Source organism: Anomalospiza imberbis, chromosome 4 (assembly GCF_031753505.1).
Source record: "Anomalospiza imberbis isolate Cuckoo-Finch-1a 21T00152 chromosome 4, ASM3175350v1, whole genome shotgun sequence".
Taxonomy (NCBI): Eukaryota; Metazoa; Chordata; class Aves; order Passeriformes; family Viduidae; genus Anomalospiza; species Anomalospiza imberbis.
The window spans coordinates 5,177,371-5,242,664 of record NC_089684.1 but is presented as its reverse complement, the minus strand read 5'-3'; the positions used below and the strand labels follow the sequence as shown (position 1 = coordinate 5,242,664).

General features: G+C 38.7%; 2 protein-coding genes across 4 annotated transcripts; both read left to right on the top strand.

Annotated features, from left to right (window-relative positions):
* Window positions 1-7,971: 7,971 nt before the first annotated feature.
* CYP4V2 (cytochrome P450 family 4 subfamily V member 2) lies at window positions 7,972-21,609 on the top strand. Its single transcript, XM_068186933.1, has 11 exons — window positions 7,972-8,267; window positions 10,542-10,654; window positions 11,156-11,241; window positions 12,739-12,929; window positions 13,332-13,401; window positions 14,392-14,518; window positions 16,216-16,407; window positions 18,157-18,259; window positions 18,587-18,721; window positions 18,897-19,076; window positions 20,740-21,609. Exons 1-11 carry the CDS (start codon window positions 8,054-8,056, stop codon window positions 20,913-20,915), a joined length of 1,587 nt encoding a protein of 528 aa, XP_068043034.1. The 5' UTR covers window positions 7,972-8,053; the 3' UTR covers window positions 20,916-21,609.
* A 5,328-nt stretch (window positions 21,610-26,937) lies between these two features.
* Window positions 26,938-43,470, top strand: LOC137472130 (coagulation factor XI-like). Of its 3 annotated transcripts, XM_068186876.1 has the most exons (17): window positions 26,938-27,078; window positions 27,560-27,653; window positions 27,765-27,810; window positions 28,282-28,340; window positions 30,974-31,136; window positions 31,796-31,899; window positions 33,434-33,593; window positions 34,167-34,276; window positions 37,226-37,385; window positions 38,183-38,292; window positions 38,380-38,539; window positions 38,669-38,784; window positions 39,141-39,315; window positions 39,693-39,868; window positions 40,174-40,269; window positions 41,583-41,722; window positions 43,100-43,470. In XM_068186876.1, the coding sequence occupies exons 4-17, from the start codon at window positions 28,283-28,285 to the stop codon at window positions 43,253-43,255; spliced, it is 1,884 nt and encodes a 627-aa protein (XP_068042977.1). In that variant the 5' UTR covers window positions 26,938-27,078; window positions 27,560-27,653; window positions 27,765-27,810; window position 28,282; the 3' UTR covers window positions 43,256-43,470. The 3 variants fall into 3 exon arrangements, with proteins under 3 accessions (XP_068042977.1, XP_068042976.1, XP_068042978.1); XM_068186875.1 differs by lacking the exon at window positions 26,938-27,078 and having other exon boundaries at window positions 27,347-27,653; XM_068186877.1 differs by lacking the exons at window positions 26,938-27,078; window positions 27,560-27,653; window positions 27,765-27,810; window positions 28,282-28,340; window positions 31,796-31,899 and having other exon boundaries at window positions 31,005-31,136; window positions 43,100-43,469.
* Window positions 43,471-65,294: the final 21,824 nt, after the last annotated feature.

Genomic DNA, 65,294 nt, shown 5'->3' with positions numbered 1-65,294 from the left:
CCTTTAATTCTTTCAAAATCGCATTTATTGCTGTTCTAATCATCAGTAACTATGGGAGCTGCTGGGATAAACTGGTTTACAGCAAGTAATGTTTTCCCTGCCAAGCCAAATCTTTATAGATGCTGAGCAATTGAACCACATGCTGACAAATCTGTAAGACCATTCCCACTTTTTGAGATTTCTTGCACAAATGAAGAGAAGAGCAGAACAACAAGCTTCTGTGGCTTAAAAAGAAAGATTTGCTAATTACTAGAGCAGCAATGGATTGCACTCAGGTGGCAAGAGAGAGGAAGAGGGATGTTTGCTGTCTACCAGAAGTATTTTAACACTTCTCCCTTTTGGTCAGTTTTTGGGCACCTGAAAATTGCTGGTTATCCTGATAATCATTATAGACTCGTTCCAGGTTGGAAGGGAGCTCAAGGATCATCTGGTCCAATCTTTGCTGGCAAAAGCACAGTCTAGATGAGATGGCCCATCACTCTGTCCAGCTGAATCTTAAGTCTCCAGTGCTGGGTAATCCTCCACTTGCCACATAATGGATAGATTATTCCAATGGCTGATTATTCTTATTGTGAAAAGTTTTCCTCTTGTGTCCAGTTGGAATCTTCCCAGGTATAATTTGCATGTACCACTCCTCACTTTTCCATAAGACTTCTTATGAAAAGGGAATCGCCATCTTCTTAGTAGACACCCTTTAAGTACAGGAACATGTTGATAAGATGTGCCTAAGCTTATTTTCTCCAAGCTGGACAAACCCAGTTTTCTCAGCCTTTCCTCACTTGACAGGCTACCCAGTAATTTGGTCATCTTTGTTGTCCTTTAATGCACCTTCTCTACCCTGTCCACATCTTTCTTGCATAGCAGGGAAAAAACTGAACACAATATTCAGGTGTGGCCTGACCAGAACTGAGTAGAATGGCATAGTTACTTTATCTCTCCTGGCATTGATGCAGCCAAGTCTTGTATTGGCTTTCTTTGCTGCAGCAACAAACTGTTCACTCACACTGAGCTGCTTGCCCACCAGCACCCCCAGGTCCCTTTCCATAGAGCTGTTCTCTAGCCAGGTAGATCCCCAGCCTGTGCTGCTCTCCTGGTTTATGCTTTTCCATGTGCAGGACCTAAGGATATTTTTCCTTACTGAACTTCATAAGGTTCTTATTAGCCCAGTTTTTCAGCCTGTCCAGGTCTTCCTGCAGGGTAACTCTCCCTTCCAAAGTGTCCAGTGCCTCACTCAGTTTGGTATCACTGACAAACTTCATCTGGGTACACTTGATCCCATAATCCAAACCACCGATGAAGATACTAAGCACTGTTGGGCCCGGTATCATTCCCTGGGCGACTCCACTTGTGCCAGGGTGAGAAGGAGAAATTTCCCACCCCCCTCTAGGTGTGGCTGGGCAGCCAATTCCCCACCCACTGCATGGCTGATACATCCACACAATCACATACACATTTCTGTAGGACAAGGCCATGGGAAACCATATCAAAAGCCTTGGAGATATCCAGGTAGACAATGTTCAAGCAGGTTCATTTGTTGTAAGAGGCTATCAGGTTTGTCAAGCACAATTTGTCCTGGTCAATCTGTGCTGGCTTTTCCTAATCATGGGGTCCATTTGACTTGTAACAGCAGCTAGGAAAATTTGTTCTGTAGGTTTCCCAGCGACTGAAGTAAGATAGGTGGGCCTATAATTTTCTCAATCCTCTCTGAAATCCTTCTTGTAGACAGGAATGACATTAGCCTTAAGTCTTCTTGGATGTCCCCCACATTCCACAACTCAAAAATTATGGAGGGTGGCCTCACAGCTATATTGGCCAGCTTTCCTTGGTTGGATACTGTCAGATCACGTCAAAGCATAGAGGTCAAGCTCCTGTAATAGTTCACATACCAACCCTTCCTTCACAGATAGTGGGTCTGTGTTTGCATCAGCCAGGATTTTTTTTCCCAAGGCCTGGAGCTGATGAAAGGACAGGGGTGATTAAGTGTTGAGTACCTCTGCCTTTTCAGTCTTGTTGGTGACTAATTCATCTCTCCTATTAAACAGCAGGCAAATACTTTCCTTCTCTTTCTGCTTGTTTACATACCTGTCCTGGTTTCAGCTGGCATAGAATTTATTTTCATCCTAGTAGCTGGCACAGTGCTGTGTTTTTAATTGTTATGAGAATAATATTGATTACACTGTAATATTTTAGTTCTTGCTAAGTTGCGTTTGCCCAACATCAAAGACTTTTCAGTGCGCCATACTCTTCCAGTGGGAGGGTCACAAGAAGTGAGGGAGCATGGCCAGGACAGCTGACCCAACTGGTCATACCATGAAGTCCATACCACAGGAGGCCCTGCTCAGTACATGAACTGGGTGGTGGAGGGGAGGTGGGGGGTGGCTGGGAGGGACCTATTGCTGCTTGAGGGTGGACTGAAGTCAGTGGATGGTAAGCAATTATTTTATGTAATTGCTTGTGTTTCTTGGGTTTTGTTCTTCTCTCCTATTTTCCCATTTTCATTTTACTTTATTATATTTCAATCAGTAAACTTCTTATCTCAATCCATAGGTTTTATTTTTTTTTCTGATACTCTTCTCTGTTCCACTGGGGTGGGTGGTGGGTTGTATGCATGGTACTTCGTCATGGTCTAAGCCATGATAGTACTTGAAGAACTCTTTCTTGTAGTTTTTGACATCTCTGACAAATTTCCATTTGAACTGAGGTTTTGCTTTTCTAATTTCATCTCTGCACACCCTCACAATGGCCTTGTGCTTACTTGGATATTAACCTAAAGCCCAGAAGAAGATTCACAGAGAACTGGACAATGTGTTTGGTAAGTTTTCCATTACTCTTTTATCAAGATTGAAGAAATTGAGATAGGAATGCACCATGTGGCCATTCTAGGGTTTTAAGTAGCTAGAGGTGGCTGGGATGAGTGCTGGAATACCTGCAGCAGACCAGAGAGTACTGAGAAAGTTTTCCAGGTAAAGGGTAGGGTTTTTCTCTTTTTTATTTTATAAGCAGTTATAGACAGCCACCTATTTGCTGTTGTTTTGATCCTTCTTCCTTTCCCTTTTCTCCTAGGTGAAGGATATCAAGTATTGAATGGTACAAATACTCCTGTTATAATTTGTGCACTACCAAGATTTTCTCTGACCTGGAGGAATTTAGTCCTGAGCGATTCTTCCCTGAACATTATAAGGAAAAGTACCTGTATGGTTTCAAAATATTAAATATTGTTAAGAGTTTGCATGCATCCATCACTTTGTTATATAACAGGTATAATTCACGCCATTTTTTTTGCATTATATATATAATATTAAATAGCTGTTAGGATGTACCTTTTGGCATTAGAAGCCCCCCCTTCTCAGGCAAAACTAAGTGTGTGTTGAAACCTGATTTACAAGCAAGGGGATGTGGCTCGCCAGGAGATGGGCCTGACTTGAGGCGATATGGAGACACCCAGGCGCTGATCATCATCAGGAATATCCCCCCCCCGGGCCGATACATGTGAATACTCTGTTCCCGTAAATTTCATCAAGAGTTTCCACGACACCAGACTTTGAATTTCTCTGCCTTGTCGCTGAGAAGGAAATCTCATCAACTTATGGGACTTTGAATGAAACAAAGGACTGAATGCCGAAATCCTGGCTTCAGGCAAAATTTTCCCTATAAAAATCGCTTGTACCAGGATGGTGGTGTGGGGGCATAGAGTGAAACCTCTGCTGAGGCTGATCTCTGTGTCTTGCACCCAGCGCCGATCCCGGGCTTGGCACTGTCCTTTTCCTTGTGGCTGGCTAAGTTAGATCTCTATTGCTAAAATAAATTCTTTTTATTTTTTTAATTTGGCTGGATCATTTTTCATTTATAACAACTTTGTAACTGACATTTCTGGTCTCACTAGGGGGTGATGTGAAGGACATTTCACCCCTATTTTCCCTTTCAGTCTTGTGATTGCTTCATGGTAGACTTTTCAGCTGACTGTAGGTGTCATAGTGTCAGTATCAGGGCTGCTACTGGGGTGGCCTCTCTGAGAAAAGGCTGGAGAAGAGAAACAGTTCCTGCTGGCTACACTCTGGATCCATTGCAGGACATGGCTAAGCTCAGCAGCCAAGCTAGTGGCACCTCTGTGAAAAAGTATTTACAAGTGTACAAAGAAATCCTAAACAGACAGAGGAGTGCAGGGAGGGAAAAGAGAGAGAAACAGCAGTGCAAACACCAAGGTTGTTGAAGGAGGAGGAGGCAGTGCTCCAGGCTTCAGAGCAGAGATTCCTCAGCAGCATATGGAGAAACTATGCTGGAGCAGAAGAAAAGAAGCAACAGAGAAGAAGCAGCAGAGAAGAACTTTTGTCTTTGTTTCTATTTTCCTCATTTATCTGTTTTTAATTGTCTATAAATTAAATTGAATGTCCAAAGTTGGGTCTGTTTTGCCCATGATGGTAAACAATAAGCAATCTTCCAGTCTATTTTGGCCCATAAGATTTTGCATCCTGTTGAGGGATGGTAGTGAATGGAGGGTTTGTTAATTTGCTAAAAACGCTTTTGCAGTCAGTGCAGTCATTTTTGGTACAAACCTGACTGCTGGCCAAGGCTAACCCACCACAGCTTCTAAGAGGATGTACAGCTATGACTGTGTTATGTGCAGGCACATCAAATGTGGACAAAGAACTTCCTAGAGCAAATACTGATACCAAATCTTCCATGCTGCAAGAATGCAGGTAGCAGATCTGCAGTGCTGTGCTTCTGTGACCCACAAGTTTTTCCTGGTCTTAAACTGCCCTCTTTATTAATTCTTCATGACCTCAGGCTTTCTTCATGTCGTGTGTTGCATGCTGCTAAATGCTTTCTTTAAACTTGCTGGAGTTTAGCAAGGAGGAGGCAATCAAGCCTGTACAATCTAGCCAAATCACAGAGAAGTGGGCAGAATCTTCACTTGTGACCGTGGATGAGTTGTGATCATCCAGTTTGGGAGCGTGCACTTTCCTGGAAACACTGATGAATGAACACAGATGCGGTGCTTTGGTAGCTACATGGCGTTAATTGTCTATTAGTTATGCCAACATAACTGACACCTTATCAGATTTGCTTTGCAACAGTAATCTGTGTTCTGGGGCATGAGTGGTGGTCTCTGTTATTGTAAGTCATGTTGTTATCCTGGTAGGGAAGATTATGGTTTCTTAGGAGGCAGGCTTTTGTATTCTGTTGGGGATAATTTATTCATGCAAAATGTCTTGTAGTGAAGGAACAAAGCAGTTGCTGCTGTACAGTGAACACTAGGTTGCAGAAACAAAGCAAGGAGGTGGCATCAAACCAATAGGTGTCCCTGAAAAACAGCTGTGGTCTTTGCCTCACAAATGCTGTTTATGTCCTTTACCTGTGAGAAAGGGTCCACAGAAGGATTTGAAGCTGGAATCTTCCTCAGGATTTGTTCTTGGAAGTCTATATTTTAGATATGAAGCTTTAGTAGCCTTGTTTGCGCATGCAATTTAGTATCAGGCCCTAAAATTCCTCTCTGAGGACTGGGGAGATCTCTGAGCTCTCCAGCTGATGACATATTTTGAAATGGAGACATACTGTGTTATGTTTTTTTTTTTGTCTAGATGATGGCTATTGTGGACTACAAATAGCTTATTTATTTCAGAGTAGCTTTCTGCATAAGGGTTAATCATGTTGTGGTGATGTGTGTTTAGAAAGAGAGAAGGTCTTGCTAAGAAAGTCTTTCTCAAGAAAAAAAATTTTTTAGATAATTTTTTGAATCATAAAACATTCTTAGTTTTTCAGAATGAGTTGTGTACTTCTCTATTCAGCTTGGCTACTGAGCTCAGCTATGTTCTGCAGTGGATCCAGAATGGATCCAGCAGGAACCCCACTCTGTTGTATCAGATCTGCTTTAGACTTACTTTGCTTTGTTTTTGTTTTGTTTTGTCTTGGTTTGGTTTTTTTTTGTTTGTTGTTGTTGTTGTTGTTGTTGTTGTTGTTGTTTTCTTGTTGTTAATGATGATTTTATTAATTTTTCTTATTGTAGAGTCCAGGCTTCATTCTAGGGACCAGCAGAAGCCTGTGTTGTCATTGTGTTTCGTGGCTGACACAGCTGCCTAACAGGTTGCTTGTCTTCTGCCAGCACAGGTAGATAGATAAGCTTCCACTTAGGCAAGAGGCTGAAGAAGAGCAGGTTTGCACTGTTACAAGCATTTATAAAAGCAAAAATTCACTAAGCAGTGGAGTGCTCACAGAAATCCAACACTGAACAATAGCTCTCTGGGTAAAAAGGAAATGCTGATCACAATCTGGTAGAAAACTCATTTCCTACAGAACATCCTCCAAGTTTTGTTATGATTCCAAGTCTTGGTGACATAATTAGGCCTCAAAGATGCTAGATCTCTCATTTCTTGTTTCTTGGGTATATATCTTATATGTCTCATTCCAGTATTTCTGCTGCCTTTTATTAACATAATCACCATTGCCAGCTGCTGGCAGGATGCTGCAGTGTTTGCTTTGCAGTGTTCCCTACTGCTTTCCCAATGCCTTTCCACCTTCTTGCTCTTTCACAGGGTTTTTTGTGTTTGTTTTTTTTTTTTTCCCATAAAAGGAATAACCAGCAGTTAGAAGTACGGATTTTTGACTCAGAAGCACAAATAGTCACTTCATCTAATTATTGGTGCAATGAAGGCAACAAACTGCAAGACTTTTTGTAAATATGAGAGTATAATTATTCAGCTGATCTCCATGTTAAAAATACAAAAGGTGTGCTTGCATCCTGTGTGCTTGCTTCCTTCCTAGGATGTCATCTGAACAAAAGAGGGGACTGATGATTGTCTAACTTGCCTATGTGTTTGCAAGACTGGGCATATATCTGCTGCTTTCTGTCACAAACCATTGCAAACAACAGCAAGAGTAGCAAAGTTCATTTCCAGCTGTTTACTGTGCAGAAAGATATAACAGTCAGCATTTATGATAAAGTCTCTTCTGGGAGATTGCAAGAACAAAGTGCCGAAATTTACCCCCCCTCTGATGCCAAAGGTCACAGAAACTTAAATAACTTCTGATGTTCTGAGCTTTCTGTTTGTGTTTTTTCTCTTGTTTTGTTTGTGCTCTTTGTTGATTTGCTAAAAATGCTTTTGCAGTCAGTGCAGTCATTTTTGGTACAAAGCAAAGAGGATAAATATGACTTTGGCCGTAAGCACATACCATTTGTGCTTTATTTGACGGGTGAAGTTTTGTGAATTGGCTGTGAACCATACTGCCTCTAACAAAATTCTGTTTGACCAAAAGGTTTCCGAGCACCCACTTTGAGAAACAGATGCTGAGTAGTCCTGCAGCAGTGAGAAGAGACCCTGGATCCCCCTGAGGCAAGAGGGGTAGCAGTGTATATGGTGGGTTTGGTACTGTGAGTACCCAGGCACTTTGCAAGTTGGGGCACAGGTGCTGGTGCTGCCAGTTGTTTTACTGGCACCCTTTAGCCTGTGCCTGAGCATTCAACGAGATCAGTAAAGGCCATTTGAGCTGAGATGCATCAGTGTGCTTTGCAGTGCTGCTGTCGATCAGGGGTCTTTATGGGCTTTGGTTTTTGTAACTCGTTGAAGCCATCAAACCACTGGAAAAGGGTATTCTCTATCTGGCCCTTCAGTTATCGTGTTAGACAGCACTGGAGCAATTCAGTTCTCTATGGCAAAATGGTGTTGAGCACCTGAGAACAGATTGAGAAAGATGATACTGAGAAAACTCATCTATCCCAAATCAGCAAAAAGGTGTTTTTTCTCTTGATGGTGCTTTGTTTTTCCTTCTGAGATATTGCATGGGCCTGCAAAGAAGGTTCTTGCTCCTCACTTGGCTTGAGCCAAGTGAGGGCAGTGACTGTTCCCTCTGGCTTGCCTGCCACTAGGAAATCCTAGAATGCAGCCTCTCCGTAAGAGTGTTTTTCAACTCTGTTTAATTTCCTGGCAAGAAGCTACGCCAGTGGCCTGTGTAGTGGCTCCGCCTCCTGCTCTTCTGGCCAAATTTTCTGCAGTGCCAAGTAGAGGTAGCGCCAGTTTCGCAGCAGGGATCAAGGCTCGGAGCAGGAGGCTGAGAGGGGATGATGGAAGTTGTGGAAGGACTTTCAGGGAGACCCCAGCTGCTGCCATGGGGAGCTGGGATTATCGCTCTGCTTTTGACAATTGTGACTGTGTGCTGCCTGCCCTCCCTGATGGAATACTGGAGGCAATGGAAGATGATGAAGTCCATCCCAGGTGTCAGCCCCTGCTATCCTGTGGTGGGAAATGCCCTGCTCTTCAAGCGGAAAGGAGAAGGTAATGCCAGCTCACACTGCAGCCCAGCTGTGAGGTCCCTGCACTGCCTGGGGTTTGCTGGAGGAACCAGTGGGGGTGAGGTGCTTGTGTGGCTGAGCTGTGGAAGGGGAGTGGGGTATCAGAGGATGTGCTGTTGCCTTTAGGTCTCTTTGGGCAATCTGCAGAGGGGAACAGTGTGAGGAGTCGGCAGTGAAGAGGAAAGGAGAGGAACTGCATAAATGTGGCATTATTATTGGTCTCAAAGGCTAACTGGGGGTTAAATCTGACAGCAGCTGCTGCTGGGCTCAGACCATTAAGTTGTTGGTAGGGTGGAGCATGAATGCTGTGGAATGTGATTTAGTGAGAGGGAGGCATGCTGTGGGCTCTTGCACGAAGTGCTGCTTCACAAAGTTAAACATTATGTCCTCATGACTTTTTGCTGTGGTCCAAACAAAGGCTGAAACAATTATTCCCCCAAGCAAGCATGCGCAAGGGACTTTAGCATGCCAAGTTGTTTTTACCTAGGCTCACTTCCAGAATAATGTGACTTAGATTTATGTGTTGAGTGCAAAAGAACTTGCTGAGCATTTATAGTACATCACTCAAAAACAAATCTTTTTGTTCTTGAGCTGATTAATGGGACCTTCTTTTTGCCAGGTTCATGAGAGGGCACTAATGTGCTAGATGTTCCCTTTCCATTTGGTACTGATATTTTAACAGGAACATATTTCTTAACGAGTTTGTGGTATGAAAGTATTGCTGAGTCTGCTGCCAGTGGCCCACACGCCTCTGTGTGTGTTTGGGATGCCTGTGTACGCCAGTTCTGCTCTGTGCACATGTGTTGCTGGCTGTGCTGCTGTATATACTTCCAGAAGAGAGACTAATGGTTCAATGGGAGCATGGCAAAGTCAAGTGAGAGTACAGCATTGGAATGCAAATTGCCCAGTGCTGACCCATGCTGAGACACTGTGCCTCTGTTCACAACACTCATATCTTTCCTCTGGATCCAGTCCCATATCTAAGGACAAGTATGAGACATCTGTGGTGGATGTCAGGGCAGGCAGATTTCCACAAAGTTGTCCTTGGGGAAGCAGTAGGAGGATGATAGGATATGAGCTGGACTGAGAGATTTTTTTTTTCTTTCTTATCCTCTTTTTAAAAAATCTTCTTTAAAAACCCAAACAGAACTGGAACATTGCTTCTATCTCCAGAAAGCAATTTGATATGAACTCTGATGTTCTGTGTAGTCCCTAATCTCATTTGTTAGCAGGAATCACATAGCTCCCATGTTTTAGTTAAGGAATCACATGGCTTCTATGTCCAGCCTTCATTATTCTTGTTTATTTATGTAAAAATGGGTGAAGTTTGTGGTTTAAAATCTTTTTCATAAAAAATATAACAAAAAAACCCCAAAACTTTTCAAAAGAGTAGGGTTCTATAACAGGAAGGAAAATAACTTTCCATATAATGAGGAATTTTTATTGGTATTGCTAGACAGTTACTGGAAAATGTGCTATTTTAATCATGGCAAGGTTAGGAAAAATATTTTAAAAATAGCAAAATAATCTGACCCTCTGAATCGTGTTAGATGAGGTGTCATTAGAACTTTTTGTAAGACTAGGGAAAGCTGTATTTGGACATTGGACATCTATTAGGAAATTTTTTTTTTCTTTTTCTTTTTTTTTTTTTTTTTTTGATCTGGGGACCTTTGAATTTTCAACTCTGCAGAGGCTTGTAAAGGTGTCATTAGTTGTTTAAGCTTGCTTCTGAAAGGGCAAAGAAGTGTTTAATCCTCGAACGTTCTGAGAGTGGCCACCACCTCTGATATTGTGGCGTGAACCTGATTGTCCTCTGTGATGAGATCGTATCAAAGACCTTTATTCAAATCAAACACCATTTACTCTTCTTCCCCTGCCAGCAGATTTAGCTATCTCCCATGCTTTCTGTATAGCTGAATTGACAAGATACGGACTGGATAATTGCAGAATAATGTGGGAGGAGTATTTGCTGGGTTGCTGAGCTGACTGGTATGAAGTCCAGCTGGCAGCTGGACAGCAGTGGTATCCCTCAGGTTGATCTGTGGCACAAATGGTGCTGTGAGTCTGTGCCTGAAGCGATTAGGACATCTGAATTGCAAAATCCACAGGTGCAAAATATGCTGCTAGGTCACAGCAGAATGTTAAAACTAAAAGAAAATCAAAATTGCAGGGCACGTGGTGCAAGAGTTCATTACAGAAGCCTTGCTTGTTTTGTAAATCCCCCTTGTTGAAGATCTATTCTGATTTTCTATTCCAGATTTTTTTAAACAGATACAGTTTTATTCTGAAGAGTTCAGAAGTTGGCCATTGTTCAAACTTTGGATAGGACCAGTGCCTGTCATGTTTTTGTATCACCCTGACAGTGTGGAGGTGAGTGTGCTGGTCTCCTGTCTATTCTACTGGGATGCAGAGCAGTGTCCAACATGTTACTTTCTATTACCTCAATGTAATTTTTGTTGAAAAGGGTTTGGACAGAGGAGATTGGGGGGAATACTAAAGATGACCAGCAAATGAAAGCATCAAAGAAGCATCTCCATTAGCTTGGTTTTCACATGTGTGAAAGCTTTTGCTCCCAAGATCAGAACAAACAAGCAGATAGCAGGGAAGATGGGACCACTGAAATAAGGATAGAACATGATGAAATTCAGGTTGCAAATCTTGTGTCCCATCGACAGACTTCTGCATTAAAACTTGGTGGGTCTGTTTTGATGCCATGAAATGTAGTAATTAGTTTTGCTGCTGACAGTGATTGTCCTTGATCTAGTAAGACAATGTCATTTCTCTGTTGGAGTGCTTATTGAAGAAATAGTGAAGAAATCTCTCTCCATCTAACAAGTAATATTTTTTCCTCGCTGTTCATTTTTCGGACAGGTTATTCTGAACAATTCAAAACATATAGAAAAATCATACCTGTACGAATTCCTGCATCCATGGCTGGGCACTGGACTTCTGACAAGGTATAATGTATAATGAAATGAAGGTACACTGCTGCCTTTTTGAAATTTGCAGGGTATATGATAAGAAGAGGTCTTGGTGGCAGGAATGCTGTATGTATTTCTGAACAAAGAGATTGTGTGCATTTCTTATCTCAGCTGGTCATATTGCAGACCAGTAGGATAGACCTGAGGTTGGTGATGCTTTGGGGTGGTATCAGAGAGTATCCACACTCTTTCCTTCATTTCATTAATGAAGTAGAGGATCATGAGTGGTGAACCTGGGTAGGAGCAAAAATCAGGAGTGGAGAAAGGAAGGAGCAGCAGTATAAGGGTTTGGTGTCCTCCAGTCTTGGAACAGCAAAGGAAGGATTGGTCTGGATAATGCAGATATTCGAGTGAGAGCAAGGTAAATATAGAGTGTCTTTGGTACCTTTGAGCCTCTTCTGAATTTTTGAAAAAAGGTCAAGGTGCCAGTGTTAGTAGTTAACTTTGTTGCTTGTTTGGAGCCCTCAGAGGTGGACTTCTCATGCTTCATGATGGGACCATGGTATTGTAAAAGCCAGCTCTGATCATGTGGTATGGGAAGTACAAGTTCATGTGAGAGGATAGGGCATGCATTTTATCCAGAGTTTTGTTAATGGCCTTTAGGAAGGCAGTAATTAATCAGTAGCAATGTGCAGAGGTGAAGTCCACGAGCATCAGGCATGTTCGTCCTTACTGGTTGTTTTGTCTTCCATAGGCATACAGAGGTATTTTGACTTCCTTGTGCTTTCAAAAACATAATGGAGGAGAATGTTCCAGTCTCTGCTGATTAGGGGCAGCAGTGGCAGACAGCAAGCAGATATGCTGGCCTGTGGAGTGTCCCAATAGCAAATTAACAGGGGCAGTGGTTGATAGTTTTACCCTGTAAGCAGAAGTGCCAGCTGTGTACCTGTGGGGCACGTTATTTAGGAAAAGTGAACAAGGACCCCCAGGAAGATGGTGACTCTTATTGTGCCCTCCATGCTTGTCATTGGCATGTGGGAAGTGATTACCTGTGTCCAAGGAAGTAGATTGTAGCCATGCCTTGAGGCAATCATTTTCATAATGTCTCTAGGCCTTAGTTCTCGGCAGGCCTCATTTCATGGTCAGTGGATGAAAGCAACAAAACTGCTGATTCAGAGACATGGTGGGGTGGGTTGAGGCCTTTATGCTGAATAGCTGGTTTGGCCTCCAGCTGGCTTCTGCTTGGTCCCTCTGAGCCTGTGCACTGACTAACAAGGATGTATTGTGTGGAGGCTTTTTGGCATCACCGTTTGTTGAGATCAGCTGGAGAAATGGTGGTTTCTGCTTTCAAGAGACCTGGAACAAGAAATATTTCCATTTGCTCCTTACGTGGGGTGTTATGAACAGCTTGAAGAGACATCTACAGCGTGTCCATCTCTTCCAGGCTGCAGTATTCACTGGGTACTTCCTGTAATGGTGAGGATATTATTTTTGACTTGGAGTTTTTTAGCCTTCTCCCCATTAATTTTACAGCACTGGAGACAAGTGGCGGTCACGGAGAAAGATGATAACTCCCACATTCCACTTTGAAATCTTGAGTGACTTTCTAGAGGTCATGAATGAACAAGGAAATATTTTGGTGAAGAAACTTGAGAAGCATGTAGACAAGGAGCCATTTGATGTCTTTATGGACATCACTCTGTGTGCCCTGGATATTATTTGTGGTAAGTCCTGTTGAGTTATTGTAGTAGAATTGTGAATAATGCAGAAGATCATGAGTTTAGCTGTGCCAGTTTGTGTAAGATGATTGAAGAGCAGTGTCCCTGCATATTTTCTAAATAGATTTCTATCCTTCCCAACCTTTTCCCCAGGGTTTACTACTTGCATCTGAGTAGCTGAGTTTTGGGACTGGCAGGACAGAGGTAGCAGTCTGAAGACAAGTTTTCTTGAGGAGCAGGATTCCTGGGCATGGAAATACAAAGAAAGCTCATTCCTTGCAAAGGGTTATGTACATTCACTTGTCGAAGGGATGGTGTGTTGATAGTCAGAAGCTGGGAGCAGTAGTAACTCACTGTGTACACTGCATTTCAGTTTGCACTTGTCAAATGTTGATGTTTTCCTCCTAGAAACAGCAATGGGCAGGAATGTGGATGCCCAGAAGAATAAGGATTCTGACTATGTTTCTGCTATCTACAGGTAAATGCACATTTTCCTTAGTTATTTTTTAGTTGAGCTGGAAATAATGCTGCTGTTGTGAGGAAGAAAGGCCAGGGAGTCAGAGAGGGAAGGATGTAAAGCATTGGAACAGACTAACCCTGAGTCACTAAATACCCTGGAGGAGTTTGAAATACATGTTCCTGTTGCACTTAGGGTCATGATGTAGCAATGGACTGGGTTAACACTAGGTTAACAGTTGGACTCAATTATCTCAAAGGTCTTTTCCAACCTAAATTAATCTGTGATTCTATGATCTCACTCCTAACTTTTGATGGAGCTTGTTCAGACAGGTATGATAAAAAACAGGGGTAGATCTGAAGGGTTCCTTGGCCTTTTCCAAACTGTAGCACAAGTATGGTTGAAGTTGGTAATAATTACTCCTCTGTAGCTAAAGCATGTGCAAGAGCTGAATAGCAATGACAATCAGCCCTTCCGAATGTACTCCACTTGTGCTTGAGCATACTTGAAGTCTCATATTTTTCTTTTTAAATACATTTTAAGTCCTTTAATGTGTGGTCTGGTATCTGGACGTTCAAGTAGGAATGCAATGCTCTCAGAAACTGAGTTCTTAGGGCAGATATTTTGGGACCCTGTCATGAGTAGTCTTTACAACACTGTCGATGCTTTGCTGGAGGGGGGTGTGTTGGGGTTGGATGACTTAATAGGACTGTTTCAAGAGGATTCAGACTAAATGAGAATATGCTGTCCTTCTCAGAGATCAATACTTAAAGATATAAAACATGGTGATGCTGGGATAAGTAACAGAAATTTTGAGATGATGGAAAATCAAGATGCAAATGTGAATGGCCTTCCTTTCAAATAATGGGTTTAAACCTACACAATATGTTAAGTTCTATTTCATTAGGGTACATAGAAGTTTTTTTTTTGTTTTGTTTTTGGTCTTGAAATGTGCTATAATTTGGTGGTTTTGTCAAGTAGTGTTACATGACATAATTGTTTTGCCTCTAGGATGAGTGATCTAATCCAACGACGACAGATAAGCCCCTGGCTTTGGCCTGATTTTTTGTATGTATTGTTCAAAGAAGGAAGAGAGCACAAGAGGAATCTCAACATCCTTCACAATTTTACAGATATGGTATAGAGTTGGTTAAAAAATTATTTATAATATTTATAAATATAATTTCAATTGTTGGATTAAAGTTTTGCACTCGGATCTTCCAAATGGGGATGAGGTTCAGCCTTCTTGATATGCTGCCTCTCTGTTGGGATACTGAGGAATTCCCTGAAAAGAAGACAAGAACTGACTTCCCTTTCAGGATCTCTGCTGAATTTAAACAAGGAAGTAGACTACTCCAAGGGAGTGCCAGAACTTGCAGATCCTTGACAACTGAAACAAACAACAGAAATTCATTGAAGTAAACATAGGGCTCTGCATGGTAGTGCCACTAAGTTCAGTCCTCAGTCCTGTATTCATTTTCCCCTATTTGGAACAGAAGTGCTGAGAGGAGCAAACACATGCAGGTCCCCACATCAGCAGTAAGGAACTCCAATACAGAAATCATTAGGCATGCACCACTCACTTGGCATAAAATAAAGTGTTCTCTCACCTTGTTGGACTGTGGAAGTAACAGCCCTTTCTCTCACCAAATAATTCTTATATTTTTCCTGCCAAAGTTTGCCCTCTCAAATCTACTATTAGGATGTTATCAAAGAGGCTGCTTTACCTATGCATATATCCCATGATGTCATTATATGGGTGTCTCTGACAAAGGAAATAATCTTTGATCTTTGGCTACATATAATAAGCCACATTGCTTCTGTGTTGTTTTTACTTGCTTCCTTTTATTGGAAATTGCAGCAGTGGATCATGAGAGAGGGTCTTAACACTTGCACTCTTCCTGTGCTGGGTTGGTGCACTGAATATAAGAAGCCAAATCTTAGAAGATGACAAAGAACCGTTAATAATAATTGCACCTGTGTAGGTGCTGACAGCAAGCACTGAGGTGAAGGATGAGTCAATACATAACACATGTGCGTGTTCAGTGAGGAGAACAATGTGTGTGTGTGTGTAACTTTTTCTTCCATTCAGTGATTCCTCCAAACAGAAATGCATGCTCTACACCCTTTTAAATTATTTTGCTGTTTTTAAGAGCAATGCCAGTTTATTGAAGAGTTCTGTTTTGACTTTGCAACAACAATGGCAACAATAAGAAATTTATGTCTGTTACTGGGTCTGTACTTTGACCTAAAAAGGGGAAATTCAGCCATTGCTCTCATACTGGAGAAAATTTGGGAAACTTTAGTGTAGAGGGTTCAGCAATACTGTGTGTAGCCTTAACACACGGTTTTGGGATGCCCTGGTTTCTCTTCAGTTTCCTGAGTTTTTTGGAGGTTCAAAGTGAGGTCTTTCCTTAATTCTCAGATGGGATAGAGAAGATCTTATGGTGATTAATGCGATCACTCTCTGGTGATTTTTTTTATATGCTCTTGCCATTGTTGGCATTCATTATTGGTGTGTTCCAGATGCTCTGGATATATTTACACTTCTTGATGACCCCCAAGTTGTTTATGTAGTTTGGCTATCTTTTTTCTTGATCGCACAAAGGCTGTTCAAGGTTTATTCTATTGCTTGAGGCAAGAAAGGTTGGTCATAATTCACTACTAATAAAAAGTCAGTTAAATCTCATGACCTAATGCTGACAGCTGTGCTAACTAGCTCATGTAGACAGCTACAGATGGATGTTGTTTTGATAAGTTAGGACAAAACTGTGTGAAGCAGATGGCGCACTTGTGCTGAATTCATCATATCTAATGTAATGGTTCTAATCTCAGGTCATTGCAGAAAAAGCTGAAGAACTTAAAAACACCCAGCAAAAGAAACATGATAATGATGGCAACTCTGCAGAAACTGGTTCCAAAAAGAGAAAAGCATTCCTGGACATGCTGCTGAATGCAACAGATGATGAAGGGAAAAAATTGAGCTACAGGGATATTCGTGAGGAAGTGGATACTTTCATGTTTGAGGTAACCAAGGAATTCATTGGTTTATTGTTCTTTTTGTTGTTGTTGTAGTTTTGCAAGGTTTTATTTGCTGGGGTTTTTTGTTTGTTTTTTTCCTCCAAACCCAAGATTCAGAATTTTCAGGTGGTGACTCTTGTGTTACTTAGTTTAGGAGGTTGTTTTTAGCATGATGTTATTTAAGCCCTGGAAGCCTAAGAGAAAATCTCAATGTTTCTATTCTACAGAGTTAGGATAGAGGCATTGGTTTGCCCTGTAAAAACTTTGGATAATGCATATGTGGTAGGCCCTGCCTGTGTGAGCAGAGTCTACTCATGAAAGCAGGTGAGAAATGAAAACTTAATGGCTGACATGGAGCATGGGCTCTTGCATTTTGTTGCAAACTTCATTAACACTGAAGAGAGCTCTAAATAGTTTCACTGTTTTGACTTGCATTTTGTTATGCCTCGTCATATTTTTTCCCTTGGTACATTGCCTGCAGTCTTCTGGTTCTGTTGCCCACTGTGCATCAGTGCTTCATCTTCTTGTAGAAACTCGTTATAGAATGGCTTGGGTTGGAAGGGACCTTAAAGATCATCTAGTTACAACCCTCCTGCCATGGGCAGGGATGTCATCAACTCAATTAGGTTGCCAGGGCCCCATTCCACCTGGCCCTGGACACCTTGAGAGACAGGACATTCAAAACTTCTCTAGACAACATGTTCTTCACTAGTCTCTGAATAAAAAATTTCTTCCTAACATCTAATCTAAATTTTTTCTCTTTTAGCTGAAAATGATTCCCTCTTGTCCTATAACTACCTGCTCATGTAAAATGACACACTCTCTCTTTTTTTTTTTTTTTTTTTAATAAGTCCTCTCTAACTACTGAAAGGCCACAATCAGAGCCTTCTCTTCTCCACAACCCCAATTCTCTCAGCCTGTCTACATAGGAGACATGTCCCATCCCTCTGATCATCTTCAAGGCCCTTCTTCTTGTCTGATTCCCTAAGGGAGGATCTGAAGAAGATTTTCCTGAGTTTTCCATGCACTTCCATTAGATGAACCTGAATTTTCTCAGAAGAGCTTAATTCATAGAATCATATTAATACTGTTGTAACCTAGAGAAACTCTGTTCTCATCTTGCCATTTCTGTACTGTAGCAGCATTCTGAACTTCACCACAAGTCCTTTTTTGGTCAAATTTTCCCTTTTCTGTTCCTCATTTTTTTTTTTTTTTCCCTTCTTTGGTTCACCTTTTGTCTCTCCTTTCCTTTCCTCTCCTTCCCACAGTGCTGGGAACTATTAGTTCATTCCCTTCTCAGAGAAAACCAATTATTTTTCCCTATGGCTATTGTATTGTGTCTTATAAGACCATTTTTAGATACTTTTGAAAAGGTTACAAGTTGTGTCCATTGTATCTCTCCTGTGACAGTCACTGGTCCCCCCCAGATGTTGACAAGATAGTATCCAAAAAGATGAATATACATCTTATTCATTGTGTAGATACTGATAGTTCATGCAGCTCCTGAAAATCAGAAGAGAGGGATTTTGCTTGGGTTATTTCAATACTTTCCCCTTTTGTCAGAGCAATCGTGGATCACCTTTTATCTTGGTAGTTAGTGTGTTGAATAATTCACTCTTGATTCTTGTTTTTATCATGGTCATGGGAGTAATGAGTCTCACTTTTCATACTAACTGCACATCTAAGTATTTACAAAGCCCACTTGTACGTGGGAATAGAGTTGAAGTGAATGTCTTTGTAAATCTGGACCTGTAGGGCCATGATACAACAGCAGCTGCTATAAACTGGGTCTTGTACTTGCTTGGACATAATCCAGAAGTTCAGAAGAAGGTTCACAGGGAATTGGATGAGGTGTTTGGTAAGTCTTCATTCCCCCTTCATTGGGGTTTTGCTGCATTTGAGAGTGGAAATGTGTTAAAAGCCTAGAAGCAGAAGGGGATTTAAGAGCATGCCTTCTAGAGCTTTCAGCAGCTAGAGGTGGTTGGGATGGGTGTGGGAAGGTCTGTTGGGGTGTACGATCAGCCATATGTCTTTGGGGCAAGATATGCATGTTTAATATATTTGTAACACCTTCTTGTATGTAGACTTGGTGCATGATGAGAGTTTCTGGGGGGATCCAGGATGAGTTTGTTTAGCCAAAGATGGGGAGTTTTGGTCATGGTCATCCCTCTTTGTTTTTGGACAGATGATGATGAACGTCCTGTTACAATGGATGATTTGAAGAATCTTCGATACCTTGAATGTGTTGTGAAAGAAGCTCTTCGACTGTACCCTTCAGTTCCCATGTTTGCCCGTACCTTGAGAGAGGATTGCTGCATTAGTAAGTGGTCTGTGTTTCCCACTTTCCCTTGTGTTAGCATTTCTGCAGTGGAGATACTTCCCAAGAAAAGGGCAGCATTGTTTGTTTTTTTTTTTTTTTTTACTGTTCTGTTGTGCATAGGAAGTCACTTATTTGTTGTTGTTTTGACTCTTCTCCCTTTCTCTCCTCTCCTTAGGGGGGTATCAGATACCAAGAGGTGCAAATGTCCTCATTTTAATCTATGCCCTGCATAGAGACCCTGAGGTCTTCCCTGACCCGGAGGAGTTCAGGCCTGAGCGATTCTTCCCTGAAAATTCTAAGGGAAGGCACCCATACGCTTATGTGCCCTTCTCAGCTGGTCCCAGGAACTGCATTGGTATGTATTTGGAGAGGAAGCCCTTGTAAGGTAACAGTTCTGCTTTTGAATGTGGTAATTGAGACAGCAACAAGTACTGTTTGTATAGTGCTCTTCCTCACTCCCCACCCCTGAATCTGGGCACTTTGTGCCCTGCAAGCCACACACTTCCATTAGATGTACCTGAATTCTCTCAGAAGAGTTTAATTCATAGACTCATATTAGTACTGTTGAGCTACCCCATTTGTTTCTTCCGAGGGATTTCTTTTCTTCCTAGGGATCAGTGTCTATCACGCTGATGTTTCTTCCTCACTGCTGTGCAGCCTGGCAGCATGTTATTGGGCTCCTGTGTTAGGATATGATTGCTTCCTAATTTCTCATTCTCAGTGTCAGCAACACAGAATGAGAGAAGAAACATGTCCTGCACCTGTTTTGCTCTGGAAACAGCTTGTCTGTGTCTCTCAGGTTCTGAGCTGGATGTCCAGAGCATGCAATCTGCAACTGATGTATTCTTTCCCTGTTTCTGACACTGTAGTTGGTTTGGTGTTTTCTCTGTCATCCCAGAACTTGTTAGCACTTTCAGATGCCACTGAGATGCTTGGCATTTATCTGTGCTTCAGTAGAGGCAGTGTTGTTTATATTGTAGAACGTGTGAAAAGACTGTTCCCTGCATGATTTTAAGTGCAGAGGGGAACATCCAAAAGTTGTCATGCCATTACAATAATGGGAAATATTACTTCTTTTGGGTTTTTTTTGTTTTGTTTGTTTGGTTTGGTTTCTCTTTTTGGGGGATGTGATTGGTTTGTTTTGATTTGTCTCATTGGTAGTAGGTGCCCTTTTCCATAAGAGCAGTAAACTAGGTCTTTCCTTGTTCCAAAGAGAAATCTAATTTAATATAACATGTCTAGCTAGTTCCTGAGTGTGCAGGAACATGTGCAGGACAGGTAGTTCAGTAGTATAATTGCAGAAGTGTATTTTGTGTACATATGTGTGGATTTCTGTGTTTATAATCTGTATATAATCTGTGTATAAAATACAGAGGGGAGAACATAAAAAGTTCTCAGCACTGCATTCTGTGTCCCGTCTTCGTTTGTCTCCCATCTCTCTGCCTGGATTTTGTCACTTGGTCTGGTTTCCCTCATGTTCCTCTGTTCTCATGTTTCCTCCTGCACCTGTCTCTGAATTATAAATCGAACTTTGCCCTCTGTGCTACCAAATCATCAGTGTGTATGAGACTTAATGATCACTGAAGGAGGGTCTGTCTGTCATTCCGTTGCAGTTGCATCTCCTTTGCTCCTCTACATATGTACGGAACCATGAGATTTTTCTCTCCCCACAGTCCCTGTGCTGCATCTTGTGCTCTGGTCCGCTATCCATCCCCCCTGCCTAGTCCTTTCAAAAGACACGACAAGGCTGTGTTTTGTAGTTGTTCCACATAAAGGGCTGACTGTTTCCATGTTGCTGTTTGAGTTCTGTGTACTATGGGAAGGAAGATGTATTGTGGATTATCCTAAGAAGGCCAGAGTTTTCATGCAGAAAAAAATGCTAGTGTTAGTTGTATCCATATGACCTTGATTTTGGCCTAAAGCTAGTTCTGTTCTTAAGTCTTGTGAGCATGCAAGTGCAGCAGCTGTTGATGCAACCTGACAATAACTATTTTTTTTTTCTGCCCTGTAACTCATAGGTCAGCGCTTTGCACAAATGGAGGAGAAAACTCTTCTAGCCCTCATCCTGCGGCGCTTTTGGGTGGAATCATGTCAAAAGCCAGAAGAGCTTGGTTTATGTGGAGAATTGATTCTTCGTCCAAATAAAGGCATCTGGATTAAACTGAAGAGGAGACCAGATGCTGGACCAGAATGAAAGGGATTTCAAGAGTTTACTTCCAAAAGTTTTCAAACTTTTAAAGTTTAGGTTGAGACATATTTTAAAATAAAAAAAAATTTCATGTCAGTCCAGCAATTTGTTAAAACTAGTTGCTATTGTTTTATTAAAAAAGATGTAGTAATAGCCCTAATTGATCTACTTTTATAGTGCTTGTGAACTTCATGTTAATCTTTGAAATGCAAGTACTTAATCCTTAAATTTTAGTGCCTTATCTGCTCAGATGAAACTATTCTATTGCCACAGTGCCACAAAAACTTTAGCTATTGTAATAACAACAGCAATGCCTGTGATGAAGTGATCAGTTTACATGCCATAGAATTTTCCAAGTAACTGGAAGTCTCAGGTGTTTGTAAGGTTTTCCGGTTTCTTTGGTTCTGAAAAATACAAGTGATAATCTTTTTCTTGGCAAAATTTTTTTTTTTGGTGATGACTGCTTCTGTAAAGACCAAGCGGAACTCTCTGATAATTTCACTCCTTCTTGGTAAGTAAGCATTTAAAGTAGTTTGTAAGAAGGGAGTGCTCTGAATAATTTTTTAGCAAACTGTACCAAAAGCAGTGATCTGTATAACCATAGCAGGAACTAGATAGTATGCAAATTACATACAGGATTTCATAATGACAAAAACAATGTATTATTACAAACTGAGAATAAACTCCTACTATGCCTCAATGTGGACTGAAACTGTACCTGTTGAATTGCATGCCTGTGTGCAGGTAAATTGCTGATGAATAATTGTTTCTTAGCATCAGTTCCTCTAGGGTGATCAGTTAAATAGATTTTACTGTGCTGGTCAAAGCTGAAACAATGAGCCAGTGTGCTCTTGCCTTCTAATGCCCTGAAGGCAACATACAGAGCTTTTTGTTAATTGATGTTGAAGAGGAATTACAGTGATGGAATGAAGTGCCTGTGAAAGTTTCTGACTGTACCTTCATGACAGGTCAAAATCTGCTAAAGGCCATATAGCTGGAGAACAGACTCTCCATGATTTTTGCAAGCTCTGAAGAAAAAGCTGGTGCTAAACCAAGCTGAAGTACTTTAGCTGGTCTGGCTTTACTCATGCCCTATGCTTTGGGGCTTCTTTTGACTGGTGTATGTTTTCCAGCACGATACCTGGCTCCGTACGAAGCGGGGTGCCCACCAATAATCACACTCGTGTCTTTAGTTGTTTTTGCCACTTGGTGGTTAGGGCTTTTGGTGTGTTGTTGCCTTTAGGTTGTTCTTGGGCTGTGGGCAACCTGCAGAATGGGACTGGATAAGAAACTGGAGGTCAGAGCTGATAAAACTAATATGGACTGGTCCATTCTAATGATAATGTGTTATAAAGTAAGAAAGGAGTAATCTGTTCTTACTCATTTTGTTGACATTTTCAGATTTTTTCTCTTGTCTGTTTCTATGTTTCCTTTTAACAATATATAGTCAAAAGACAAAAGAGCCTTTAACAATAGTAATACTTGCATTCTTCAGCCTTCTTTTTCAAAGACAGGTTTCATTGCTGTATAATAACAATAATTTCACTTTCCAGGACTGAATCTAAATATTGTCTTCTTAATAATGAGATAACTTTTGAGACCACCTCCATATGTTAATGCATGTAATACACATGACACATATTTTCCAAAGAGACTCTAAATTAAGGAGAGACTGTAAATTATTTCATGGTTTTGGATACTTGGCAGTATGAATTTTCAAGGTAAATAAGATTAGCATCCAGGATATGTTTTCTCAGGAGATTTGGCATGTTGTTGCAAACTGGAGAGGTACCTCATGTCTTAAGCTATGTACTTAAGTTGAGGACTTTCAAGACAAATGAAAACTAATATTTCCTTTTCTTCTGTGGGATCTGTTTTGTGTAAACAATTTGTAAGATAGACCAAATTATAACAATTTTTTTTCCATAAGATAATTCTGATGACTTCTATCTACACTGACCAGTATTTTTTCTTGCACTTTGCTTTTTGTACCATGCTCTTCTTGTATAATGTGTGTATATCTCCTATAATTTCCTTATACTCTCCAAAATGGACAAGAAAATAATTGAGACGAAAACTGGATAAAACTATAAAAAGAAACTCATTATGAAAAGTGCATAGGCTCAAATGCTGGCCCGAGGATGCCAGTGTGAAAAATCCCTATTTAGTGATGCACAAAGTGTCTTTGCCAAGATGAGCACTGATGTAATCCTATAATCTTTGTGTTCTAAGCGGTTCTGAAATGGCAGTGATCTCTTATCTTCTGTTGTGAAAATTGGTTCTGAAGCAATCTGATGCTGCTAAGGAAATAAATATTGAGGAAAACAGTACTGAGCATACAGCCAACTTTGTGACTGCTGGGTAGATGTGAAATACCTTGCATTGTCTAGTGTGCTTTTATTAGGTTAAATCATGTGGTGTGTAGTTGTTGGTAGTGGTCAGCAACAATCCTCTGGATGTAGGGGTGTGGAGGCCTGTGAACTTACTGGGGAGAGGGCAATGGTGATGTCCTGTAGAGATGACTTCGGGCACTCCTCACAGCTCAGGGTGAGGAAAGAAGGTTCCACCACGGTGCTCTGCAGCACTATGCTAATATATCCCGATTTTGTCCTTCCCGTTGGCCCATTGGCCTTCCCTGCCCCTGTTACCCTTATGTGGTCAAGTTCTAGTAAGTTCTCCCTTCCCCGTTACCCCATTGGTTTGTATAACCCCACCCATCCACCCTTGTTGGTTTCTGTCCTTTGTACCGCCGCTGTACTCTCATCCCATCGGCCATGATGCTCTTCTCTGCCCTCTCTTTTCTAGTATTTATACTCCAGATCCCCCTTTGTCTTTGGTCTCTGGACCCTTCAGCATCACCTGAAATGAATCACGTTGGAACTCCATGCCTGAGCCTCCCATATCTTCACTGTCGAGCTGCTGCGTGTGTGTGCACACTGGTGCTCTTGTGGCTCCTACCCATTGGCACAAGATGTTCTCGGAGAAGGTTGCATCCACCACCACGTGTGACACAACATGGGGGGTTGTTTGTTAGTTTTGTGTGAGCTTTTGTTTGTTTGTTTGTTTAGGGGTTTTATTGTGTGTGGGGGGGTGTTTTTTTCCTGATTGTGGAACGCAGCACAGCATTGCCATGTTTCCTGATAAAATAAAGGGACAATAAAATATCGTGTAATAAAAACTGCATGTGCATAGTAGCTGTTTGTGACCTTTTTCCACAGTTCTAGGTATTTGCTGTGGTATTAAGGTAGCAGCTGATCTCTAAACCAAAAGATTATTCTGTCTATAAAGATCCCTTTTGTGTGGTGTCAGAAAGGACATGGCTTTCTACTGGAACGACAGAAATGGAGTGTGTGAGTGTTTCTGGATCATGGTTTACAGCTATTATGAGGAACACTGAAAACAAACAATGTGTGACCTCCCTCTGTGGGAAGGTTCTGCTTGAGAGCACCTGCAGGTGCCTGAGGCACTAGAATTTGCCAGCCACCTTTACATAAAGTGTTTTTTGGTCTCTGGAAGCCGCATGTTTTGGACACATGCAGGAGGTGGTATAGTAGTACATACTAGATATCCACCTGCCTTCCTGAATTTAATCCTCATGCTGTAAAAGACAAAACCTCATATATAAATGTTACTGCACCTGTCATCTCCTCTTCCAGCAGCTAAAAGAGTCAGAGCCTTTGGAGAATGCTACCCCAATTTTCTTCCTAAAAGAATATTTGTGCCATGCCCTGACAAAACTCTCAGTATAGAAGTACCTCAGTTTATAGTCATATCATATTTAGAAGATGACCTTCACGTCTGCATGGATTAAAAACTAAATTAACTCACTTTCTAAACCAAAAAACTACATACATCTGAGATTCCTTTGAAAATGAGTCTCTTATTTATATTCTGCTAAGTATAAGTCTATCATTAGTTCAACAAATGGACTTTTCTATTTGATGCCTGGAGTATAACTTGTGGAGATATTAAGTGTTCATTGAAATTGCAAAATATTTTAATCAAAGAAAGGCAAAAGTTATCAGTTAGCAAAAGACTCAGCATTTGTTGTATGCCGAAATGACCTCATTCCAGGCTAGTAATTGACATACAACATGAAACTTGCCCAAGAATTACTGTTTGGCAGTTTACAGGCCTTGATCAAGATACTGGGACTCTTCAGTGTATGTTGAAACATTCTGTCTTCTCTAATATCTAACAATAACCAGCATCAGGTGCTTTAGGTCAAAAAGTAAGGCCTTGGGCAGTAATGTGATTCTCCTTTTATTAAAAAAAAAAAAAAAGGCAAATCTGATTATAGAATAAAATCAAAGAAGACCTCTGAAATGACAAACCCAGTAACTATTTGTTGTTTAATATTTGCAACCGTCTTCTATTTCTTTAATATGATCCTGAATTTTCTTTGTATTGATTTTTTATTTGACATCTGATTTGCAGATTTTCTGGGCTCTATTTCCAGGAAGACTATTGTTGACATGTAATTTCAGAATATGTAACTAATAAACTGCTTTTAATTTGATACAATACACAATGCTGCACCATTCACAAATCACTAAATTATTCTATCTATCTTTTTGCAGCTATTTTAGGTGGTATCAAGTCAAACAGAAGATTCTGCCCTAGTGAGACAGTAGGTTCTTCACTCAGATAATGGCATCCTGACTCAGATGAAAAGGCTCCAGATTGTTGATTGTAAGAAGAAAAGATCAAGCTTTAGATTTAGAGTTTGTTTTAGCAGCATTTGATATTTCATTTCTCTATCTCCTTTGTCATACATATAATGATAGCCATTAAGTTCTTCAGAATATTTTTTGGTTGGTTGTTTTTTTTTTGACTGGAGCATTCAGAATACTGAAATTATTGCAGTATCCTCATTCAAATGGAATAGGGTGTGCATAAAGCCAAATCAAAATGAAAATGTGTGTTGTTCCTACCATACTGGTGCCTTCCTTCCCTCATTTCCTCTGAGAAACTTCTCCTCTTGCTTCACATCACAACCAGCAGGTGTTGTCTCATCACAGAGAGTAGATCTTCCATGTTGAAGCTGTTTTTTGAATAGGACTGCCAAAAGAAATGTGGGATTTGGTTCTGCTAGGCAGAATTAGCCCTAAATCAGACTAGAATCCAGTCATTTATTGCCTGAGGTGAAACAGTTCAGTAATTCCTGCCACCTTTGCAGGAATGAGATTTGTGCATGGATCACAGTGGAAATCAGCAAAAAGCAGTATCAAGCAAGTGCACTGCTGGGGAGATATCATCTTAAAGAACTGGCTTAGGCTGAAGCAGGTTTTGGTTTTTTTACTGCCAAGTCAAACAGAAGGAAACTTTTAATTGTATTTTAGATTATTCAAATAAATTTTGAACATCAATCATCAAAAATGTTTCCATTTATAAAAATGTTTTTATGAGCTCTTCTTTTATTTCTGCTATCTGAATTACTGAACCCTAAATGAAACATCCTGATTTAGCTGATATTTAGAATATGGACAGCTAAATTGATACAATGAGGGAATTAAGACCAACAATAAACTTATATCTGGAGCCCTTATGAGTCTAAGGAGTATTAGATAGTTTTAGCATTCTGTGCACTTTAAATTTCTAACTCTTCTCCTAGTTTAAATAATATAATCTCTGGATTTCAGAGACACTCAGGAAACATATACCAGCTGAGAATTTTTCACAGCATATTTTATAATTTGTCTTAAAATAAACAATAACTCACTCATCATCATAGAGTCCATAATACATTTTTTCTCTGTACAGAAGTATAACTTTGTTAGTTTGAGCAACAGCACAGCAGTGCAAAAGGGAGCACGTCATGTGAGTAGCAAGCCCAGTGAAAAAAGTGCATTTATTTTCCAAAGTGATCGTGCTCATTGTGATTCTCTTTGAATAGCATTTCTGCCTTATTTCTGAGTTTCACCATCAAATCCAACGGATGCCCTTACGGATGTAATTAAAATGACGTTTGGTTTTCGAAAGACTGATACTTAAATTGAGAACTGCTGCTTGAAGGAAATATTTTTTCTTCCTTTTTGTTTATTCCTCAGGAGTTTGCTTCTGAAACAAATAGCCATCTCCAGAAGATGCCCCTTCCTCAGAGAAAATTCTAAAATATAGACAATGGATTATAAAAATGAAATCTTACAGAAACTTCTGATGAACATGGGTATGGCTACATGTTGCAAGAATGACATGCATGTTCTGGGTAAAATTTATGGTCAATCTGCTCTGCTTTTTTGAAAGGTATACCTTATTTTTCCAAAAGGATATAATTGGAGGGATTTTTTACTTTCTTGTTTTTTGCTTGTGTTTGTATTAAAACAGTAGCAAACTGGAATAAGTGCCCCATATCTGAATAGGAAAGCCCAGACTCGAAGTGAAAAGTGAGGAAACTAAGTTTTTGGACAAAAGTTCTAACCCGTTTGTGACACCAATTGAAATGCAGACAGACACAAAGGCAAAGTAATTATTTTAATTGAAAACTAATGTATGTTGAGCAACACAAGAAGTGGTAAGTTCCGCTTACTTTGTAAATATTCAGATACAGGTAGATTTTGTGATTGCATCCAGGGACAATGAAAATTCTGTAATTTGATATAGAGGTGAAAATTTTTCCAGGAGTTTAAAATATTATCATCATTTTATAGGGGAGAAAAGAGAGACTATGTTGCATATGTGTGGTTATACAGGATCAATTCCAGTGTGGTGTGGATGATAGATGTTCTGAAAATGTGTCCCAAGGTCAGTAACAGTATTGACAAAAAGAGTACCCATTCAAAGTAAACATTAAAGATGAGTTAGCATTGCAGGTAGTAATATTTTAACACGACGTGTTGACTTTTTTTTTTTTAGTAGAGTGCAAACCTGATCCATGCATCCAGACTTATTATGTGTTCAGGTATGTAATCATTATTGAAATAATGCACTGGTATTCAGTGAAAGATTTTCATAGCAACAAGACAGTACAAGTTGGAGTTTTTATGGCTTGCGTTTTGTGGTTAACTTATTTCACAAGTTAAGTTGTTGCATGTGAAATAAAGTTTAGAATTCTTATAGCATATGAAGCTGTGAGTGTGAGTAATTATTTTCCTACCTTGATAACAGTTTTTACTAAACTATTTGGAGAGTCAGTATTAGTAATGTAATTTCAGTGGAATATTGTTCCCAGTCTAAGCAAGAATTAATATTCTGTGATTAAAAGGTATGCCAAAACAGCATGTCACAGCTGGAATTGTAATTTTCAATGTAATTTTGAATTAATGGTGAAACAGTACAAGTGTAAATCAGTGTTAGGCTTAGCAGTGGTTTATAAAACTAATTTCATACCCTTTATTGAACATGTCCTAAAGAATGATTTTGTGGTTTTTAGGATGAATTGGATTTATCGGACTTTTTATTTCATTTTCTTACTTACTTCCGTTTACAGTGGTAAGTTAATATATAATTACTGAGATTTACAAACAGCATAGAGAAACTATTACAGAAGGGAAGAAGATTAGTAACTGCAGTCTGCTCTTGAGAGAGCTGTCTATTCTGCTGGATTGAGTTTAGTTAAGTTTGGGAAACTGGCATAACCCTATTGTCTGACATGGAACTTTCTAGTTGGGCTTTACTGACATTGTCCTGCCACCCCCTGTGCTGTCACCTCCCCCAGCACACATGAGACAGTGCCACAGGCAGTTTTCTCTGAAGTATTGAGACTGTATCCACACTGTAACTGTGAAATTGTTGTGATGGTCCATGTTCTGTGCCCAGTGGCAAGGTCAGTAGCCTAAGCAGCAGCTGGGGAAGGAGGCCCTTTGGGGGTGTAGAAGGCAGAGTAATGTGTGTCTTTCACTCTGTGTTAATGATTTACTTTGCTCCATTAGCAAAAGTTAAACTACAAAAAACTGCATTGCACTTCTCTGAAATCTCCTTTCCTGATAAATTATAACTAAGGCCTAACACAGGTATAAGTTCAGTAATGTATTAGCTGTTTTCTCAGAGAACAATTAGGTAAGAGTTTTTTAGCAAAAGCTAATAGATAAGTGAAGTATTATTTAAGAAAATATTTTACCTGGCTTAAAGTCTCTGCAAAAATAAAATCTTGGAAAATTTCTGAGGCCTAGAAAACATTTTAATTAAATTAAAGTGTTCAGAACTGGCACAGTTTTACATGGTGCATAGTTTTACAGCATAAATAACTTTTTGGTGTTAATTTGTACTAGAAGAAGATTAGGATCCAAAATATCTGATACAGTAAATAATTGCAATATTCTTTTCTTTTACCTTTAGAATTCACTTGGTGTATTCTAAGAATTGAAAATGTTTTTCTGTTAATGACAAAGTTGGATAAAGAAATGCTACTGAGAATAATAAATACCATTTTTTAGAGAAAGAGCTTGAAAGTGTATACATACCAGAGAACCTGGATGTTTATAAAGTCTAATTTTTTACTAATAAGGACTTAATCTTTGAAAGATATTGGCACATCTAGCACATATAATAATCCTTACTTATTCCTTTTTTAAAAAAAATATATGTTATACCTGTATGCAGGAAATGCTGAATTGCCAAAGCATAGTTTATAATCATATTTACAAATAAAATCCACTCGTAGTATTTTAAAACTGTCAAATTCTGTAGCACTAAACTATAACACCACAAAATCCAATATGAAATTAACTTTGGTTTTCATTTTAAATATCTCTTGATAGAGTATGATCACTCTAAAGTAACAGATTAAGCCACTAGATAAAATGTTTTCAGTTGGGTTTCCACCCAGTCTGAAAAAATTCCTTATGTTGTCTTTGTCTTTTATCCAAGAAAAAGCACTTTGGTAGATGCAGGAATAAAAATTGCCATTTCATTGGTTTGCTACTCCTTTTGGAGGGCAAATTCCAAAAGAGAATGTTCTCCTGTGCAAAGACAGCTCTCTTGCGTGTTTTAATACAGAGATCTTAGACAAACTATCCTGCTTCTGCACTACAGTGGATATTCAAGACTCCCAAGGGTCTTGAGACTGACAGTACCAGAGGGACTGGCCTGATGTTGTGTCAGGCGAGGTTTAGGTTGGATATTAGAAAAACATTCTTCACCCAGAGGGTGGTTGGGCACTGGAACAGGCTCCCCAGGGAAGTGGTCACAGCACCAAGCCTGACAGAATTCGAAAAGTGTTTAAAAAACATTCTCGGGCACATGGTGTAACTCTTGGGGATGGTCCTGTGCAGGGCCAGTGGAGGGTCTCAATGATCCTTGTGGATCCATTCCAACTCAGCATATTCTGTGATTCTGTGATCTTACAAGTGCCTTAATTCTGAAAGATGTGAGGAAGTTGTTGTTGGGTGCCTTTGCTGCAGAGCTCTGCAGCGTGAGTGGTTGCCATGACAGAGTTCAGTATGTCATTCAGAGTTAAGAAGTCCTGCAGATGCAAGGTAGTAGTATGGCTCATTTTTATTCTAGACTGTTCATGAGACATTATTCCTGAAACAGTATTTTCTTCATTGTGAAGAAGGTTTGGGGGGGGTTCAGGATGGAGTGTGAGAGAGCTGAAGGTCTATGAAATCCTGGGAGCCATTGAGGCTGTGCACAGTGGCACCACCTGTGACTCTGACTTCAGAGGATCCCCCAAAAATAGGATTGTCTTTATATAAAACTTTATAACTCCTTTTGGTACCTGCACTTCCTCTTCCTGGTTTTTCTCATAATGATCTGTATTGGTCTCTCTCAGGAGAGATTTCTGCTGTTCCTGAGATTTGCCATGGGAAGGTACCTTCCTCCTCTGCCATGCAGATCTGCCTTGTGGCCCATCCAGCTTCTTGGGTTTCTACCTGGGCTCAAGCTGCCCTGCTTCAGCGTTGGGTATGAGGCAGGGAACAGAGGGAAACACCCATGACAGTATTGTTTCTGCTGGAGTGAAAAGATGAGACTCTCAGAGGAACTGTGCTACTCACCTGCCTTACCCACTTTTCCTGACAAAAGCCCCTTTTAAAAGCAAGGTCAATGATGAAGAAGAGAAATGGCTTCACCCTCTCCTGATGTTCCTGTCTCTAATAACTGATAATTTTGTTATTCCATGTCAGAATGTGTGACTCAGATCTATGAAAATACATTCTTCCAAGGAGGAGACCTTACTACAGTTTTTACACCGAGTGCCAATTACTGCCAAATAGTGTGTACTTACCATCCTACCTGTCTGCTCTTCACCTACTTGCCAGCGACATGGACTAAAGATCCTGCAAAAAGGTAGAATGTTCATGTACTTGCTGGTCTCCTGTGATAATTTAGAAACCTGGTAACATTTTGACAGAACACAGGCATGCAGGGAAAGGTGCAGGGTTGCCATGGAGAACAATGTCAAGTATCTCTATAACTGGTGATCTTGGAGTAATTGCTTGAATTCAAAAGGTTAAATTTGACAATGCCCATTTTTTCACACTCACACACCGGCCATTTCAAGGAAAGAGAACTGACTCTGCACTCCCTCCTCTAGGCCACATATTTATTGTTGAGGGCCAATGTGAATAATTTCACGTCTCCAATGATCCCCTGTACTGTTCTCCATCCTTTCTACTTTAGTATATTTTTGTCACAACTAAGAATTTCAGTAACCTGAGAGAATGATGTTGTCTTCTGTCTATGCCCAGTGCATTTCTGTCCTCCCAACCCTGGGCTCAGCTTCTCATTTTATTGAGACCTCTAGAAGTTCCCACAAACACAAAATATTCTCATCTGCCACAACTGCCAACAAAGTGTGTAAGGCTTGACCCTATTTTTCTTCCAATTGCACTTGTCAACATTTTCATGTTGAGGGATATTGGACAGGCTGCATTTCACCTGAGAAACTGTTCTGAAAGTCTGTGTTATACTGCCAAAGCTGTGAATTGCTGCATTTTAAAACACAGGTTCTCCTGCTATTTAAAAGACAGTGATACAGAAATGCTGCCGAAACTGGATATGGAAGGAGCTATCTCTGGACATTCCTTAAAACAGTGTAACCAAATTAGTGGTAAGATATGGTTATTCACATGCATGTATTTTATGCTCTGCATTGCATAGCAGCTGTTAAAAAATTAGCATTTTGGGAAGAGGAATGGAATCAGGGAGGCAGCCAAACAGTGATTTGTGTGTTCTTTGCCAGACCACTTTCAAACACAGGTGACAAAAGCTCCACTGGTTTTACTCTTCAGGCCCACCTATCCACCACCCAGGCTCCCCAGATGAGGTAACAGGGAAATCATACTCCCGCAGTCACAGTTTTATTTGCTAAAGGCAGATGGCAACCCATGCTTTAATTGCTGATTCCAGTTCTAAAGATTAATTTACTATGACAATTCCAGTCCCGAAAGTGGCTCATATGGCATGTGTGACCCTGTTTTATAACTGAGGTGCAGATGTTCAGCAAAGCAAAAGTGCATTGTCACAAAGTGATGCTAATAGTTTTGTGATTCTGTGTAATAATTTTTTAGCAGCTGCATCTTTTAGGGTATATGTGCTGTACATGAAGACTTAATGTCAGCATGCCATACCTACAAGTTATCACTGGGCATATTAAAAGCCTATTAAATGTGTTATTTTATGTATGTTTTAAATTAGCACTGTCATAATGATGTCATTAAAAGGAGATCAACTTTAAGCATAGCATGGTCCTTTAAAAAAACAGAATAAGGAAGAATATAGTTTTCATTTCCTGACTTTGAGGATAAATGGTGTCTTACGGATGTCAGGCTAGTTCTTTAGTTGTATTGGTATAGCATCTCAAGATGGCAAGACTAAGTGGGTTTCTATGCAAGTTCTCCACCATGGCTGTTATCAATAAGTTGTGCTTGCCACTAGCCCTTCAGAGCAGTCAGGTCCCTTAAAAGCTCTTTCCTGCCAATAGCCCTTCATGTTTGTATTTCTGCGTATCTTGGAACAGAAAGAGAGATTTCAGTGGGATATTATTCTTTATGTTATTTAGACTAATTAATATCACTGGAATTACTCTAGAATCAGACTAAATGAAAATCTATCCATACATGTTTAAAAATGCCTCCAATCATGGGCTGACTCTTGTTCTGTGAAATGACCTTCATTTCAAACCCCACAGTTGCAGTCCTCCCTCTCTGGAGTGTAAATGTAATATTCTGACTCAAGTGGGAATTGTCTCTTGGTTTTGAGCACAGAATATGCCATTTAAACTGCTCTATGAATTTGGAACTGGGAAAATATATTTTAATATTGATTCTGAGTTCTTACTTTGGTGAATGTCATCCTGGTCTCAGTCAGCCTCAGTGGTTAGAGCCCCTCTCTCATGTAGGCAGAGGCACTGTCAAAGTCTGCCAATTTTTCCCCTTGTCATGAGGTACTACACCAAACCTTGATTTCTGATTTGGTGCTGGATCTATGTGTAAAGTATGATGTAACTGAACTGAGCGTGGCATGTGGCATTTGAATTATGAGGGCTGTGTCATACAAAATGCTTTCTTTTGGGGAATTTGGGGCACGGGATGGGGAAAATAATAGAAGTACATTTTCAGAACTTGGTCTCTTTTTCTTCACAGCTTGCAGCCCAGATGTCCATGTAGGACTGGATATGGAAGGGAATATTTTTGATATTACTATGGCTGACAGCTATCAAGAGTGTCAAAAACAATGTACCAATGACAACCGTTGTCATTTTTTTACATATGCCTCTGAAACATTTCACAATGCAAGCGTTTGGTAAATACAGGTTGGATTAATTTCCCTGGATAGCCCTGTGCCTAAGTAGATTAAATCTCAGAGCACTCTAAGGCGCAAGAATTTACTCAGGAATTTTCAATTTATTCCTCCTTGCAATGTTTGTTCGCATTTACAGGTAGGAAAATATCAATTGTAAATTGGCTTTAATTTGTCCATTGGTGAGAAAGACAAACTTGATTATTACAGCCTTGAAAAAATCCTAAAATCCTCTGAAGATACTGAAATGCAAATTATATTGATAGCTGTGCTGCATTTTTGCTCAGTTCAATCTTACTCTGCTTATTGTTATGAAAATAGCATCATCAGAGTATCCAGAGAAATAATTTCATTTTAATGAGACCTATTTTTGAGCTCTTAATCTGATCAATTTTGGAAGTTAAACATTTTTCAGCTAGCTCTGTTCATCACTTGAACTCTGTTCTGGAGGTTGGAGATGGTTCTGGCCCATGGCCAGACCATGAACAATGGCAGGAATTGTGGGCTCAGGAAGATGGTTTAGTCCAAGGAAAAAGACCTGTTTTCTTACCACTTTATTTACTCTTTTTCATTCAGTAAAAAATGCTTCTTGAAACATACCAGTGTAGGAATTCCAACCAACATAAAGGTGCTTGATGGGGTTGTGTCTGGATTCTCTCTAAAGCCATGTCAGCTTTCTGAATTAGGTAACTATTTCAAATCTCTGATTCTATTTAGTTTTAAGGGTCATGTATCCTGAAATGCAATCTCTCACTCACATGTAGAAATGTTTCATTAGGTAGAATAATTCTAAAATAATCTTATTCTTAAAATATAGTTAGTACACTCAGGGACAAAAGAGGTTCATTTCTTTTTAATTTTTTCATATTATCATTTGTCTTACAGAAACAGTTCCCTTCTTTAGAGAGCTAAAGAATTCTTTCATTATATTAGCTTGATGAAATTGTATGCTATCTTTGTATCGTGGATACAAAATTGAAAGATAAAAGCCCATCAGATTCAAAGATCAGGGGAAATATAAAGCTTTCTAGGCTCTGTTTGTATACTGTATATGCACTTGAAAACAGTGTTTTAATACAGCTGGCTAATAGGAAAGGATGTAATATGCATTTTGTGGGTGATTTGTGATGAAAGCAAAAAGTCTGTGCTTGTTCCTGCAATCATCACTCAGACAAAATTCTCAGGAGCCTAAAATCAAACAGTGTGTATCAAACCTTCTTAATCTCAATTGAAACATCTTTCAATTTTTTTTTTCTTTTTCTTTTTAGTTCTATTTTCACTTTGTCTTACTGTGTGATATTTTCCCTTCTTAACAATGATGTTATTCTGCTTTCATATCGCCTTATTTTATCTCACAGATAATCTAGTTTTCCTGTATAAATCACATTTCATAGAGATGTGTATCAATATATTGCTTTCTAAAATCAGTGCTTGGGTTTACTGCTGGGCAGTGCTGGCACAGCATCAGCACTCTCTCCCCAACATTCCTCCCATCAATAGTCTGGGGGTGGGCAAGATCCTCTGAGGGAATACACCTAGGTCAGCTGGCCCAAATTACCCACAGGGGCATTCCATGTCATATGATGTCAGCTCAGCTATGAAATCTAAGGAAAGGAGGAGGAAGGGCAGGCATTTATTATTTACAATGTTTACCTTCTGGAGCAACCACTATGCATGCTGAAGCCCTGTTTCCCAGGAGGATCTTCCCAGGAAGTGGTTGGATATCACTTGCTGATGGGAAGTAGAAAATAAAATAATTGAGTTAGTTTGTCCTCTTTGCTTGTATGTATGCAACCTTTTGCTTTAGTAAACTGCCTTATTTCAACCTATGGGTCATTTTCCATCTCATTTTTGCTCACCTGTCCAGCTGGGAAGGGAGAATGATAGAGTAAGTTGCTGGGCACCGGGCATCCAGCCAAGGTCAACCCACCAAAGTCCTTTTTGGTGCCCAACATGGACTTTTCCTATAAAACAGTCTTTACCTGAAACCACAAGTTTCTGGCTTTTACCCTTCTGATTCTCTCCCTGATCTTACTGGTGGGTGAGTGAGTGAGTGACTGCATGGGGCTTGGTTGTTGGCTGGGATAAAACCATGACATCATGTGAAAATCAATCTTGTTCCAGCCTGTCTTTCCCTACTTTCTGTGTCATGTGAAAGAGGCAAGAGCAGGCAAGAGAGACGAGAAATAACTTGCGTGATCATGGAAGCCTAGACAGCACTAGTGCATCAAGAGATCATCTAAGGAGGTCACCTGTCCTAATCTCAGACAGATCATCTATACCTATCCAGAGAAAAATTTGTAGAATGTAGTCATAAAAACGCAGTAATGTCTTCTGCCTTGTTGTTTTGTCGACATCTGAAATGGGTTTAGTTCAATATTTGTTTGAGGTTTTCTTCTGACTTAATTTAGTTTACTCCTTTTCGTGTGGCCTTTCATTTTGTGCCTTTGCCTCTCTGACTTTATTCTTATGCACACAGACTATTACTCATGCATAGCAATTTGTCTGTTTTCTGCCCTTTGCAAAGTATCTTCCTGCAGATCACTGAATATTGAGCAAATGATCACTGAACACGATTCTTGAGATCATGGGTTAGCTTCCTTGGAGTTTCAGATCCACATTTTTGCTTTAAATATAATTTCCTTTGAAACTATCTGTTCTTCTGAATGCTATTTTCCCTTTAACTACTTATTCCCTCTTAACTACTAATTGCGAGAGTTAATTGACTCTAATTTTCTATATTTCTGATTAAGTTTTTTACTGTTCTTATTGTGTAAATTCTGCCCAATATTGTTGTCCTTTCTTGCCTATGTTTTTTGAAAACCTCATCAAATTAACAGGATTCAGAGTAATCTCTGCCTCTTCTGAGTTTTTTCCTTCTGTAGTAAGATGTTCCCAGTATGTTTCTATAACACAGTGGGCAGTATTGACTTGGTTGCTGTACTTTCTTAACAGCTCAAGTTCTCTGCTGCCACCAAATCCTGTCTTTTGGATAAAATCACTATTTTTACTATCTCTGCAGCTTGATAGGATCAAGAAACATCGTCCATGCTGATGTTTCCAGTTTTTCTTTTTAAATTCTTGCACTTGGATTCTAACTGGGACTTCAAGTATATCTTTGGAGAAGGATACTCATTAATCTCTTTTTAAACATGCTAATATTTCCTGTAACCTCTAGATCCATTGTTTGGTTGTGTGAACTATCCTGCCAAGCCTCTGTTGTGTTATTTTGGCCATGTCAAAGGGCAGCACTCCTACTTACTCTGCATACCTTTCAAATAGTAAAAGTGTTAAGATCATCACCTTATTTTTTTGTAGTCTTCTCATGAACCTGATTTGCCCATTGAAAATTAATTTAAATATTTCCCTATTAGATTAGGATATCTCTATTGTAACCTGTACTTTCTCTTTTCCTCTATATCAACTTTATCCCTGTAGTGCTCTCCATGACTTTACATAGTCAAAAATATTCTTGAGAAGTAATTTTTGGTTAAAATGCTGTGTTATCTTTCCAGTTTATCAATCACAGAAGGAAAATGGGAATAAAGATAAAAATGAATTATCTGTAAATCTCAATGTTGTCATGACATACTAAAGTTTTTGGAATTTTGATATTTTGTTCTTGTTTTATGCAGATTGTCAAATGGACATTTTTGAAGATCAAGTGTTTTCAGGAATTAATATTACAAGTTTTTTTACTCCTGATATTTCTGTCTGCCAAACTATTTGTACATATTTTCCAAAGTGCTTGTTCTTTACATTTTTTACCAGGAAATGGCAAATAGAATCTCAAAGGTGAATATGACAGTTAAATGATATTATCTACATAGATTATTTAAAATTTATTTTTTTAAAAACACAGAGTCCTTTTTTAAGCACTAATTTCTTAGACGTATGTAAGTTTATGTTGAAGGGCTATTTTCAGTGAAGCACAGCTTTTTATGGATTTTTTTCATAAATTTGTAATTTCCTGTGGGCATTTCAACTGTTTTCCAATGTGATCAGGGCTTTTGTATTGTGGTTGTGTATCTGGTCTTAATCTGAAAAGAATTATACATGTCAAAAGTACAGTGAGCCTCCAGATTGTTTTAAAGACTTAAAGCCGAATTTTATGGCATTATCAAAAGAGCCATCTGGTTTCCTGGCAGGGCGAACTTATTTACTTGAAAATATTTTTCAAGTAAGTTAATGGCTTTAGAAATATTTCTATTTGGCTTTCTTCTTTCATACTTATTAGTGAGAATAGTTAAAAATAAACATTCCACACAAATCAGAAGAATAAAGTTTCAAAGGAATTTTAGGGAGATGAGATGGAATGCATCATCTAAAGTCTCCTCTTCTGTATATGTATAAATACTGTACCACCTTTAGTAGTATAGTTGTATGGCATTTCACAGCACTGTGAAAGATCGCTTCAATTTAGTGTGAACTAGTGAACTTAGTGAATGCATTTTCATATGAAATACTTCTACAGATTGAGACTTGGGAGAAAAGAGTGTATTTAGGAAAGAACCTTCTTTTACCAGTATCTAAACAATTATTTTTAGAATGTGAGAACAAGTTTAGTTATTGTGAAAAATATTTCATTTTAGAAATCTTTGCCTTCTGAAGACATCAACAAGTGGAATTCCAGAGGAACTCATATCACAAGAAAATGCTGTATCAGGCTTTGGCCTCCTAAATTGCAGAAGATCTCTTCCTGGTAAACAATAAATTGCAATAAAAATACTAATTTTGACTTAATCTAAGTAATAACTTTCTGATGCTTTGAATGCAATCATTCTTACAGCCTGCAATTCTCGCACTTACACGCAGATGGATTTTTTGGGAGATGAACTTACTGTCACTCATACTAAGGGGCACAGAGCCTGTCAGCAGGTTTGCACAGACATTATCCGCTGCCAATTTTTTTCCTATTCTCTCCTCCAAGATTCATGCAATGAAGAAGGGTGAGATATGTTTTTGAAAATGCTCAAAGATTGCTGAAATAATCATTCCAGAGATGTGGTGAGGGAGTAATGTATGTATTGTTCAGTGAAAAAAATACAAACTAAATGTTTGCATTAATTAATTGTCAGAAAGTGTGAGTGTCACCTAAGAATGTCCTCAAATGGATCTCCAGTGAAAATAGTGCATGGACCAGGAAGTATCTCTGGATACTCACTAAGATTATGCAAAAAAAAGGCCAGTACGGGTAAGTAAAAGCTTCTTTTATGAAAAATAGACAGTGCTTCCTTGATTTCAGTGTGGGAGGCCAAACCATATTTTTTTTTAAAGTGGTTGCACTGTCCCAGTGGGTGATCTTGTAAAGTTTAAGTGTTCTGGAAAAGTGAGGTCAGTCAGGTCTTCACATGGCAAACACCAGAACAGCACTGTGAATTTGGTCTTAATAGACTTTACTATCATAAATCATGATGTATCAAAAATGTATCATGTGTCACCTTTTTCACAATAGGTGGTGCCTATTCAGTGATCAGCAGTAGTCTCATCTTCATTTTTCATTGGTGAATGCAAGTTGTCCTTTAGCTCAGTTTTGAATTATTTCTGTAGTGTGTATGCAGCATTCTGCAAGAACAATTAGGATCGTTGGTGGGACAGACTCCTCCCCTGGTGAATGGCCGTGGCAGGTCAGCTTGCACGCCAGGCTGTCTCGCCAGAGACACCTCTGTGGTGGCTCCATCATCAGCAACCAGTGGATCCTCACAGCTGCTCACTGTGTCACGAGGTGAGGCCTAAATGTAAATGTACAAATAAGCCTCAACGTTTAACCCAGCATGCAAGATAAATTGAGGTCTACCTTTCCAGGATAATAACAATGAGAACTAGAAATAGATGAACTGGTTTAATGTAACCAAAAGGTGAAATTTTCAGGTAGACATTCAGTTTCTTAATGCAACTGGAACTCCATACTTTGTCCCTTTTTAGCATAGTACTGTACTGCTGATGCTAAATTATTTTAATGAATCTAGAAGGTGAAATTCTAAAGCAGACAACAAACACCTACAGAACCCTAGACATTCTCATAAGATACACGTTTTTTCTTATTGTTATACTTTATTAGGCTATTTAGTCACAGACTGACTGTTTGTCTTTTTCCCTCAGTCTAGAGAATCCCAACATTTGGCGTATTTATGCTGGCATTTTAAGACAATCAGAAATAAATGATGATACACCCTTCTTCAAAGTGGAAGAGATTATTGTTCACTCTCAGTATAAATATGCACAGATTGGATATGACATAGCTTTAATGAAACTTGCCGAGCCTATGAATTTTACTGGTATGTAGTATACTGCAGAGGAATTGTGAAAACGTGCAGGAAGACATAGGGCTGGCATTGCTATGGCAGTGCATGACACCTGGGCTGGCTTCCTTTAATATGCAGTTACTGTGTTTTGAGGAGAATCGATTCTGTTGGCTTAGAAAATAAAATGGGTGGCTTGAATTTATGAGCTGGGAGTGATACATAATGTAAGGGACAAAGCATACATGGAAGCTGTCGTCAGGGGCCATGTGGGTACCCACAAAACCTTACTGTTGCAGTTGTCTCTGCTGGACAAACTAATATTTTCTCTTGTAATTTAGATCTTCAACAACCTATCTGCCTGCCATCAAAAGAAGACACTAACATATTTTATACTGAATGTTGGGTAATTGGATGGGGTTACAGAAAAGAAAAAGGTACAGAGAAATACTTTTAAACAGTGAATTTTTGTATTTTTAAAATCAATGTTTTGACAAAAAACCTCTCCTCTAAAAAAAAGAAAATTCTTCTCTGTTCTTAGAACCACTATTCCTTCTAGACAGTACTTTAATATAATTCTTTATTAGAATTGATTTCTATTAAGACACCAAAAAACATAAATGAAATTATCATTAAATAGCTCCATGCTCTGACACAATAATTAATTTTATAAATTGGTTCAGTAGCTTGAAATACTTGAGAATTCAATCCTCTAGATATATCTAAATACATCTTCTACAACACTCAAATACCCTTCATTAGATTCTAGTTTAATCTACTGGCAAACCCCAGTACATATCCAGGTTTTGCACACTCTTTTTTATTTTTTCCTAGCTAAAGTAAATGCAAGAAATTTACCACTGAACTGTTTTGAATTGCAGTCTGCATATAACCCATTGTGTTTTTTTATGTGATTGCATTCATATAATATTAGAAATTGGAGACTGAAGTATGTTGCTTTTCTTATTCTGAAGATTCATTATAGACCATGCCAATTACTTGTGTTTTTATAGTAGATGAGATTTGGACTCCTCTGACTTTATATGGAGGTAGGGTAAAAGCTCTTAATTATCAAGGTGTGGTTTTACATCTATTTATTTACTTATATTTTTGTATATTTATATAGATGTATATGCATCTATTTACAGAGAACCTTTTCCTTTATACATGTGCCTATCTGAAAGTTATAGTTCAATGAGAAATCTAACAAATTTAGGCAGCTACTCTATGGACAAATTTCTTCTGTTAATTACTAAAGAAAAGGCTGGTTCTAAATACTCTTGTTTAGTCTATGTGCAAATTTCTCCATCTTAAAACTACTAGAAGAGAGAGCAGCACAGATTTGGCAACTGGGAGATTACAAACTTATTGCAACACTTTACTAGGAAATAATAGTTATTAACAAAAAGCAATACTAACAGCAATGCTCCAAGGGCCAATGTTCTGAGAGCTATTCCCATATGAGGATTTGTTGCACATCACAAGGGAGTTTTGAAGCTTTTCCAGTTATGAGAAAGAAGGTGGCATCATAAAAGCATTTAAATTAGAAGGCAATTCACATTGTTCACTAGCAAAGGAACATTTTCACTCCCTAAAGGAAGGAAAATCAGTGTGATGAACATTTATTAACACTCCAGAAGCAGTGACCTCCCACTCTGTAATATCAGTGTATGAGGATTTCTAGAGTTGAATTTTGACCTTTGTTTTGCTAGAACCAAGCATTTCTCATCTCATATTGCCTTTCATATAGGTCGGGTACAAGATATTCTCCAAAAGGCTCTTGTTCCCTTCATGTCAAAAGAGGAATGCCAGGCAAGGTACTGGAAGCACAGAATAGGTGACAAAGTGATCTGTGCTGGCTATGATGAAGGAGGAAGGGATGCTTGTAAGGTAATGACAAACAGTAGTGTATAGTTATATATTCCAACCATATGTTCAAATATATAAATGACTACTACAATTATTTTTAATTGTTATTAGAAAAGTATGATTATTAATAGAGCTCTTGTTTAACTTGTCACTTTTGGTTGTCAAAAGCACTGAAAACCAAGGTATATGGAAAATATTTCTTATATATGACACTGAAATCTTTAGGGATAGATTCCATGGATAGGAAACTTTGAGTGTGGATCCATACATATCCATTTAGGGAATAAAACCAGTGTTCCTTCAGACTATCAGAAATCCAGAGAGCGAGAGAGCGCAAGTATAGTACCTTGAAGTGTTTCTCCAATAAAAGCAGATTTCCTACGGGATTTCTTTCTTTCTTTTTTTTTTTTTTTTTTTTTTTTTTTTTTTCATTTTTTGGTAGGAAATACAGTACATAAAATCATATTTTTAAGCATCCAAAGAAGGGAGGGTGCTAGCAATGCTATTAAAATGCACGGGGAATAGAAGGCTAAAAACAAACTGTGAAAACTGCTTTGCTCATAATTAAAGTTGAAAATGTCACCACAGCATGAGTTCCATGAGCCAAAGTCTCTGCTTAAGAGTAAACTCACGCACTTTCGCCAGTTTAAATATTCTGAGTTAATTTCTGCAAGAAGAAAATAGACTGGTTATTAATATTAAATTCTCTACCAAATACAGTTTTCACTGCAAGCATTTAACACTTAATAATTGTATGCTGAAATGTTACTATTTCTATGATTAGTTAGGAATAAAAACACTTGGAGCTGGGAAGCAATTTTTCCGCTATGCCAATTAAGCTTTTTTTTAATCTGATAAAGTGTAACAGAACATGGAGATGCTGTTTTAAAAAATAACACACTTGCTATTGTCCTAACAACTCATAACAGTTTCTCTAAGGAATCTTATGTTCAGAAGGGAATAGAAAAAGAAAACACAAAAGTGTTTTATCCTGAGTGGGACAGTCTCACTCAAACAGGATAAGGCATGTAGAGAACTGAGATACTAAAAACATGGTCATAAGAAAAAATACTGCCAATACTACACACAGTTTTAAATCACTGTATGTAGATAAGGCAATAATAATAATAAAAGGAAAATAATATAAACCAGTAGTTTTGAACCTTCATGGGAAGAAGAAATTGTTTGCAATGACTATTGAGAAATCAATTTACTAAACAATCAGAACACCTGCTTCAATCCTCTCTTAATTATCTGTAAGTGATAGTGATTGAAATCTAGGCTGTTATGCTGGTGTTAAAATTGAATGATGCTGATTTTATTCAAAGCTTTCTTTGTGATAGAAATACTGATGAAGCCTCTTCCTTGCATGCTCTCTCTTTTTCTCCTGTGACACAGGGAGATTCAGGAGGGCCACTGTCATGCAGACACGAGGAGGTGTGGTATCTGGTGGGCATCACCAGCTGGGGCGAAGGGTGCGCTCGCCCCAGGCAGCCGGGAGTCTACACCAAAGTTGCTGACTATGCAGACTGGATTCTAGAAAAAACAACATAGTATGAGCATTACTGACTCACTCAAAGTGTGGCTGTGGAATAACAACCCTCAGAGCAATGGGATAAAAGAGTATTAGTGCTTTTTCAAGGGTGGTTTTTGTTAGCCTGAAGTGTAAAGTACTTTTAAAATGCAGAAAAGCAGGAATGAATGAATTTTCCTATTACTAAATAAAAAGCAGTAATAACAATAAACTCTGTGATCACTGATTTGGCAGAAGAAAATATGAAGAAGAAAATATGAAGAAGAAAGCCACAGAGTGCTTCTGTTCTTGCTAACATAAAACGGGAGTGGATGATGTTGCAAGATATGTATGGACCTTGGAGCTGGGAACTACTTCTGTCTTAGGAGGTTACCACACAAAAAAAGAAATTTCCCTCTCTCGTCTGAATGTAGTTAAAATGGGTGAACCACTTAGAAGTTTACTGGAGGGCTGGGGGAAGGGAAGCTGAGGCATGGAAATGCCTACAGAGTTGCATTCCCCTAGTTTCCCTGGGGAATTAACCAAAAAAGTGTCAGTACTAAGCAAGAAAACAAAGCCAGAGATCTTGGCAGAGGGACACGCATGAATGCAGGCACCACCAAGCCCAGTTCATGCTGGAAAATCCCATCCTGCTGTTCCCAGCAGGTAAATGTGGTTTACCATTGTGCTGTGATCTCCACTGGCTTTGATCTTCTCAGGACCAAGTCAGGGAGCTCAAGCCTGACCCTTAGGGTGCCTCCAGGTTACCAAACACGCATGTTATCTGTACACAGGTGTTCTCAAGGCACACAGAACACAAACAGTGGAAGGCATAAAATACTTTTTTTTTCTACATTGCTGCTCTCCAGACTTTTTGCATTCCCAGCTGCAAGGCCACTTGAGCGTGTTTACAATCCCTGCCAGTCTTCTACTTTTAACCCATTGTTCCCAATGAGCTGTCACCTACATTATTCTAATTTCTGTGGATAATTTTGTGATGAGGATAATGAGGGTCTACTTCTCTTGAGGAAGAATATCCAGAAAATCAATAAAAGGATCCCCCCCCCACCAATATATATTTTTATTTTCCAAATGTCTAACTCTGTGATTAAAGAAATAACTTCTTCCTGTTCCTATACCTCCTTGTTTCCTTTTATAATTTTTTGTTCCTTTGTGTCAGGTAGCAAACATGGCAAAAATCAATACTCGTGTGAGAAACAGGAATCAAAAATTAATTACTTTCCCATAGTAAGAAACAACATTTCACACTGCATCAGAAAAGAGAGTAGAGTACCAACACTGTCTTTGCCAACCTTTATGAGCTTGTTTCCTAATAATCTACATTACCATAATTGCTGAAAACATGTTCCAGAGGGCTACTCGTAATTGCCCTGCACCACACTGGGAGGTAAGCAGCAGGAGTGGCTCTGCAAGTAAATGAGGTCATGAAACTTAGGAATTAAACATCAAATTTACGGGAGATAAGGCTCTAGCTGCTGAAAATTACTTTTGTCCTTAATTTTTTATGTTTTATTTGTAAATAATACTGAGGGAAAAAAGGTGTAATTCCACGCTACAAGCTTATACTCCTGTCTCTGTCTGGAGTCAGGGTGTGCAGTGCTAAGCTGACTGAAGTCAACAAACCTGAAATCCCAAGGCTGTATTCAAAGGCTGGGGAGTTGGTTTACTTTGTTTATTTTTAAAGAAGTGGAAGTCAGAGAAGGGATGAAAACAGTCCAAACTTAGCAGGAGAGCAGAGGTAATGCTGCCGTTGCAGGCATATCTGAGGGAAGAGGTGCTGCCTTCCCTCTGCCCTGTAGTGGACTCCTGGTGACGGGGGCTTGAGTCAGTGGGTGCACAATGCTGAAGGTGTCACACACTGGGAGTCCTGAGTGCAGGACCCGGCTGTTCAGAGAGCCAACAGGAAAAGCCTGGTGTGTGTTGGGGGAATTGGATCAAGGTTGAGAGGGAAGGCACGTCACTGTGCTGGGATTTTTGCCAACACTGCAGAAGCAGAACAAGAGATATGGATGGGGGCTGATGTCTCTTCATGCTCTGTTTAATCTGCAGCTGGTTTAAAATAACAGCAAACCTCAGACTTGGTGTCAAAAACCTAGAGACTTAAATAAGGGACTGAGAAGGAAAAAATAGAAAACAGGGGAAAAAAGAGAAAGACTCTTGGCATTCAGCTGGTTTTGTCCTCATGGGGAAGGAATGAAGACAGCTGGAAAAGAGTTGCTGAAGAAAAAAAAGGAATTGCTTCAGTAGGAAAGCAGAGGCTGATTCTAAATAAGAATCATCAGGAGACCATCCAAAATACTTGTCTCCAACACTCAAGCTGTGTAGACTAAAGAGTATATGCAATGTCAATCTGACAACCTTTAATACTTTCTCATAATAATCTTGTCAGCTTTTTCTAATGCACAAAAAGTGTGTTATTCTTTTCTTTTATTTTCTTTTTTCCCCCCTTCCCTCCCTTTTGTTTGTTTGTTTGTTTGTTTTTTCTGCTACAACTTTTCAGGTTGTAGAGGAATGGCAGTCAGCAGTGCTCTGTAGTCTTCTGGAGCTCCGTGTTTTGTTTCTCAGAGGCATTCCAGGTGACAGCAATATGCCAAAGGAAACTCAGCTGTTCCTGTGGAAAAGACAAGTGATCTCAATGACTGCAGACATCCTTCATGGGTAGCTCTTGACCAGATAAATACCTTATTGCAATATATTTTCACCTAGAGCAGATATCCTTCAATGACATTTTGTATTATTTGTCAGTCCATCTGTAATAAATTCCTGATGGCTAAAAGTGAGTACCAGGAATAGGTATGAGGAGAATGCAGGAGTTTGTGGTGGCTATATGAAGTCCTTATGACTTTGTTTAAGATTAACTATATGAGGGAATTTCTGATCTTTTTGTGGGTTATACCAGTGAGATATATAATTCTTTGAGACCTTTAGACTCATAGATAGAAGTATATTGGTGTTATTAAGTGTTATATTGCTTGGGCTTTCTGGTATCAATAGGTGACTTGCACTAAATGAGAGGCAGTTCATGACCTTTGTTTATTCTCCCTTCTAATCTCCCTCCCTGGGGAAAAGTGATTTTTAAAAAGCTGACAACCAAAAAACCTATCTCAATATCATTAAAGAAAAGCCTGATCTTATATTTTAAATCTTCCTCTGTTCATGTTGGAACAGAAGATAAACATCAGTGCTTTAGCTGTTATTCTGATTAATGGCAAGTGTTTCTGGTTTTCCTGCAAGTCAATAAATCTCATAATCTTACTTAGAGATGTAGAAATTTTGGTAGGGGCAAGTGCCATTGTTGATGTATTGAATGGCAACATTAATCTTGCCTGATTTTTTTGTACAAACAAGATCCCTGATCCCAGAAATTTTCAAACTTGTTCAAGTACAGATGAAGCACTTCATATGTGCTGTGACAGCCTGGAGAACAGTTAGTTAAGCATAAAGTAAAGGCATATTCTTTTGCTGCTCAAGTGGACTCAAATTATAACTTCTAACAGCTTTCTCTGTTATCATTAAAATAGAATTGCAAAGCAAAAAACCCAGTTTCCCATTAAACTGGCAATGCAGTGTTTCCTACCACTGCTGGTGCTTTGCCTAATGTCTGAGTTTGAAGCATGACTTCATTAAAGTGACCTGAGCTGTGAACAAGAAGACATGAAGCCTCTCATTTCTTCCTGCTGGGAGGATTCAAAATCCTTGCAATGAAGATCTAGAGAGATCACCTAGTAAGTCCATTTCCTCTGCTTTCCCAGCAGAGGGGAATGGAACAGTTTGGTATAAGCTCCTTGTGTAAGTTTAATTTGTTCTGTGGAAAATTATTATTCTGCTATAATGAAAAATGAATTTCTGATACTGGAAACCAGCAAACTGTATGGAATTAAAATAATTCACAATGGCATTCCTCAGAGTAGGAGAACTGTGAATTCTAATTCTCTGCCTAATTTCCTGTATGTATGGAGGATTCTTTGAAAAAGTATTCCTAGGTGCTTTTTTAAAAGTGAAATATATACATTTAAATACATTCAAATTGCATTTCTACTTAAAATAGGAGGCAACATTAATTTGCCTCTAAGCAATTAAAGCAGCTATGCAATACTACCTGTTTATAGTGAAGGATTTCCTGGAGTAGTAAACTGATTGTTTTTCCTGTGGTCTTTGTCTTGTAAATCACATTATAGATATGTATGTGTTAGAATTGCTGTGGATTGTTGTATGCTACAAAACTTTTTTCATGTCTTATGCAGTAGAGTTTGGGGTTTCCTTGGTATTGATGGATTTTGGTTTTGTTTTGCTTTTGTTTATTTGGCTGGGTTTTTTTTTTTTTTTTTTTTTTTTTAATTTCTGCAGTTAATCTTCATGTTTCTGATACTCTTTCCCCATCACATTGTGATGTTAGCAAATACTGAGTCAGTTCCCATATTTTTGTTAGCTGGTTAATTTGTGGGGGAACAATGATACCAAAGGAAGAGGACTGCATGCACAGGGCCTGCAAAAGTTTAAAGGGAGTTGATCTTTTATTTTTAACTAAATCAAAGTGAGTTGGAACAAAAAACCAAGAATCAATGCAATTTGAAGGAAGACCAGGCTAAACAATAAATATGCATCTGGATGTGTGGAACTGAAAATATGATGGAACACCTAGATATCCTTTCCAGGTCCACAGAATTGTACCCCAGGACCCGAAAATTAAATCATGTATGATACAGGATGCCTTTCTGTGCTAGGAAGTGTGGAATTATCTGAAGTTCAGCATTGCCCTGACATGATTGTGCTGTGCTCTGACCTGAGCTTATTATCACACAACTCTGCTGTGATTTGTTACTCTACATTGAGATACAGATTCAATTGTCAGGCTCATATCTGCACTTTCACTCCATTTCCACTGACGGTACCATCTGGTAGATTTTGTCTCCCAATAACCTCTTTGCTTAATTTCATCCCTAGAATCATGTACAGGGATTTGGAGAATGGTATGGTTTTAATTGTCACAGGAGACTTAAACAAATATCTGTTCTGGGATGTTATTTGGCATCATCCAATACACCCAGAAACCTTCCTGAAGTTTTCTCTGTTGCCCGTCCCTAGTACAGCATCATTTTTGAATGATTCCTGTTGGTTGAATGCTGCTAAGGGAAATGTGCTTCTTGAGGAAACACCATACATAATATATCTGAAGCTTCTATGTTTCTGTGCTGTCATTCCATTTTTCTTTCATGGTTCGCTATTTAAGAACTTTAGGCATGAGCATTTTGGTTTCGACCTTGTGCCCAACACGTTGAGTAGGGAACAAGTCATATCATAACTCCACATATCACTCAGTGTCACTGGGGAAGGAGGGAGGAGCAGTGTCATCCCGAGGGGGACAGAGTGAAAGTGTAGAAGGAGAAGGACAAAGGAGCTGCTCCTCTTTTCTGGGCATCCTAGGATTTGGCTGTTTTGGCAGATGATTTTATGCTATAATATTGTCTGAATGCAACTAGTTTTCTGAACTCTATTTGTTGGAAAAACTAGGATGAGCAGTTAATAAAACATCTATACACAATCCAAAACTTTGGACTTCAAAGAGTCTAAAACTTTAAAATTGGCAGGATGGACTAGTGTGAGCAGTAGAATTACTGTAAACATGGAAAAGAAATAGAATAAAGAGCTTATATATTTATTTTCAGTATATTTATTGTTCTTATTACCAGAAAGGTTTTTATGGCTCTCAGTAAACCTCTGATTTCCTTAAGTTTCACTAAAATTTCAGGAGAAAAAAGAAGCTTTTTCATGCATGCTAAATTAACTTCCAGCAGCTTGTCACTAGGTGGTGCTTTAGCTCTAATTTGTGTTGTGTTCAATGGCTATGATGAGAAAATGAACATCTAAGAGGATATTTTTATTTCTATAGCTGATAAGTAATAATAAATAATTGAATTTCCATCTCCATTTGTAGAAATTTTAGAATTCTAAGGCAGCAGATATGTTTAGCTCACATTTCTTCATGGCACAGGAACATTAAAAGCCTCTAGGATATGAAGGCTGAACAAATCAAGTTAAACAAAAGCCTTTTGCGCACAGCTCCCTGCCTATGGAACCCCACAGTATTTCACATGTAATAAATAGGCATAAAGCCACTGAAAGACACAACCAGGGCCCTGAGCACGTCTGCTCTCTCTGGGGGCTTGGCTTGTGGCCAGCTTGGGCACAGCGCAGTTGTCTGGCCCTGAATCAGGGAGCCTGAGAGACAGAGTTGGGGGAACTAGCTTGGGGAGCTATGTGTGAGCCTGGACCTCACTACTGTGCCTTATAAGCTTTAAACAAATTTAGCTTGTACTTTAATAATATATGAATAGTTCTTACAGCCAAAATCATACCCATCTGTTAAAAATTCCTTTGTGAGGTTTTCATATCTGGAAAAGCCTGTAGCGAGATTGTTAGGAATGGATAAATTGCTCAGAATTGGGAAGAGATGATAATCTGAATTATTAGTCTCCAGCATTACATCTGAACACAACCAAAGGGAACCATGTGGAATAATATCCCAGGTACTAAGGGTTCTTGAGCAGAGCAATAAAAAATATCTTACTTTTCTACTACAGCTCTAACATTTGAAAGTGGCTATTTATCTGAGTAAATCTTGAACCACTCAGGCAGGAGGAAAGAGATGTTCTTTCTGTGCATCAGTGAACAAAACAAAGATTTAGAGTTACTGTTATTATTGTGGATTGAAGAACATGTGACTTCAAGTTGTACCAAGAAGGATGCTGAAAAAAACTGTTTGGGGTAAAGAGAATGAAGTAGAGGTCAGGCTGGAGTGATGGGAACATGTGTGTGGTAAAGGCCCAAGACAGCCATGGTGGAACAAACAGAATGCTGGGGTAAAAGGGATGGGGGAGCATTGTTCAAACTTGACTGGGAAGTATGGAGAAACAAACCATGATAAAACACATAAAAATAACCACATTAAATAACCTTTCAATTTTGCCTGCTTTTATTTATCAGTACTTCTTCTCCTGGCACCAGCAACCTTGCCTCAAAGACAATTTTTTGTGATTTCAAAAATTTTCTTTGTATCAGAAGGGCTAAGTTGCTTTCCCCCTACTACGTAAGTGTACAATGAAAGCAAAGTTCATAGCAAAAATCTTTGTGTAAGATGATTCATTAAGTATCTGCTAGAATAATTGTTTTTTGAAGATAAAATGGGAGGTCAGAAGACTTCTTTGGCATCAGAAAAGGGGTTAGAAGAAACTGGAGTATGCTCTGGTGTTAAGCAGTACAGGTACAAAGGCTGGGCCTTCCATGGCAATTTTAAACCACAGAAAAAGACTCAAATTTATGACTCAGGGGAAGATTGATGAAAGACCTAATGCAAAAAAAAAAAAAAAAAAAAAAAAAAAAAAAAAAAAAAAAAAAATTACTGATGAGAAAAACCGGGGATGGTCTGGGAGACCTAAATATATTTTGGCAGTTGAAGCATGCAAATATAAAATATACAATCAAGCAAGCAAGAGGAGAAAATGAAGTATTCTTAGCTTTTGGCCTTTATTCCATAAACACAAAGCCTCAATAGTTAAAAAAATAGGTTAAATACAAAGGACCATTCTGTCCATAAGCACTATAAGGTAATATATAAAAATATATAGTACAGAAAGAAAATTAAAGAGTATCAGTGCAAATTATAGTTTGCTGATTAATGTTCAAAGTTCAAGGAAGCGCAGTAAGGATTACCACTGTTTGTGGTTATTCTGGAACTTTTTTGAAAACTACAGATGCCAGCTCAAACTGTCCCAGCTTTATTTCAGCCAGGGCAGCATTTACATTCTCCTCATCTACCTTTGACTTGTAGTTTCTTTGAAGAATTATCCTTTTCTTTCCTGTCTCAAAACCAGTCTTGCTATGTTCCAAAAATGAAATGGATGTCATGGAATCTTAACCCTGGGGGTCAGAGGACTTCAGATGTAGCTGAGATGATCCATACACATTAAACAGAAAATTCCACCTGGAGTGAACTCTCAGGTAAAGTCCTATGATTATAAAAGTAGCTGATGTTCAGTGGAACAGCTCAGGACTCACACCAAGGAAAGGGAAAGACTGGCCCTATTCAAATTGGAGGGTAGCTCACCTCTCCCTTTCGTGAGGCCAGAGCTTCTCTCTGCAGGATATCTTCTCTAGTCTACCTCCAGGGCCATGAAGTGGTGTTAACAAAATGACTTATGAAAGCTCTGCTGAATCACAGGAGAGGGCTGAGAACTGTGCTCCTGTAAGTGATCCCTGAGCCAAGATCTGTATGAGCTGGCATGTCCAGGTAGCGCCATGGGCTGCCAAGTGTGCTGCACAAGCCCCAGTGGGGTCCAGAAGCAATTTAGTGTTCTTCCAGAGTAAATTAGCTCTGCTCATAGCAAGGCTAATTAGCCTGGATTTGACATAGTCCTAATGCAACAGTGTTCTTGCTCTGTTTTGTTTTTGTGCTTGTTTGGCACTGGGGTGCTTATTCATGTTGCTAAATTGCCCTGTTCAGATATCTGCAAAGTAGAACATTCCCTACTACATGCATAAGTAAGCAGGAACTTCACTTGGTAAGTGTCTCTCTACATTCCTCAGTGGTGTTTTGAGTTGTTTTTGCCAGCACAAGAGCTTTTATCCTTAGTGGTGACTATTGTCTGAAGATTGTTCTGGTAACTGACACTTGGGTTGCTTCACTGGGCTGAAGCTCTGTTATTTATAAGGCTTAGTCACTGTGTAAAACAGATGTAACTTATTATCCTGGGAACCATTCAGGATTCAAAGACATGCATGTTTCTCATGAAATGTGGAGGTTATGTCAGTTCTTCAGATCCGGGGGAAAAAATACTTGTTTTACATTTTTGGAAAATTAATCATGCATTAGGGTGACAACAGTAGAGCTGTATGAATAATTGTTTTTATTTCTTGGCAGATGAACCAAACTTAAAAGATTATTCAGGTCAAACTTCAAAGTAAGTCTATTTGTGAATTAAATATGTTTCATTTTCATGTTGACCATTTTTCACTAAATAAGGGAGCGAAAAAGATAAGTTGCTGAGAGACGCTGCTGACCTTTCACAGGACAGAGAGGAGCAGAGATCTGATCTTCTTGGAAGCACTCCCATACCATTAGACAATTATCAGAGTAGGACTTTCTCTGTCACCTCAAGCATATGTTACATAAATAAAACATACTGCAGAGAAGAGTTGGAAAACTTGATTAAGGTTCTTGTGGCCTGACCTTCTATACATTTTAGGTTTTTGTCTCTGAGCTTGCATAGATAACAACACTGCACTCAGATATTTTGTTGCATCATTACCCCCCCGCTGGTTCTTGTGCAAGTGTTCTGTTGTAATGAATCAAGCTTAGAGAGGTATTGACTACAAACAGGGGGGGAATTTAGGGTAAGATTTCTCTCATGATGTAGATGGCTTATGGTGTTCCTACTTGGTTTCAATCTCAGTATTAATAAACTTACAAACATTCCTGCTGGCATTTCGACACCTAAATCTCTAGAATTTGTAAGTCCTGGTGAAACTGAGGGAACCTTGTTCTAACAGTCTCAAATAATTATTTTCAGTGTTTTCTTGAGGTGAAGGAAACAGGGTGCTATTTTTCGCAAGCTTTATAAATGCATTCACCTTAAACTGTGTCATCTTCTTCAGATCTCTTTTACAGCCAGTTTCAATTCCCTGGGACTCAGTATGATGCACTCAGTATAATAACAAGTTTTGTAATCTCTGAAGTCTTTAGTTATTATTTGAACAGAAAGAAAGCATTTCATTTTTTAGTAAGATTTTTTTTTTCTCTGTTGGGAAAAAAACCCAATATCTTGTGTTAATTTGGAAAATCCTGATTCTGTTCATAATCTGCTGAAAAGGTTTCAGATTTATTTCATACCTCACAGGTACAACTGAAGTGTTAAGAGAAGAGGAACTACTATCTTACTTATTTGGACTCAGCCTGTCTCAACTGCTACACTAGGGATGCAAAGTGTCTGCTACTTGGACTGCCTTGTGTTGGGACTGAGTAAAAACACATTTTCTCAAGCAAATGTAGCAGTGTGGATAAAGAACTGCTCTATTTTTGAGAGAGACTTATAATACTAGTTTTACAGTAAAGGTCTTTTGGAGAGGAAAGGTGTATGTTAAAACATTTATTGTGTCTTTTATTGGACTTTAGATGGAGTACCAGATTTTCTCTCATTGCATATTTAACTTTTCTCATGGCATAGCAAAAGAGAAGAAAAAGTGAATCTCACAGCTTTTGCTTTGGCAGTCTTGAGCAGCCATAACCTGGAGATTTTAGGAAAAATAAATGGTAAGACTCTCAGCCACTCAGCCTAGCAAATCTAAAATTGTCTGGACTACCCTCACACTTTGCAGCACAGTTGCTTTCAGGACTGACCACACAGTTCAGTTTCAAAGTGAATGCAGTTTAGACCTTTGGGAGCAGCACAGCTCAAAGCACAAAGGTCTCTGACCTTTTCCTTGTTGCATCAGATGTTTGCTCTCACCTACTCTCTAAGACTTTGGATTCAAAAGACTTCTGCTGTATTTTATTCCTTGCTACTACAGTCTCAGGGCTGCAATAGAGAGGAGAGAGCCCTAACCTTTGAGGACACCTTTGTGCTACTATGCCCTGCTAGTAAAATTTATGTTAAATAATGCAAAATTGCATATTGAGTGCGTCTGGATTGCCGTTCACTAACTGGAAATAACGTTACACAAAAGGTAATAAAGGAAGTAAGTTTGTACACAGTTTGAAGTATTTGGAAGGACTTGAAGACATGGAACCATTGTTTGCAGGATTTCTTCTGTGACAAGGGAAAGATAATCATAGCAGAGGTGTAATCCTACCTTCTACCAGAGCTGGGATTTAGACTGAGGATTTTACCTGGGGAAACAGAGCTCCTTTTGTTGACTTGTTCACTGTAACACCAGGTCAAATAGATCTCTGATTTCCAGCTGAATAGAGAGAGGTGTGGATCAAAGGAAATGGAAGGATTTGCAACAAAATGTACAGGGTCTAGCAGACAAAGCTGACATAAAGCCAGGATCAAGAGAAACCTTAGGCTTGACGTTTTGAAATTCTTGTTTTATCTGACTATTTTTAAGCTTTGCATGGTCTACAACCAGCTTTAGTTTACTTTCTGGAAAAAGAAGCTTCTTGATTTGATCCCTAGGTGACCAGAGTGCTTCTTGCTGGATATTAGAAAGGAAACCAAAGGTGATATTTTGCTGTGAAGATAAAAGCATTTTCAGTATATAATTCAATGCTGACAAAAACTGGCAGAATGCATTTCTTTCTAGCCAGAACTTTTTCTGTCCCTACGCTAGAGAGAAAAAGAATGGAAAGTGTTATGGTGCCACCTCTTTTTCCCACTTGAGAATTGACTGAAACCTCCTCCATGAAGAAGCACCATGCTGGTTTTTCAGGTATAGGCACAATGCATGAAGGCACAAAGGATTTAACAATGACACATTTAGCACTTCAGGTCATTTCTGCTATGAATACTCTGAAATTCATAGAGTACTGAGGAAGACTTTCCCTTAGTGCTAATTTGAACCATCAATAAATGAAATATGCAAAATGTGTGTAACAACTAAGACTGTATGTGTTGACTTGAATGATTAAAACCCTAAAGCAACTATAATTAAAGTGTATAATCAATTAAATTAAAATGTATAACTTTATAATTAAAGTGTATTGATTCATAGGTATCAATATAAAATGGCAAGTTGTTTCATTTTGTAATTTTGCTTTTAGAGTGTGGCAAATAATGAGAGCTCCCAAAAAGTTTAGTACATGGAATCACAGGCAGTATTGATTCGTGCACTTGGAATTCATCTCAAGTAGCTGAGAATATTTATGCAAGAGTAGGACAGCGAGGAATCAATTTAGGTAAAGTACTATGTTGAATAACTGTGTGCTTAAGGTTAAGCAGATGTCTGAATGATTGCTGCATCCAGTCCAAAGGACATGAGCTATTTTCTGCTGATTTTCAGTGTAAAATCTACTACTGCTGCGTGAAGAAAAAAGGATGATTTTGCAACACCTTTCACTTCTCCAGAAGCTGGATTTTATTCAGTGCAAGTCACTTTGCACTGCAGACCGTTCCCAGCAGAATTCTTGGAATTGTGATGCTCATTCTCTCTATCCTGATTAAAAGGTGGCAAGGCCACCCAAAGTTTAAATCAAAGCAGAATCTGATCAGTAAAATTTATCCCAAAAGAGTAGAAGACAAAAGAAAAGAGAAAAGGCTGGGAAGAAGAAGAGGTAAATATAAAAAAGATAAGAAAGTTGGAGGTGGGTTTTGTAGGTGCTTATTGGGTAAAAAGAAAATCTTTTGTATTAGAAAAAAAATCAATAGAAAATATTATTTCTTTAAAACTTTTTTAAATGTATCTTCAATTTATCATCTGTGTTTATATGGATTTAATGAATGAGAATTTTTGTTTTAAAGGTGAATAACAGATATTAATGTTACAGATGTCTTTCTTCTTTTTTGGAGTATTAAAAATTAGGAAAAATCTAAGAATTTAGATATTAAATATACATAATTGCATGGTCCTGACCGCAGAGAGGAAATTTTTCTTCTATCTTCAAAGGAATACTTTTTATCCAGTAAGATACAGGTGATGGGGAAAAAAAAAAGATTAATAACCTTTAATTCTGGTGAATGAATAAGTGAAAGTATGTCCTACGAGGCAAAGGATGACAGTAGAGTACATCTGCTGTATTTCCTGAGTGGATGGAGACACTTTGGTCCTTGGTAGCACTGTATGGTTCATTTTCTCTTTGTTCCAGTATTAAGTGCTAAAAATAAGCAACTGAATACTATATAACTTTGGAAAACAGAAAAAATGGACTAATTTCTTACGAGAGGAAATACATTTTAGTGTATTGCACTGACTGAATGCTCAGTAAAACAGAGCTGGAATCACTGAATCAGATCTCTCTTCGAAAGTGCAGGGAAGGTCAGCATCATAATGATGGGAAATGCAGCTGATTATTCCCTTGTATTTCACTTCTGGAACTTAGGGCTCTGTATCCTAGAGAGGCTGAAGGAAAAAGTAATTTGCAGAATGACTCATTGAAGAGTCACTTAGATGGTTCAAGTAAATGTCACATTCTGGTCTGTTCAGAGGTTTGCAAAATGAAATTTTAAGAAACAGAGGATTGATGTAAAGCCTCTGATGGTGCAAATGGAGTCAGTCCAATTCTTAAGACTCTCCTTGCCCTCATTTTAAGTTGTAAATATTCACTAAAAAATGAATCTTTTCAACAGCTCAGTTTTCTCCATGGAATATTATGGAGAGCAGGCTGTGTTTACATGTAAGGGCTGTGTGTATGTGAAGCAGTCAATTTTCTCCCACATGATTAGCACAGATTTTAATTACCACATTTTGTGTAAATCTGGCAGATGAAGTGGTTTAGTTTATTGTGTATCCACCTGAAAAATGTTATTAGGTGGTCATTTTTTTTTCAATTGAGCTCTATTTTCCATGTTATTTTACCTATTTTTACAGTATTATGCCCTTCAGATGCTGTAGGAAGAGATATTGTACGTTGTGGGTATCACTAGAGTTGTAACTCAAAATTCTGATGATTCCTAAAAGAGGTTGTTTAAAGTATGCACCATTTACTTACTTACTGTGATTTTTAATAATTATTGAAAAACTTAATTGACTTTCAATAAATGCATTCTTCCTGCTTTCTAAGTACCCATATATTAATACAATATATTTTGAGGCATACCTACATCTAGATGTATGTAAATAAATACATGTATTAATTTTTTAAAATGTATATATTTATTTAATCTTCATGTTATTTTATTCAGGAGTTCAATATATAATTCTCTTCATGGAATTCTCTACATTTCTCCTCTCAAGCAGATCAAAAGAGGATCCACTTAGGTACAAGTGGCCCTGCAGGACTTACAAGGAGATGAGGTGCATTAATGCTTCCAGGAAATATCATGGAGAATGGAATTAATGTGGCAGCAAAGCATAATTTTTCAATTGTTTCATTGATGTAAGAGGTAAAATTTAACATAGCTTTGGTTTTCTAATTTAGATCTGGATTGTTACAAAAGTATGAGCTGTATAAAGGAGATACGTCACGCGACCTTAGTCTCATTCTAGTAAAAATTGCAACATTGATTCAGTAGTGACAATTAAATGCATATAAATGCATAAGTTAATCCCACCCCAGATTTCATTGCTTCAATTATGCTAGAAAGAAGTTAATCTAAACTAAACATATGAATTTTGACAAACCTATCACACATTTGCCTAAAAGACAGGTATTTACTTGTGATGTCTCCATTTGATACATTCTCTTGAGCAAAGAGCAGGATCTGGATTTTTAGCTGAAGAAAACATAAATCTGATTGTGAGCACTTATTCCTATTTAAAGTGACTTGGTTGGCCCATGCCCTGAAGAGTGATGTTTTGTATTAAATAACAATACTTTGTTTTAACAGGTCATTTAAAAAAAAAAATTGTGCCAGACAAAACCATTCATCATATCAAAGTCTGACTGCAGCCCTTAAAACAAAACGTAGCCAAAATAACATTTATGCTCTGAAAATCTATTTTATGGGATGCAGGGAAATTATTTTTTTCTCTTAGATATAATTGCTCATACCTCTTGTCATAGAGAAATTGGCCCAACCATTAGAAATGTAAGTCACAGACAGGCTGGGAGTTTCACTGTGGTATCATTCACCCTATGCCACTGATTACAGCATTCAGCTTTTATGTTCAGATGCCTTCAAGAAACAGCTATGTGTTTTGAGAAATTGATGATGTTGGATGTATTTTGAACTTGATTTGCTAACAAAAATGCAGAAGAGTGAGAATGGCAGCTGGATACGAAGTTGTTACCTCTGAAATAACTTGAAAATTTCTTCAAGCTTTTGATCTATAGAAAGGGCTCCCCTCTAGAGCAGAAGTAATTTCAAATGTATTAGTAACAGAGATTCAAAATGAGCAGTACCAAGATTCTAACCTGTGAATTCAAAGCACAAGTATATTTATTTGCAAGTTCTGACCCTGGATGAAAGAAATAAAAATAAATACAAAAATAATGACAAGATTTTTTAAACTTACAATACACATGTTTTCATGAATATATTAATGTAAAATATATAAAAACCAGAGTTTTGGAGAGAGCTTTTGGAGCTGAGAAGCAGGGCTGTTTATTTTCTGCTGAGATTCAACTAACAAACCCCTTCCAATCCTCACAGTCTTTGCTCTAAGAGCCTTGAGAGTTTGCTAGAACACTGAAATACAATTTTTGTTTTTAGTTTTCAACATACATATGAGAGATGTATTCATAATTAGCAGTAGTAATATTCAATATGACTTACAGATGCGTGGCATTGTTTTTTATTTTTATCATTGCTACTGTTCCTCTTGGACTGCAAGTGTTATGTTCGGATCAGTACAGAAAATCTTTTATGCTTTGGTGCTCCAGACATGGAGCTGAAATTGTAGCTGTTTGCTCCCTTTCCCATCCCATTCTCCATTGCTTCTTCTCCTCATTCCCCTGAAAAGAAAAGTGAGGCAGAAACCTGGGTTTGTGATATTTCAGTCAGAATGTTTATATGGTACCATCATATATTTTGTCACCAGAATAAGATGTCAAAGTACAGAATTTTCTCTTTTAACTTAATTATTTTTTTGGAATAGGCTCTGTGGTTGGTGTTCATCTCTGTTCATGTCCTAACTACCACTAGTCCTCACCCTCACTGTTTCCTGGTGTTGGCATGCATTTGTTCCCCAGTTAATTTTCTGCAGTCTTAAAAGCTATGGGAAAAACAAGGGTCATTTACCATGTTACCATTACTACATTCTAGTAATTTTTACCCAGGTGCTTTAAAGTTCTTAAGGGCATTTTCTGTAACAGAAATTAAAACATACCATCTGGTAGGGCCGTGAAGAATGTTGGCAAGAACCCTTCAGCAGTTTGGCATTTGAAGACATTATTTTCTTTTAGTCATATGCAGGTTATGGATTTTCACAGCACTTACAATTAGAAAATTATAGTTGGCCATAATAATTTCAACAATGATTAATGTATAGTTCTAGAATTACAAAATACATTTGAAGGCTTACTCAGACCACAAAAAGTAGCTTTTCTAAGGGAAAACACACTGAAAGTAGTTTTAATTCAGAACTGTAGAAATAAAACAGTGGACTGATGATGTATTTGATACGTAAGAATGATGCAAAGTTGGATTGCAAGTAAATCTAGGGAAAGAGTCAGTCTAAAAGTCAGTTATGATCTTCTCCTGAAAAGCTATTTGATATTTTCTGGGTGAACCTGAAAGAAATTCTCTGGTGTTTTTAAGAAAGAAAGAGCAAAATTATTTCTGAGATGCTGTTGGGCTTTTATTAAGTTTAAAATACTTGCACACTATGCAACTCCTGAAGTCATTAGTTTTTTTTCCAAAAGAACAAGCACAACATGCAGGATGAAATATCAATTAATTTTGTTTCCCTTCTGCATATTTTTAGCAATGCAAGTCACACTTGAGGAAAAAAATTCTTAACTATGATGGCACATCATCCACAGACTCTGAATGAGCAGAGTATAATGAATGATTAATTGTGAGGGCTCACTACTGTAGAGGGAAGTTCTGCAAACTAAAATATCAAAAAAATTATCCTCTCATATTTGCAGATTTCTAATTAATAGATGAAAACCATACGTGAAATATTTCTGCAGCACAAAAAGCCCTCTGCAGTTCTTGGTTGACAGGAGAAAAATAGAAGTCACGATTTCAAATTTATTTGAAGCCTGCACACCTCTGGGAAATGGGATAAGGTTTGTATCTCCATCTGTCTTGAAGCTGATCTATCTGTCTGCAGAAAACCTGGGGTACATGAAAGGCTCTGCCACTGAGGGTCTTTCACACCCAAACAGACTTGGTGATGAGCGTGTTACCGGCATAACAAGGAAACATGCACAGAAGGAACACTTGAGCTTCTGCACCTGCAGTTTCCAAAGAGAGCACAGCTTACAGCGCTGCTTAAGAAAACCGACGAGTGAGATCATTGCAAGGCAAGGCCTAAGAAAATTTAATGGGGAGATTAGATCAAAATGTTCATTTACCTTGTAGCTGAGGATACCTAGAGCAGAGATCCCAGTCACAACCCTTCCCCTTCACTCTAAATTGCTAGCAATTAATCTATTCTATTCTGAATCAATTTCTCTTTCTAAAATTTAATAGATAACTTTCGATGCTATTAAGTGATTTTTCTGCATTAATTCAACTGCAGAAAGAGATATATGAGGAAATTTCCACTGTCATCCAAATATATCCTCTTTACTATTGTACCAAGGAAAGGCAAGGAACAAGAGCTCTATTACTTTTTGTTTTATCTGAATTGCTGTTATGATGATTGGATATCTTCTACCCAGTGCCAGATATTTTTGTGTTTACACTGTGATATTTTTGATTGTTTCTGAAGAGCATGTTTGGCATTTTTTACATTGCAACATCTAGTTTGACTCTTCAGACCTCATTTATAACAGCAAGATTGTCTCTACGGTCCCAGGAATATTTTATACTTGAAAGTAGTCAGATATTTTTCTTTTGGCCATCTGTCTACATGTGCTTACTCAAATCAGTGTAGCCAAGGTCATCTTACATTTCTTGTCTAAGGCTGTCAAACTTATTTTCAGCCTTGTCATGTTCAGCCTTTGCTTTTTATCTTTGTGCTAAGGGGACATTTAGTGTAAGTGTGGTTCTGTTGGCATTTCTTTTTCAGTCCCCTTTTTGACATATTGCTTTTTGCTCCATTTATTGCTCTGTGACCATTCCTGGTTTATTTTAAAACACAAACTATTTTCTTTCTCTTCTTCATTGTGTTTCTTACAATCTCCAATGCAACCTTAAACCTCTTTCAGCAAAGCAAATAGTTACAATATTTGGTTTGCTGTTATTGTTTCATATAACCTGAACTCAGAAATCTGATTAGAGTACCTTGAAAAGCAAATTACATAGTTCTGGCTCAGAAGGTGGGAACAGTTCTCAAACATATCTGGATGCTTGTTTTATCTCTGATTTTTCTTGTATTTTGAACAGCAATAAAAAGTCATTAAGAAAAAAATTCTGTACTCCTAAGCATCACACTTAGGCTATTTAAAAATGCTCTACAGAAATGAAGGTTTGTGCTTCATGATGTAAACATGTATGATTTGTCTGATTCAGCACTGTCATGCTTGTATTATGCTATTTGTGCTGGTTACCTACAGACAAACTAATCAAAGCTTATCTATAGCACTGTGGAAGTGACTTACTGCATTTTTTTTCCTCTGGATCTCTGGATTCAAAATAAGATTGAGCCTAGGTGCCACGTAGAACTACAAAGACTAGCACACAGACTTGTGCAGTGCTTGGCTGCTTCTTGGGTAATCCTTAAGGAAACGTGCTGGTTACAGCAGTTCAGGCCATGCAACAAGTAACTAAGCAGAAGGTTTTTTTTTCTCCTTGCTTTGGGGAATTTTTCAGGAACATCCTCCAGGATGCTATTTCCCCCTGAAACTTTCAAATGGTGCATTCAACTGAAACGTACCTAGCATTTTGTAGAGTTTATTAACCCCCTTGTTGTAGATTTCAATAAAGGTTTTGCCCTTGTTGACACAGAGTGAATTGTGCATATTGCTACATCTTTCTTTTTCACTTTGTTTTTGTAATATAATATTCTGGAACTTCGTCACTGACCTTGAAAATACGGTTTTTCACTGAGGTGGCTTTTCTTTCTCCTCCAGGGAGCTTTTGTCACTACCTCAACAGATCATTCAAGAAGTGAAAATATGGAGCTGTTTCAGCTGCTCTCTCTGTCGTTTGCACTGCCAGCAAGGTCAGATACTACTTATTGCTGATGCTGCTCCTATGCAAGACCATAAAATAGAGGAGGGACACCCAGGCAGCAAAGTTTTTAGGGATATGAAGGCGCAGCTTGGGTCCTCACTGCACCAAAGGGTTTTGTCCCTGCTTCACCACCCTAGGTAGTCCAACTCAACATGTCTGTGCTCCAGGGCACCTGCCATCCCATCCTAGCCCACTCCCTCATGGGAATTTTTTGATTTCCTACAACTCTGGGAGACTGCCTAAGTGAGGGATGAAAAACAGACATGTACTGAGAGGGGTGCAAGGCAAGAGAGTTACACTGCTCCCAAAGGCAAACAAAAGTCATGCAGTGGATTGATCATGTGAACAGCTTGCAAATCCCTGAAGAGCAGAAGAGTGAAGGAAGGCAGGAAAGGGATGAGCTGAAACGAGTCTGGATCTTGCTTGCAGAGCAACTTGGGAGCCATCTCCTGGAGGTGGGCAGCCCCATGAGGCAGATATACAGCTGCATCTCTTCACTCAGTTCTGCCTCTCTTATGCCTCTCTTCCCTACCATCTTAGGCTGTCAGGGCAGAGATGGAAAGGATGTGTATGCAGCCTGGAGCACTCTCGTGAGTACTTTGTGCTCTTAGAAACTGGCTTTGTGCTCTTAGAAACTGGCACCAGGGTGTGCTGGTGTGTTTGTTCTCTTGGGGACAATAGCCTCATGCCCAATTCCTTCTTTGCTTGGCTGAAGTGATGTCTTGTGTCTCACTTTCCTGAAAAGGTATTTTGAATGTTTGCGATCAAAGAACCAGGTGGAAGAGAGGAGACTGTGTGCCTGAGTCATCCAGACTGAAGAAGTCAGGGGACTTCCTGAGTTTCACCCAAGGGGTGGATGACAGAAAATTGCCTGGGGCAGGGACTGCTTCCGTGTTTTGCATCAGTGAAGAGTTTGAAAGTAAGGATCAGCTGTCCAGGCAGCAGAGCTTCAAGTTTGGGATTGCTTTCTCTCAGCCAAATGCCCTGAAAACTGGAATTCTGGGTCAGATTCCCATTTCTTTTCCAAATGTTTTTTTTGGTATTCATTTTGGTACAATGGCCTTAAAGGAAAACCTCCTTTACTTGAATAATCTGTAGGGATTTGCTTATTTTCCTAAGAGGAGGTTTGAGGGGAATCAGAGATCCTGCCCAAGGCCAGGTGTCCCTTTGTACTCATTGGTTTTTTACCTCCTGGGGCTGCAGAATCTTCTGGCTGCTGTTTCAGGACACAAAGAACATCCCAAGTTGACTTTCCAGTCACTAGGTGATAGGGATTTGGTTTTCTGATTTTTTTATTTTTTTTAGTGAATTGGTGGCTGCTATAGGATGTGAGTTTTGCAATTCTTTTGCTTGTCTTGATTGTCTGCTGAGAGAGAGTCTCAGTCCCCTGGGACTTATGCTGTAGGGAAGACTGGATTTTTATATCAAGGCATATAAGTTTTGTAACTAATTTTGTGGAGAGACTGTTCCTTAACCCTGCAGGTAATTAACACTATTCTTTATCTCTGCTTCAAAGGAGATTAGCCGAGTCCAAATTGGATGTTGGTAAGAACCACCAGATCTGCTTTTCCTTGAACAATGCCCAAGCATTTTCACGGGCCAAAATTACTCCAAAGAGTATGTTGACAATTAAATAATGTGGGTAATTGTCGCCAAATGTCTTGAAGCTGTTTAATATACTAGTACAAAATAGTGATATCAGTGTGACTTTGTGTTTGAACTACTTAACTAGTATTTATTGCTCCTTCTTAGGTCCTCTGTATTGTGAAGAACAGCATGGCCTTTGGGAAAAAAACCCAACAGGGAAGCTTCTAGGTAAATTGAAATAAAAATATTCTCAAATTTTGTGCCTTGGTGTAAAGAATAGTCAAATATTACCTTAGATGAGCTGGAAGCACATCTATTGTTTCAAGTGGGGTTTCTGAAACTGCAAGAGGAGTTCAAAGGCAGGGGGAGTAAGGCAAGGGGAATTTAAAACTTGGTGCACTTTTGTTAATGCAAAAATGGACTTCTTGGCTATGCATCTTTTAATTCAGTTACTTTAAAGTTAATTAAACTGTAGAAGGATTAAGATGATTCCACCTAGTTGATCCCATAATTTAGTTGAATTTTTAACCTAATTACTTAATTACTTTAATCTGTGTTCACTAACTGATCAAAAGCTAATGATCTCTTTCATAAGGTAGAGCATTTTGAGGCTCACTACCTGCAGTTAAACACCTCTGTCATTTTAGCAGAGAAAGTCTGTAAAAGTCAGAAGGCCATGGAATAGCACATCAACAAAACTAAATGGAAATTGTAGCAATTTGCTCCAGAAATTCAGTGGTGACTGTCAACCTGCATAAAGCTGTTAAAACTCTGTCCTCCTGGTAATTTCCTTTTTTTGACTAAAGAATGTGTGCAGGCACTGCTAATTCATTCTGAAATCGTTCTCTGCTTGCTGAACTGAAATGGGATCCAAAGCTGGGGAATTGTATCTAAAACACAAAACATCCTTGTTTTTGTTATGAATTCTATGGTGTCTGCAGCACAGCTTGAAGATTGCCACCTGGTTAATTTAAAGCAGCACTGGATTTATTTAAATTATAAACAAACTAAGATACTCTTCTTGTTACTGTCACATCCACTGGATATGTTGATTATAATAATCATTTTACTTCACAGTTGTAAAGAGCTTCCTTTCCTTCTATTTATATATAACATCCAAAAATTGATCTAGAGGGTAAAATTGCATAGTCTAATTCTTGCTTGTTTCTGTGGAGACTTACTGATTTTTCACATATGCTTTGGAAAGCACTGAGCCCACCTGTGGCATTTAAATTACTTGATGAATGTAGTGCTAATGAGTGAAACATTATTCACTTACACTTCTGCCAGACAAAGTCTCAAATCTTCAAGATTTGGGGTAATTTCTGTCAGAGCTGACAACAGCCTTTTTCTGTTGATCTGCTACTTTTGCCATCCTTTAGACATCTGTATGTTTCTCAGGTATGTGAAAAGCAGTCTCAAAAATAAGAGGGCATAGATCATCTATGAGCAGAATTTGCAGCTGTCTCAAACTGTGTTCTTGGAGCAGATAGAACAAGAATCAAATTCTAGATGGTTATTTATTTAATGCCTTTGTCAAAGGGAATATTTTGGAGCCTGGGCAAATTTTTTGAAGGCAATCCTAAAATTTCTA

What these genes read in the sequence shown, in the direction of transcription:
- LOC137472130 (XM_068186876.1), top strand. Translation starts at nt 28,283, where the DNA reads ATGAATTGGATTTATCGGACTTTTTATTTCATTTTCTTACTTACTTCC. An exon ending in TTTCACAATGCAAGCGTTTG is followed by an intron (nt 33,594 to 34,166) that starts GTAAATACAGGT and finishes TTTTTCATTCAG; the next exon opens with TAAAAAATGCTTCTTGAAAC. An exon ending in GCTGCTCACTGTGTCACGAG is followed by an intron (nt 39,316 to 39,692) that starts GTGAGGCCTAAA and finishes TTTTTCCCTCAG; the next exon opens with TCTAGAGAATCCCAACATTT.
- CYP4V2 (XM_068186933.1), top strand. Translation starts at nt 8,054, where the DNA reads ATGATGGAAGTTGTGGAAGGACTTTCAGGGAGACCCCAGCTGCTGCCA. An exon ending in TATGTTTCTGCTATCTACAG is followed by an intron (nt 13,402 to 14,391) that starts GTAAATGCACAT and finishes TTTTGCCTCTAG; the next exon opens with GATGAGTGATCTAATCCAAC. An exon ending in GGAATTGGATGAGGTGTTTG is followed by an intron (nt 18,260 to 18,586) that starts GTAAGTCTTCAT and finishes GTTTTTGGACAG; the next exon opens with ATGATGATGAACGTCCTGTT.